The sequence below is a fragment of the Pinus tabuliformis genome, chromosome 2_2, assembly GCF_031772625.1.
Source record: "Pinus tabuliformis cultivar Carrire ecotype Pingquan chromosome 2_2, CPIR1, whole genome shotgun sequence".
Lineage (NCBI taxonomy): Eukaryota > Viridiplantae > Streptophyta > Pinopsida > Pinales > Pinaceae > Pinus > Pinus tabuliformis.
In genome coordinates, this window is record NC_142300.1 from 434,608,509 (window position 1) to 434,680,597 (window position 72,089).

Consider the following 72,089-nt stretch of genomic DNA (forward strand, 5'->3'; position numbering starts at 1 on the left):
GTGCAGGCCAAGGAATGGGGGAATGCTGAGCTCAAATGCATTGTCTCCCGTAGCCTTAGTAATGGTGTAAGGACCATATCGGAGTGGTCTCAATTTCCGATAGGCTCCAGTAAGGCGTTCCTTTTGCAAATGCAACCAGACTTTGTCGCCCACCTGAAACTTGTGTGGCACCCGATGTTGATCATGTCGCTGCTTGTACTTGGCATTTGATTTCTCAAGAATTTCATGGACCTGCTGGCGAATATGTTGGATGCGCTCAATGAAGCTGGTGGCCTTATCTGTTTCGGACTGGACATGAGCTGAATTCATGTGAGTAGATGCAAGTGGCATGGCCACATCAATGGGGCATAGTGGCTGGAATCCCAAACCCACCTGAAAAGGGCTATGGCCAGTGGAGCTGTGAAGAGCTCGGTTGTAGCTATGCTGAACATAGGGGAGGCTCTCGTCCCATGTGCGTGGATGCTTTGAGTTATACATGCGCAGAATGTGCACAATCATCTTATTGACAACCTCTGTCTGGCCATCAGTTTGAGGATGGAAGGCTGTGGACTTCGTGAGTTTGGTGTCCATCATTGACCAGAGACTGGACCAAAATGTGCTGAGAAACCGACTGTCCCGATCTGAGATGATAGACTGTGGGATCCCAAAGTGCACCCACACTCGTTCAAAGAAGAGTTTAGCAGTGGCTTCTGCTGTGATATTCTTCTTGCAGGCCATCATAATGGCCATCTTTGAGAACCTGTCGACGACCACAAAAACACAGTCATTTCCATGCTTAGTGGAAGGAAGGCCTGACATGTAATCCATGGAGATGGATTCCCAAGGTCGACTAGGGGTAGGCAACGGGGTGTAGAGGCCTTGCTTCTTAATGGTCGGTTTGGCAATGGCACAGGCAGTACATGATCAGATGTACTTCCCAACATCCTGTCGAAGATTCGGCCAATAGAAATAATTTTGTAGTACTGCCACTGTTTTCTCGACCCCGAAATGCCCAGTAGCTCGACTATAGTGTGCTTCCCAAATCATCTTGGCACGCTCGCTTGAAGGAACACAAAGGTGACCGAGGTGGCATAATAGGGCATCCTGGAGGTGAAAATCTGCAACCTGCCGACCCTCCAAGAGTGTCTGGTATGTGTGGCCGAATTCTGGGTCGCTTTTGTAGAGAAGTGGCCAATCAGAAGTCTCGTGCCCGCAGGAGTTGAGCACGGTGGTTAGCGCCATGATCGGTGGTCGACTGAGGCAATCTGCAACATTATTGGTGCTGCCCTTTTTGTACTTGATATTCAAGTGAAACTGTTGCAGGTATGTAGACCACTTCTGATGGCGATCATTTTGCAATTTCCCTTGGGTCTGTATGAACTGCAGAGGTCGGTGGTCTGTGTGGATGACCGTTTCCTTCCCCAAAATGTAATGCTTCCATTGTCGACAGGCCTGTACAATGGAATACATCTCTTTATCATAAGTGGGGTACTTCCGGACTGTGTCTGAAAGTGTTTCACTGTGATATGCCACTGGATGTCCATGTTGAGTAAGGACTGCCCCAATAGCATAGTCAGAGGCATCTGTCTCAACCTCAAATGGTTGTTGTAAATCTGGTAACACGAGCACTGGTGCCGTGCAGAGGCGATCCTTCAACTCCCTGAATGCCTTCTGTTGAGATTCAGACCAAAAGAATTTTGCTTTCGCCCCGCCCTTGGTGACTTGACTCAAGGGCCAAGAAATATGAGAAAACCCCAACACAAACCTGCGGTAGAAGTTCGCAAGACCTAGAAAGCTGCGTAGCTCTGTTAGCGTGGTTGGAGAGGGCCAATCCCGAATGACTTGGACCTTGGCTGGATCGACATGCACCCCCTGTTCATCAATGATGTATCCCAGATACTGAACCTCGGTCATGCCAAAAGTGCATTTCTCCAAACTGGCACATAGCTTGTGTTGCCGCAGTGTTTGGAGAACCTGTCGGATGTGGTGGAGGTGCTCTTCCCAACTCTGGCTGAAGATCAGAATGTCATCCAAGTATACTACTACAAAGGAGTTGGTGAATGGCCTTAAGATGTCATCCATTAGCCTCATAAAGGTTGCAGGAGCATTCGTCAATCCGAAAGGCATGACCAACCATTCGAAGAGGCCCTCCTTGGATTTGAAGGCAGTCTTCCACACATCTGAGGGTTCGATTGGTACCTGGTGATATCTTGACTTCAGATCGATCTTGCTGAAATATTTCGCCCCCTTTAGTTGGTCTAGGAGGTCATCAATCCGTGGGATTAGGTACCTATTACGGATAGTGATCTTGTTCAGCGCCCGATAGTCAATACAGAGTCTCCACGTCCCATCCTTCTTCTGTACCAACACGATCGGGCTCCCACAAGGCGATGAACTCGGACAGATGTGACCTTTCTGCAGGAGCTCCTGAATCTGCCTCTTGATTTCATCGTTCTCCAGAACGGAGCGCCGATAAATTGGTCCATTGGGTAGCGGTGCACCTGGGGTCAGATCGATGGAGTGCTTGACTTGACAGTGCAGAGGAACCCCTGCCGGGGAGGTGAAGATGTCCTCGTACTCCTCCACAATCTTGTCCATCTGTAGTTGTCGTGCAGAGGGGCCCCGTTTGGAGGCCGCGGCCACTGTCTTCTTCTTTCCTTGAGGGCGTATCATCAGGAAAACAAATTTCCTGGTTTTGAAATGATCTTACTGCATTGTTTTGCAGTAATCAAAGAGAGGGCGGCAGGTGGTGCTACCTCTGGTATCCTGAACAACTTATTTCCCAATGTAATAATAACAGCACGGGGCCTCGATTCATACACAGCATGTCGCTTCCACAAGTATGGTTGTCCTAGTAATACATCACAAACTTCAAGGGGAGCAATGTCACACAATACCTCATCCGTGAAGGGCTTGATGTTGTATGGAAGGCGACACTGCTGGCTCACGCGAAGATCTCGTCCTTGGTGAAGCCACCCAATGGTGTATGGTTGTGGATGTGATGTGGTCGGTAAGCCCAACCGCTTCACGACCTCTGCCGAAATGAGGTCTTTTGACTCCCGCTATCAACAATGAACTGTATCGGGGAGCCCTTTACCCACATCTGGGAGTGGAAGAGACGCTCCTCCTCCTCTGGATCTTCGGGTTCATTTTTCTGGATCTTTGCGGTAGCAACAGTGGCGTTGGGGTCCGCATCAATGATCTGCTTCCCTTTTTCATACCCCTTATCGGGTTCTGACTCCGTGTCGGAACATGCATCTGATTCTGAAACCTTTAGCTCAGCCACCAGTGACTGCTTGGCCCGACACTCACTTGTGTTGTGAGTGGAGCTCTTATGGAACTCGCACCATTTTCCAGTGTCCTTTCTCGGCTTCGCGGCGCTGTTCTTTGCTTGCAGCTTCGGCTGGTTGTCTTGGGCTGTCCCGCCTTGGATTTGTCCTTTGTTCTGTGGTTTAGGGGCACCTTTCCCCTGCTTTGGATTCGCAGATCCAAAGTCTCGCTTCTTTTGTTTAAACTTCTGCTCGACCTTGACGGCATACCGGTATGCTGCGCCGAGCGAGGGGATGTTTAGGAATTGTATTTCTTCCTGGATGTACTTGTGCAGGCAGCCACGATATTTGAGTATCAAATGTTGCTCCGAATCCTTGATACCCAACTTTGTGCGAAGGGTATGGAAAAGATTGGTGAACTCCGGAACGTCTTGGTCCCTTCCCTGCCGCAGCGTGGTCCACTTTATGTATTCATCCTCATAGCTCCCGACAGGGTAGTACTGCTCCTTGATAGCATCCCGGAACGAATCCCAGGTGGGTGCGGCTGAAAATAGTGAGCCAGTACTTTCATCCTTCTGCTCGCAGTAGGTTTCCCACCAGTCCTTGACGTGGGGGGCTGCTTTAAGGAGAGCAAAAACAATCTTTTCCCGACTCGAAAATTCATGAACAGAAAAATAACCCTCTAGCAGATTTAACCATTTATCTACGGCATCTGCGTCTATCTGACCTCGAATATGGGGATTTCAAAATTAACTTGTACCTTAAAGGGTGTGGCGTTTCCAGAGTAGCTGCTGGAAGCCGATGCGTTGCTTCTCGGTAGCCGCTGAAGGATCTGGGCAAAACTGTCCATCATCGCGTTCCGTTGTCGCTCGAGGGCTTCTTCGAGCAAGATTTTGATGGGATCTCCTGCCCCCTCGTCTTTCTTCTCGTCCGCCATGGGAGGCCGTCGGGATTTGCGAGGCTGGTCTTGCAAAGGTTCAACCAATTCAAGCCCTAACTCCTTATATCCCGACCTTGTTGGGGACATGCAAAGAAAAACAGAGAAAAAGCAGACCGCTCTGATACCACTGATCCGGATTTAAACAGGAACGCAACAAATTACAGAGATAACCATATACACAAAGATGCAGCGGAAATAATACTTCATTTCATTAATGGAAAATACTGAAATATGCTTACAACAGAAATGGAAATAAACTAGCTAGGGCGATGGTAGCTTATCTCTGAGAAGAGATGTGATGGCTACATGCCTCTGAACTGTCTTACAATGAGGCTCGAGGCCTATTTATTGTTGAGAAACAATGGAAAACCCTTCACATTCCAAAACCTAACCCTAGAAGATGAAACGCCAAATTGTGGGCCCCGTTTTTGGGTAAGTTGGTACATCAACTTCCCGGGGTCGCGAATTGGCATACTATCTCCGTTTGACGTGCATGATAGCCGTTGGAAAGATCTCTCCGAGGACTACGACGGAAAAGATGATTTTTATCAGATAAATCGCTGGCGGTAGATTTCCCAAAAAACGTCGTTTAGGGCCTCAAAACGGCTCCGGAAGTTCAGGACCCGAAAAACTGCTAAAAATAGTAAGTTGTGCTACAATTAAGGAAACTGAAAATGCTGAGAAAGACAATGGTGGGGGTCCAGGTGGACTTGGCAGGTGGCCACCAATATCCACCTGGATCATTCCTCCCCCCTTAGGAAGCAATGGTCCCCATTGCGTTGAGATCCTCCATGAGATGAGGAAACTTCTGCTGAACTTGTTCCCTGGTGAGCCACTTGCCCTGCTGAAGGAGTTGGCCTGCTTTGACAACTCGATACAGTTGGATATTCTGTTGGCGAGTGTTCTTGATCTGTGTGTCCATGATCCGATCAGTTGCAGCTTGTTCCATGCAATCTGGATTTAATTCTGTGGGTTTGAGCTGTTCTGCAATGTCGGATGTGTCTAGCAATGGTGGAAAGTATGGCCGAAGGCGGTCCACATTGAACACTGGGTGCAGGCCAAGGAATGGGGGAATGCTGAGCTCAAATGCATTGTCTCCCATAGCCTTAGTAATGGTGTAAGGACCATATCGGAGTGGTCTCAATTTCCGATAGGCTCCAGTAAGGCGTTCCTTTTGCAAATGCAACCAGACTTTGTCGCCCACCTGAAACTTGTGTGGCACCCGATGTTGATCATGTCGCTGCTTGTACTTGGCATTTGATTTCTCAAGAATTCATGGACCTGCTGGCGAATATGTTGGATGCGCTCAATGAAGCTGGTGGCCTTATCTGTTTCGGACTGGACATGAGCTGAATTCATGTGAGTAGCTGCAAGTGGCATGGCCACATCAATGGGGCATAGTGGCTGGAATCCCAAACCCACCTGAAAAGGGCTATGGCCAGTGGAGCTGTGAAGAGCTCGGTTGTAGCTATGCTGAACATAGGGGAGGCTCTCGTCCCATGTGCGTGGATGCTTTGAGTTATACATGCGCAGAATGTGCACAATCATCCTATTGACAACCTCTGTCTGGCCATCAGTTTGAGGATGGAAGGCTGTGGACTTCGTGAGTTTGGTGTCCATCATTGACCAGAGACTGGACCAAAATGTGCTGAGAAACCGACTGTCCCGATCTGAGATGATAGACTGTGGGATCCCAAAGTGCACCCACACTCGTTCAAAGAAGAGTTTAGCAGTGGCTTCTGCTGTGATATTCTTCTTGCAGGCCATCATAATGGCCATCTTTGAGAACCTGTCGACGACCACAAAAACACAGTCATTTCCATGCTTAGTGGAAGGAAGGCCTGACATGTAATCCATGGAGATGGATTCCCAAGGTCGACTAGGGGTAGGCAACGGGGTGTAGAGGCCTTGCTTCTTAATGGTCGGTTTGGCAATGGCACAGGCAGTACATGATCAGATGTACTTCCCAACATCCTGTCGAAGATTCGGCCAATAGAAATAATTTTGCAGTACTGCCACTGTTTTCTCGACCCCGAAATGCCCAGCAGCCCGACTGTAGTGTGCTTCCCAAATCATCTTGGCACGCTCGCTTGAAGGAACACAAAGGTGACCGAGGTGGCATAATAGGGCATCCTGGAGGTGAAAATCTGCAACCTGCCGACCCTCCAAGAGTGTCTGGTATGTGTGGCCGAATTCTGGGTCGCTTTTGTAGAGAAGTGGCCAATCAGAAGTCTCGTGCCCGCAAGAGTTGAGCACGGTGGTTAGCGCCATGATCGGTGGTCGACTGAGGCAATCTGCAACATTATTGGTGCTGCCCTTTTTATACTTGATATTCAAGTGAAACTGTTGCAGGTATGTAGACCACTTCTGATGGCGATCATTTTGCAATTTCCCTTGGGTCTGTATGAACTGCAGAGGTCGGTGGTCTGTGTGGATGACCGTTTCCTTCCCCAAAATGTAATGCTTCCATTGTCGGCAGGCCTGTACAATGGAATACATCTCTTTATCATAAGTGGGGTACTTCCGGACTGTGTCTGAAAGTGTTTCACTGTGATATGCCACTGGATGTCCATGTTGAGTAAGGACTGCCCCAATAGCATAGTCAGAGGCATCTGTCTCGACCTCAAATGGTTGTTGTAAATCTGGTAACGCGAGCACTGGTGCCGTGCAGAGGCGATCCTTCAACTCCCTGAATGCCTTCTGTTGAGATTCAGACCAAAAGAATTTTGCTTTCGCCCCGCCCTTGGTGACTTGACTCAAGGGCCAAGAAATATGAGAAAACCCCAACACAAACCTGCGGTAGAAGTTGGCAAGACCTAGAAAGCTGCGGAGCTCTGTTAGAGTGGTTGGAGAGGGCCAATCCCGAATGACTTGGACCTTGGCTGGATCGACATGCACCCCCTGTTCATCAATGATGTATCCCAGATACTGAACCTCGGTCATGCCAAAAGTGCATTTCTCCAAATTGGCACATAGCTTGTGTTGCCGCAGTGTTTGGAGAACCTGTCGGATGTGGTGGAGGTGCTCTTCCCAACTCTGGCTGAAGATCAGAATGTCATCCAAGTATACTACTACAAAGGAGTTGGTGAATGGCCGCAAGATGTCATCCATTAGCCTCATAAAGGTTGCAGGAGCATTCGTCAATCCGAAAGGCATGACCAACCATTCGAAGAGGCCCTCCTTGGATTTGAAGGCAGTCTTCCACACATCTGAGGGTTCGATTGGTACCTGGTGATATCCTGACTTCAGATCGATCTTGCTGAAATATTTCGCCCCCTTTAGTTGGTCTAGGAGGTCATCAATCCGTGGGATCGGGTACCTATTACGGACAGTGATCTTGTTCAGCGCCCGATAGTCAATACAGAGTCTCCACGTCCCATCCTTCTTCTGTACCAACACGATCGGGCTCCCACAAGGCGATGAACTCGGACGGATGTGACCTTTCTGCAGGAGCTCCTGAATCTGCCTCTTGATTTCATCGTTCTCCAGAACGGAGCGCCGATAAATTGGTCCATTGGGTAGCGGCGCACCTGGGGTCAGATCGATGGAGTGCTTGACTTGACAGTGCAGAGGAACCCCTGCCGGGGAGGTGAAGATGTCCTCGTACTCCTCCACAATCTTGTCCATCTGTAGTTGTCGTGCAGAGGGGCCCCGTTTGGAGGCCGCGGCCACTGTCTTCTTCTTTCCTTGAGGGCGTATCATCAGGAAAACAAATTTCCTGGTTTTGAAAATGATCTTACTGCATTGTTTTGCAGTAATCAAAGAGAGGGCGGCAGGTGGTGCTACCTCTGGTATCCTGAACAACTTATTTCCCAATGTAATAATAACAGCACGGGGCCTTGATTCATACACAGCATGTCGCTTCCACAAGTATGGTTGTCCTAGTAATACATCACAAACTTCAAGGGGAGCAATGTCACACAATACCTCATCCGTGAAGGGCTTGATGTTGTATGGAAGGCGACACTGCTGGCTCACGCGAAGATCTCGTCCTTGGTGAAGCCACCCAATGGTGTATGGTTGTGGATGTGATGTGGTCGGTAAGCCCAACCGCTTCACGACCTCTGCCGAAATGAGGTTCTTTTGACTCCCGCTATCAACAATGAACTGTATCGGGAGCCCTTTACCCACATCTGGGAGTGGAAGAGACGCTCCTCCTCCTCTGGATCTTCGGGTTCATTTTTCTGGATCTTTGCGGTAGCAACAGTGGCGCTGGGGTCCGCATCAATGATCTGCTTCCCTTTTTCATACCCCTTATCGGGTTCTGACTCAGAGTCGGAACATGCATCTGATTCTGAAACCTTTAGCTCAGCCACCAGTGACTGCTTGGCCCGACACTCACTTGTGTTGTGAGTGGAGCTCTTATGGAACTCGCACCATTTTCCAGTGTCCTTTCTCGGCTTCGCGGCACTGTTCTTTGCTTGCAGCTTCGGCTGGTTGTCTTGGGCTGTCCCGCCTTGGCTTTGTCCTTTGTTCTGTGGTTTAGGGGCACCTTTCCCCTGCTTTGGATTCGCAGATCCAAAGTCTCGCTTCTTTTGTTTAAACTTCTGCTCGACCTTGACGGCATACCGGTATGCTGCGCCGAGCGAGGGGATGTTTAGGAATTGTATTTCTTCCTGGATGTACTTGTGCAGGCAGCCACGGTATTTGAGTATCAAATGTTGCTCCGAATCCTTGATACCCAACTTTGTGCGAAGGGTATGGAAAAGATTGGTGAACTCCGGCACGTCTTGGTCCCTTCCCTGCCGCAGCGTGGTCCACTTTATGTATTCATCCTCATAGCTCCCGACAGGGTAGTACTGCTCCTTGATGGCATCCCGGAACGAATCCCAGGTGGGTGCGGCTGAAAATAGTGAGCCAGTACTTTCATCCTTCTGCTCGCAGTAGGTTTCCCACCAGTCCTTGACGTGGGGGGCTGCTTTGAGAAGAGCAAAAACAATCTTTTCCCGACTCGAAAATTCATGAACAGAAAAATAACCCTCTAGCAGATTTAACCATTTATCTACGGCATCTGCGTCTATCTGACCCTCGAATATGGGGATTTCAAAATTAACTTGTACCTTAAAGGGTGTGGCGTTTCCAGAGTAGCTGCTGGAAGCCGATGCGTTGCTTCTCGGTAGCCGCTGAAGGATCTGGGCAAAGCTGTCCATCATCGCGTTCCGTTGTCGCTCGAGGGCTTCTTCGAGCAAGATTTTGATGGGATCTCCTGCCCCCTCGTCTTTCTTCTCGTCCGCCATGGGAGGCCGTCGGGATTTGCGAGGCTGGTCTTGCAAAGGTTCAACCAGTTCAAGCCCTAACTCCTTATATCCCGACCTTGTTGGGGACATGCAAAGAAAAACAGAGAAAAAGCAGACCGCTCTGATACCACTGATCCGGATTTAAACAGGAACGCAACAAATTACAGAGATAACCATATACACAAAGATGCAGCGGAAATAATACTTCATTTCATTAATGGAAAATACTGAAATATGCTTACAACAGAAATGGAAATAAACTAGCTAGGGCGATGGTAGCTTATCTCTGAGAAGAGATGTGATGGCTACATGCCTCTGAACTGTCTTACAATGAGGCTCGGAGGCCTATTTATTGTTGAGAAACAATAGAAAACCCTTCACATTCCAAAACCTAACCCTAGAAGATGAAACGCCAAATTGTGGGCCCCGTTTTTGGGTAAGTTGGTACATCAACTTCCCGGGGTCGTAATTTGGCATACTATCTCCGTTTGACGTGCATGATAGCTCGTTGGAAAGATCTATCCGAGGACTACGACAGAAAAGACGATTTTTATCAGACAAATCGCTGGCGGTAGATTTCCCAAAAAACGTCGTTTAGGGCCTCAAAACGGCTCCGAAAGTTCAGGACCCGAAAAACTGCTAAAAATAGTAAGTTGTGCTACAATTAAGGAAACTGAAAATGCTGAGAAAGACAATGGTGGGGGTCCAGGTGGACTTGGCAGGTGGCCACCAATATCCACCTGGATCATTCCTCCCCCCTTAGGAAGCAATGGTCCCCATTGCGTTGAGATCCTCCATGAGATGAGGAAACTTCTGCTGAACTTGTTCCCTGGTGAGCCACTTGCCCTGCTGAAGGAGTTGGCCTGCTTTGACAACTCGATACAGTTGGATATTCTGTTGGCGAGTGTTCTTGATCTGTGTGTCCATGATCCGATCAGTTGCAGCTTGTTCCATGCAATCTGGATTTAATTCTGTGGGTTTGAGCTGTTCTGCAATGTCGGATGTGTCTAGCAATGGTGGAAAGTATGGCCGAAGGCGGTCCACATTGAACACTGGGTGCAGGCCAAGGAATGGGGGAATGCTGAGCTCAAATGCATTGTCTCCCATAGCCTTAGTAATGGTGTAAGGACCATATCGGAGTGGTCTCAATTTCCGATAGGCTCCAGTAAGGCGTTCCTTTTGCAAATGCAACCAGACTTTGTCGCCCACCTGAAACTTGTGTGGCACCCGATGTTGATCATGTCGCTGCTTGTACTTGGCATTTGATTTCTCAAGAATTTCATGGACCTGCTGGCGAATATGTTGGATGCGCTCAATGAAGCTGGTGGCCTTATCTGTTTCGGACTGAACATGAGCTGAATTCATGTGAGTAGATGCAAGTGGCATGGCCACATCAATGGGGCATAGTGGCTGGAATCCCAAACCCACCTGAAAAGGGCTATGGCCAGTGGAGCTGTGAAGAGCTCGGTTGTAGCTATGCTGAACATAGGGGAGGCTCTCGTCCCATGTGCGTGGATGCTTTGAGTTATACATGCGCAGAATGTGCACAATCATCCTATTGACAACCTCTGTCTGGCCATCAGTTTGAGGATGGAAGGCTGTGGACTTCGTGAGTTTGGTGTCCATCATTGACCAGAGACTGGACCAAAATGTGCTGAGAAACCGACTGTCCCGATCTGAGATGATAGACTGTGGGATCCCAAAGTGCACCCACACTCGTTCAAAGAAGAGTTTAGCAGTGGCTTCTGCTGTGATATTCTTCTTGCAGGCCATCATAATGGCCATCTTTGAGAACCTGTCGACGACCACAAAAACACAGTCATTTCCATGCTTAGTGGAAGGAAGGCCTGACATGTAATCCATGGAGATGGATTCCCAAGGTCGACTAGGGGTAGGCAACGGGGTATAGAGGCCTTGCTTCTTAATGGTCGGTTTGGCAATGGCACAGGCAGTACATGATCAGATGTACTTCCCAACATCCTGTCGAAGATTCGGCCAATAGAAATAATTTTGCAGTACTGCCACTGTTTTCTCGACCCCGAAATGCCCAGCAGCCCGACTGTAGTGTGCTTCCCAAATCATCTTGGCACGCTCGCTTGAAGGAACACAAAGGTGACCGAGGTGGCATAATAGGGCATCCTGGAGGTGAAAATCTGCAACCTGCCGACCCTCCAAGAGTGTCTGGTATGTGTGGCCGAATTCTGGGTCGCTTTTGTAGAGAAGTGGCCAATCAGAAGTCTCGTGCCCGCAGGAGTTGAGCACGGTGGTTAGCGCCATGATCGGTGGTCGACTGAGGCAATCTGCAACATTATTGGTGCTGCCCTTTTTGTACTTGATATTCAAGTGAAACTGTTGCAGGTATGTAGACCACTTCTGATGGCGATCATTTTGCAATTTCCCTTGGGTCTGTATGAACTGCAGAGGTCGGTGGTCTGTGTGGATGACCGTTTCCTTCCCCAAAATGTAATGCTTCCATTGTCGGCAGGCCTGTACAATGGAATACATCTCTTTATCATAAGTGGGGTACTTCCGGACTGTGTCTGAAAGTGTTTCACTGTGATATGCCACTGGATGTCCATGTTGAGTAAGGACTGCCCCAATAGCATAGTCAGAGGCATCTGTCTCGACCTCAAATGGTTGTTGTAAATCTGGTAACGCGAGCACTGGTGCCGTGCAGAGGCGATCCTTCAACTCCCTGAATGCCTTCTGTTGAGATTCAGACCAAAAGAATTTTGCTTTCGCCCCGCCCTTGGTGACTTGACTCAAGGGCCAAGAAATATGAGAAAACCCCAACACAAACCTGCGGTAGAAGTTGGCAAGACCTAGAAAGCTGCGTAGCTCTGTTAGAGTGGTTGGAGAGGGCCAATCCCGAATGACTTGGACCTTGGCTGGATCGACATGCACCCCCTGTTCATCAATGATGTATCCCAGATACTGAACCTCGGTCATGCCAAAAGTGCATTTCTCCAAACTGGCACATAGCTTGTGTTGCCGCAGTGTTTGGAGAACCTGTCGGATGTGGTGGAGGTGCTCTTCCCAACTCTGGCTGAAGATCAGAATGTCATCCAAGTATACTACTACAAAGGAGTTGGTGAATGGCCGCAAGATGTCATCCATTAGCCTCATAAAGGTTGCAGGAGCATTCGTCAATCCGAAAGGCATGACCAACCATTCGAAGAGGCCCTCCTTGGATTTGAAGGCAGTCTTCCACACATCTGAGGGTTCGATTGGTACCTGGTGATATCCTGACTTCAGATCGATCTTGCTGAAATATTTCGCCCCCTTTAGTTGGTCTAGGAGGTCATCAATCCGTGGGATCGGGTACCTATTACGGACAGTGATCTTGTTCAGCGCCCGATAGTCAATACAGAGTCTCCACGTCCCATCCTTCTTCTGTACCAACATGATCGGGCTCCCACAAGGCGATGAACTCGGACGGATGTGACCTTTCTGCAGGAGCTCCTGAATCTGCCTCTTGATTTCATCGTTCTCCAGAACGGAGCGCCGATAAATTGGTCCATTGGGTAGCGGTGCACCTGGGGTTAGATCGATGGAGTGCTTGACTTGACAGTGCAGAGGAACCCCTGCCGGGGAGGTGAAGATGTCCTCGTACTCCTCCACAATCTTGTCCATCTGTAGTTGTCGTGCAGAGGGGCCCCGTTTGGAGGCCGCGACCACTGTCTTCTTCTTTCCTTGAGGGCGTATCATCAGGAAAACAAATTTCCTGGTTTTGAAAATGATCTTACTGCATTGTTTTGCAGTAATCAAAGAGAGGGCGGCAGGTGGTGCTACCTCTGGTATCCTGAACAACTTATTTCCCAATGTAATAATAACTGCACGGGGCCTCGATTCATACACAGCATGTCGCTTCCATAAGTATGGTTGTCCTAGTAATACATCACAAACTTCAAGGGGAGCAATGTCACACAATACCTCATCCGTGAAGGGCTTGATGTTGTATGGAAGGCGACACTGCTGGCTCACGCGAAGATCTCGTCCTTGGTGAAGCCACCCAATGGTGTATGGTTGTGGATGTGATGTGGTCGGTAAGCCCAACCGCTTCACGACCTCTGCCGAAATGAGGCTCTTTTGACTCCCGCTATCAACAATGAACTGTATCGGGGAGCCCTTTACCCACATCTGGGAGTGGAAGAGACGCTCCTCCTCCTCTGGATCTTCGGGTTCATTTTTCTGGATCTTTGCGGTAGCAACAGTGGCGTTGGGGTCCGCATCAATGATCTGCTTCCCTTTTTCATACCCCTTATCGGGTTCTGACTCCGTGTCGGAACATGCATCTGATTCTGAAACCTTTAGCTCAGCCACCAGTGACTGCTTGGCCCGACACTCACTTGTGTTGTGAGTGGAGCTCTTATGGAACTCGCACCATTTTCCAGTGTCCTTTCTCGGCTTCGCGGCGTTGTTCTTTGCTTGCAGCTTCGGCTGGTTGTCTTGGGCTGTCCCGCCTTGGATTTGTCCTTTGTTCTGTGGTTTAGGGGCACCTTTCCCCTGCTTTGGATTCGCAGATCCAAAGTCTCGCTTCTTTTGTTTAAACTTCTGCTCGACCTTGACGGCATACCGGTATGCTGCGCCGAGCGAGGGGATGTTTAGGAATTGTATTTCTTCCTGGATGTACTTGTGCAGGCAGCCACGGTATTTGAGTATCAAATGTTGCTCCGAATCCTTGATACCCAACTTTGTGCGAAGGGTATGGAAAAGATTGGTGAACTCCGGCACGTCTTGGTCCCTTCCCTGCCGCAGCGTGGTCCACTTTATGTATTCATCCTCATATCTCCCGACAGGGTAGTACTGCTCCTTGATAGCATCCCGGAACGAATCCCAGGTGGGTGCGGCTGAAAATAGTGAGCCAGTACTTTCATCCTTCTGCTCGCAGTAGGTTTCCCACCAGTCCTTGACGTGGGGGGCTGCTTTAAGGAGAGCAAAAACAATCTTTTCCCGACTCGAAAATTCATGAACAGAAAAATAACCCTCTAGCAGATTTAACCATTTATCTACGGCATCTGCGTCTATCTGACCTTCGAATATGGGGATTTCAAAATTAACTTGTACCTTAAAGGGTGTGGCGTTTCCAGAGTAGCTGCTGGAAGCCGATGCGTTGCTTCTCGGTAGCCGCTGAAGGATCTGGGCAAAACTGTCCATCATCGCGTTCCGTTGTCGCTCGAGGGCTTCTTCGAGCAAGATTTTGATGGGATCTCCTGCCCCCTCGTCTTTCTTCTCGTCCGCCATGGGAGGCCGTCGGGATTTGCGAGGCTGGTCTTGCAAAGGTTCAACCAGTTCAAGCCCTAACTCCTTATATCCCGACCTTGTTGGGGACATGCAAAGAAAAACAGAGAAAAAGCAGACCGCTCTGATACCACTGATCCGGATTTAAACAGGAACGCAACAAATTACAGAGATAACCATATACACAAAGATGCAGCGGAAATAATACTTCATTTCATTAATGGAAAATACTCAAATATGCTTACAACAGAAATGGAAATAAACTAGCTAGGGCGATGGTAGCTTATCTCTGAGAAGAGATGTGATGGCTACATGCCTCTGAACTGTCTTACAATGAGGCTCGGAGGCCTATTTATTGTTGAGAAACAATAGAAAACCCTTCACATTCCAAAACCTAACCCTAGAAGATGAAACGCCAAATTGTGGGCCCCGTTTTTGGGTAAGTTGGTACATCAACTTCCCGGGGTCGCGAATTGGTCATACTATCTCCGTTTGACGTGCATGATAGCCCGTTGGAAAGATCTCTCCGAGGACTACGACGGAAAAGACGATTTTTATCAGACAAATCGCTGGCGGTAGATTTCCCAAAAAACGTCGTTTAGGGCCTCAAAACGGCTCCGGAAGTTCAGGACCCGAAAAACTGCTAAAAATAGTAAGTTGTGCTACAATTAAGGAAACTGAAAATGCTGAGAAAGACAATGGTGGGGGTCCAGGTGGACTTGGCAGGTGGCCACCAATATCCACCTGGATCAAAAATGTTCACTAGAGATACATTGTGTGTGAATTATGAACCATCACATGCTATAGAGTGATAACAACTTGTGAACCCACAAATAGTAGTTCGGCGTTTGAATACTAAACTACAGGACTTGTGGAAGAGTTACCTGAACAAAGGGAGAAAAACAATCCCTTAGGTCATGACAAGCCTATGAGGGAGTCCATGTTTAAAATATGTTAGTGGTGGAAACTAGGGAGGGATCCATCAAAATGAGTCAATTAGACCAAGAGGAAATCAATTGTTTGGTTGTATTTTGTGTGCAAAGAAATAGAGAGAAGGAGATTCATCAAGGTATTCTAGGAAGCAATGAAGGTGTTTTCTTATTCTATGCATTCCTTCAATGGGAATATTTTGTTGTGTCATGATCCTAGGTTCAGTTCTTGAGAGGTAGCTTTCATGTTTCTTGAACATGACGGAAGGAGAGTGGCCTTCATGCTTACACCACGTCGTTCATGTATCTGCATCGTATATGCGCAAATTCCTTATACATAAATTGCGCATATACGGAAATTGTGCATATACGGAAGATATCTTCCGTATATGCGCAATTTCTGTATATGCGTAATTTCTGTAATGGAATTTGCACATATACGATGTAGATACATGAACGACGTGCATATACGGAAGATATGCACATATAGGAAAGTTAGGGATATACGAAAAATATGCGCATATCTTCCGTATATGCGCAATTTCCGTATATGCACAATTTCCGTATATGGAATTTGTACATATCTTCGTTCATGTATCTACATCGTATATGCACAAATTCCATATACAGAAATTGCACATATACGGAAATTGTGCATATACGGAAGATATGCGCATATACGGAAGATATGCGCATATCTTCCGTATATCCCTAACTTTCCTATATGTGCATATCTTCCGTATATACACGTCATCCATGTATTCTTCATGCTCGGTGTGTATGCATTCCAAACTTTTGAAAAAATAATAAATCCACATTAATTGCATGCTCCTGAGTGCAAGTTACTAGGTTGTTACACTACACAACCCTAATTTCTATTCCCAATGAACTTAGACAACTTATGAGAGTATAAATAAGGTTTATGTGATGGAGAAGGGGGAATTGACCATTTTTGTACCTTTATTTTGGAGCATTATATTGAAAATTTAACCTTGGATTTAATGGTTCTCTTCTACACAAACCTTTGTTTATAAAGTTGACTCTCTTACTCAGAGGAGTTGTAATTAAAGTTGAAGTCTATAAGTGGTCTAGGTTAGGAGGAACACAACCTTTGTTGATGAAGGCATTGGAATTATATCAAGTATTGCCCACACACATTATCGCACGTGCACACACACACACACACATGAAGCGATCTCTTCTCTCCCAAAAGAAACTATGTTGCAATTCATTTAATTATTAATTACATGATTTAGAAGAGAAATTAATTACTTGATATTAATTAATATTAGTTAGTTACAAGTGTTCTTGTTTTAATATCATTAATAATTTATATTGTAAATGGTTTGAGCAATGTCATGTGATGATTTTGAGCATATCTCTATAGAAGTTTGGAGCATGCAAGACTTTATCTATACAATTACAAATCCAACCAAGGGACCAACTAATTGGTGAAAGGTATTCTTCCCTGTCCATTATTTATATCTTTGGCATAATAACTTAATCCTAAAAGTTGAGTAATGAGTGTTCTCATTTTCTTTGTTATTAACTTGACCCTGATAAACTAGAGATCATTCTCTGTCAACCACCTCGGACTTTCCCAAGAAAAGTTTCTTTGTATTTTGATTTGTTTGTTATATATATATATATATATATATATATATATATATATATATATATATATATATATATATATGCATATGCTAACTTTCATTTTAATGTTGTTTGTTAGTTCTTCAATGTATCTATGTGAATGAGAAGCACCATTAATGACACACTTAGCCATCCATAGTAACACTAAAAGAGGTGATACTATTACATGACAATGCATTACATGACTTACAAAAAGAAAAAAATGGGATGGTGGTGTGTTTCTCTAGTAAAGTAGCAACACCTACTGTGTTATACCCTAATTATCCCATGTCCATCAATATGCACTTCTCATTCACTTAGTGTAGTTATCAAAGATGTGTGATACACATTATCATATGGGAGTATTGCAATAAGTGCTCCCATACATTTGTTAATGTACCAAAGAGCATAGTAAATTTATGCACATTTCATATATGGCTATTTGATGCACTTCAAACGATAGTGAGTTTTGTTAATTGATGTGACCTGTGTACATGCTTAGAGTTAGCATGGTTTGAATTCCAAGGTGACACTATTAAGAACTTTTTAAAAGAAAAAGAAAGAAAATAAAAATGTAGGCTAATTTTAAATGTTTAGCTAGTTAAAACAACTATCAATATATGGTATCTATGTAGATGAAAACTATAGATTTATATGTTTGCCAAAATTCTAAAAGTAAATCAAATATATTATGGAATAGAAGGAATAATGAAATATAACAATTCAATAACACAAGACAAAGAAGTGCTCATACTAGAATATAAAGCATTGGTGCTTGTATGTGTGTGGTGCATTATATACAATTTAAAATGAAAAGTTCAATGCGATATATCTTTTTAAACCCTACCATGGTACTCCACTTATTTTTTGAAGGTACAATAAATATTATTTTATAAAATAACTTAACCTACCTTAGTGCACATAGGAGGGTAATACATGGCTATAATGGTATCTTTCATATATAACATTGGCCAAATTTTTTGAAACCTTTACAACATACCAAAGAACAATCTACATTAATATAACTCTATTTAACACATTGAAAATAATTTATTAAAAAAAATTGTTGATATTAACATGAATAAGCACTAACAAAAATATATTTAGTAAAACTTTTACCTAAATTTATTTATTAAAAATATAATATAAATAACTAATCTTATTAAAACATTTTAAAATTAATATTTAATATTTTTTGAATAAATTATCTATTAAATTTGAAACAAAACATTATTTAAATCTAAATTGAAATTGTTGTAAACTTACATTTTAATAATAATTAAGTTTTCACAACTATCAAATTTACCTTAATCTTAACTAAAGTATTTGATTTCAATTTTGTTAAAATTGGTGAAAAGTGCATATGTAAATAAATGACAGATACACAAAATGCTTTAGTTAATTGTTATTATTATAATATACGGAATCAAATATACATGAGTTTGGATTGTATTAAAGTTCATTATCGCCCTTACATCGAGGTGTCAATGTACCAAAGAGCATAGTAAATTTATGCACATTTCATATATTTAGGTGTCAATGTACCAAAGAGCATAGTTGATATTAACATGAATAAGCACTAACAAAAATATATTTAGTAAAACTTTTACCTAAATTTATTTATTAAAAATATAATATAAATAAACTAATTTTATTAAAACATTTTAAAATTAATATTTAATATTTTTTGAATAAATTATCTATTAAATTTGAAACAAAACATTATTTAAATCTAAATTGAAATTGTTGTAAACTTACATTTTAATAATAATTAAGTTTTCACAATTATCAAATTTACCTTAATTTTAACTAAAGTATTTTATTTCATTTTTGTTAAAATTGGTGAAAAGTGCATATATAAACAAATGACAGATACACAAAATGCTTTAGATAATTGTTATTATTATAATATACGAAATCGAATATACATGAGTTTGGATTGTATTAAAGTTCATTATCGCCCTTACATCGAGGTGTTAATGTACCAGAGAGCATAGTAAATTTATGCACATTTCATATATGACTATTTGATGCACTTCAAATGATAGTGAGTTTTGTTAATTGATGTGACCTGTGTACATGCTTAGAGTTAGCATGGTTTGAATTCCAAGGTGACACTATTAAGAACTTTTTAAAAGAAAAAGAAAGAAAATAGAAATGTAGGCTAATTTTAAATGTCATATATGTACCAAAGAGCATAGTTGATATTAACATGAATAAGCACTAACAAAAATATATTTAGTAAAACTTTTAACTAAATTTATTTATTAAAAATATAATATAAATAAACTAATTTTATTAAAACATTTTAAAATTAATATTTAATATTTTTTTGAATAAATTATCTATTAAATTTTGAAACAAAACATTATTTAAATCTAAATTGAAATTGTTGTAAACTTACATTTTAATAATAATTAAGTTTTCACAATTATCAAATTTACCTTAATCTTAACTAAAGTATTTGATTTCAATTTTGTTAAAATTGGTGAAAAATGCATATGTAAATAAATGACAGATACACAAAATGCTTTAGATAATTGTTATTATTATAATATACAGAATCGAATATACATGAGTTTGGATTGTATTAAAGTTCTTTATCGCCCTTACATCCAGGTGTCACACACTTCCTTAACCCATCAAGAGATTGCTCCAGTTTCTCAATTAAGGATATGGGGGTTAAGGGTCTTTGACCTTTTCAACTTAGGCTCATGTTTTGTATTCCCCAACCCCAAGGAAGGCGAGAACTAAAAAAAACAGTCTTTAAAGCTCTCAAAACTTTCCCAAGCTCCCATTGCAACCCCCCTGAAAAGGGAACGTTTCCATACAACATCAAAGCTCAGAACTTTCCCAAGCTCCCATTGCAGCTCCCCCTGAAAAGGGAACATTCCCATACAACACCAAAGCTCAGAGCTTTCCCAAGCTCCCATTGCAGCTCCCCCTAAAAAGGGAACATTCCCATACAACACCAAAGCTCCAAAGCTCCACGGAACATTCCCATACAACACCAAAGCTCAGAGCTTTCCCAAGCTCCCATTGCAGCTCCCCCTAAAAAGGGAACATTCCCATACAACACCAAAGCTCCAAAGCTCCACAGAACCCGGGAACCATTGGAATGGGTTTCCCAACTCTTAGGAGTGGTTCCCATGTAATATAGCTTTTAAAATATCAATGTCATTTAATATTGGGAGTAAGTAATATTCCAAATTTAGAAAGTAAGAAATTGAAAAATTTTGTACAAACCCTTAATTTAAATCATAATGGAGGTTAGAAATTGAAACATATTTTAAACAATGGAAATGGAATGATTTAACTAACCCGTGGAATTTTGGAGGTAAGAAACTGAAAATCTTCCTAGAAACCCTTAGAGGTAAGACACTAAAAAACTTCCTACAAACCCTTAAGAGATAAAAAACAACTTTCTAGAAATCCTTGATTTAAAGAAGGGAGGTAAAAACTTTTAGAAACCTGGCCATAGAAATTTTTATGAGAAAAAGTATATTTTTAAATTATGAAATTTATACTATTCATATGGAAATTTTGAAACGCTGAGATGAATAATACTTATTGACATAACTAGAAATTACTCTGAAATAAATCACACCTACTGACATAACCAAAGATTACTCTGAAATAAACCACACCTATTGACAAAACAAAAAATTATATGTATAGAAGTTTTTTTCCATTTGATAGCTATATGTTTTTTCCTTACCAGTTGCATCACTGAGCTACATAAATGATATAGTATGTATTTTTTTATTATTATTTTTACTTGAATAACTAAAAAAAAGGGTCTATTTTCGGTAGAAAAAAAGGAGTTGTCTTTAGTGCTACTTTTTGGAAGCTTTTATGGTGGGTTTTCTAATCAAATGTCTCTAAAATCTAGGAGGAATTTATTGAAATCACAAGCTAGATGGGTAATCTTGTGCAAACGAAGTGCCCTAGGGGTTTTCCAGGGTGCTGAGTCCCTATATACAATGAAAAAACTAGTTTAAATAGCACAAATCAAGATTTCACCTCAGATTTTTCCATCGGATTTCACACTAGAAAATCCAAAAAATTGCACTAAAACCAACTACGAAAAAAAAAAGGGAAAAAAGAAAAAGAAAAAGAAAGATAAGATTGAAATCTACAACATTTTTATGAAGTATTTATATTTTTTCTTTAAAAATAAAAATTTTGAAAGATGTATTCTAAAATAAACCAAATAAAACACTACAAATTTAAAGTAGAAATAAATCACACCTATTCATATAACTAGATTAAACCACACCTATTCCTATAAATAGATATAGATTAAGGTAAACAAAGATATAGTTAAAATCTAAATTGTAGAAGACTTATTCTGAAATAAATCACTAGAAATTTGAGGTGGAAATAAATTACCCCTATTCATATGATATAGTTGAAATCTATAACATTCATAATTTTCATCTATAACATTCATAATTTTTTTTTAAAGAATGAAAATTCTGGAAAAACTTATTCTAAAATAAACCAAAAATAAACCACTAAAAATTAGCAGATATATAGTTGAAATCTACAAACATTATTATTTTCCTTTTTTAAAACTAAAATTATGAAGACCTATCACACCTATTAACATAATCAGAAACTATCTACGTGCAGAGGGATAATTGAAATGGGTGCTCAGAAATGCGGTCACATATGGAGATAATGAAGTCTTGGAGCGGTTTACTGCATTAATAATTAATAATAACATTAATATTTCCTCCATAATTTGCTCCAATTTCCTTGAATTATCATGGTAGTTTACAGAATATAGTTTTTACGGGCAGGTAATGCTGTTGTACGGTAAATGGTTAAAATCGTGATTATGGTTAATGTGTGCAGTTTCGCAGGGTTTGTTAAAAGAAAACGGGGAGTTCTTTGATGCCTATTTTATAACCAGCGCGACATCAGGTAATCCTCCTCCTGCTTCAGCAGACGGCGGGAGATATGTATTCTCTTAGTATTTATCACTTAATACTCCCCTCCATATGTCGTGGTGATGGCTCTTCCTGCGTTACGCTAGAGTCAAACATTCAATGTCATAATAATAACATTAGATTTTGTTAATTATGCTTAGATAATGATGCCAGGAGACTGAGCACTGAATCGTTCAAGAATATATTATCCTGTTTTTATTCCTTTGTATATATTTCGCCTTTAAAGTCACGGATTCACTATTTCTTGGATTGATGTGATAGCAGCTGGGATAAAGTTGGACAGATAAGGGCAAACGTACCTAGTGGGGGCAGTGTTTCAGAGGAATATCATGCAAATATATTTAAAATCTTTATGATGTTAGTACTTTAAAGATATAATTAGACATAATTAGCACCTGGAAACAATTTTTGGAAAAATTTGGAAAAAATAATATATTGAAAAGACTAAAGAATACAGAGATTACATGTAAGAGACATTGATGAAACCCAACTAAAACCCATGTCAATAAAGTCCTTTCTAAACCAACTCCTGTAACAAAAGCGTCATGTTCGCTTTGCCACTGAACATGCTCAACTCTAGCCAAACTATCCAAGAAATAAGCACTACCAAAAGGAAATGGTTTCCATTATATATAGAAAATACAAATTTCACACCTACATATCTCCCTACCAAAATCATCCAAGCGCTTTCAACAAAATTGCCATTTTTGTAAATACAATATGACTAATAAAAATTCATGTCGCATTACAAATCATAAATCCAGCGTTTCAGCACACAGAAAGAATCACAAACATAATGATCCGTAAAGGAGGGATTCCTCATTCCAGTGATTCTTTATTATTTTATTAAACATTTATTTAAGAGAATAAGATAAAGCTCTTACTAAAAAAATACATAAGATGATATAACTTATATTGTGAAGCATTGTTCTGTGCCTAGTGTGTTCTACTGGTCTGTCTCCTTCAACATTTTCTATTCAAAAAATGTTTTCATCACCCAGAGGGGTTTTGATATTGTGGTATGACTCAACATAACAGATGCCTTCAACTAGACAAAATCAGAATATCTTAAAATACTTATGTACAACTGATAATCAAAATATCTTAAAATACTTATGTACAACGGATAAAAGCTTTCTGTGTTGCTATACTTTATTGTGAAGTAAAACTGTGATCAACAATCTAATAAAAGAAAGTTAATATATTGAAACTGTCCTTGTAGTCCCTTTATAGACAAAACAATGGTTAAAGTTATATTATTGTAGCCTAAGTCATTTAAACTTGTTGGAATGTTTAGCCTTCAAAGTAGCAAACCTAGTGGGTTTAGTGAGAGAATGGTAGTTGAGCATATATGCTCTATGTATTGTTTTCCTGACTTGAACCCACGTGCTTTCAAGTCCTTTGGCGTGATTTTGGTCCTTTTAACCATAGCATCAACATTTATCTTTTTTGTTTTCTGTGGAAATTAAAACATTATCATAAATATCAACATCCACATAGATATAATGAAAATATGCGCACCATAGCATCAACATTTATCTTTTTTGTTTTCTGTGGAAATTAAAACATTATCATAAATATCAACATCCACATAGATATAATGAAAATATGCGCACCATCTAACGAATATGAAAAGACAATTCATTGACTAGCTATCAATAAATATCAAAATCTATATAGATATAATGAGAATATGGTGAACATGTAACGAATATGAAAAGAAAATGCATTAACTAGTCATAACAAAATATGTCAATGTTATTATGAGCTAAGATATGTAGTCTATAACTTACCTCTCTTAATTTATCTTGAAGTCTAGGTGAATGCCGCAATGGTTGAGGAAAATGTGATTTTTGCTGAGTATCATGTCCACCATCATACATATTGTAGTGTTGATGGAATGCAATGATGAAAAATGATTGGGTTTTATGAACTTCTGGACGTACCATAGCGAAGCGAATCTTGTTTATGCACCGTGTGGAAATTTTTTGGGAAAATCAAACCATTTCACCATTCACCGTGTGGAAAATTTTGGGAAAATCAAACCATTTCCCGTCACCCGGTGGAAACTTCTAAAATAATCAAATCATTTCTCTATCCACCCTGTGGAAAATTAAAGGTCGTCCAGCCCCATGGATCGCACTCAGCGACTTCAATCAGGGAACGTTACCCACCACACGGTCATGAAAATAAAATTAAAACTTATTTTATTAAATCTTATTATGACGATGGGCAGTTTTGCATCTTCCTGGCAGCTTCAGCTCGGAATCCAAGAATAACTTAACCAGAGGTTAAATTTCACAAAATGAGTTCAGAATCCGAGAGTAACTTGAACCATGGACAAGAGAAAACAACAATTACCCGGTTCCTTCTTTCTCTTACAATAGATAAGAAATTAAATTAACACCAGTCAAAAATCGATGAAAGTAATTTAGTATCATCAAATTTAATATCAAACGATTAAATTTAATGTAATAAAGAAATACTAATTTGTGTATTCACAATGTTGCAAACGGCTAAATAACCAATCCATAAAAATGTTAGTAACTGGTATGGCTGAATCTCGCACGGCACCATTCCTTTCTTGGAGGGTTTTCACGCTTGACCATATGTCTCCCACTATGTCTTTTATAGATAAACTTTCATCCATCAGGAAGATTGTTAAGGAGTGGCAATACAGGAAAAGGCAGCTCAATAGGAAGACCCTTCGCCATCTTTCTATCTATCTAGGTGGTTTTTGTCTCCTTCACAAGCATCCTGCTGTCTATTCGTCTACGGGTATATTTTGGCTAATCAACTATTCTGGAATTGATATTGTTTAAATTTTTGATCTGATCTATTTTACAAACACTACATGATGTAATATATTTTGTCCTTTATATATCTTATATAATACTATCAAGTTTTTTTTGCTCTGAAAAAAGATTGCATGTCATCGTTCAATAGTAGAGATGATGTTGTCATTAATTTAAAACACTACATGATGTAATATATTTTGTCCTTTATATATCTTATATAATACTATCAAGTTTTTTTCGCTCTGAAAAAAGATTGCATGTCATCGTTCAATAGTAGAGATGATGTTGTCATTAATTTAGAGGGTTTTCAGGTAAAGATTGCATGTCATCGTTGAATGGTAGAGATGATGTTGTCATTGATTCAGAGTGTTTTTGGGTAAAGATCCGTTGAATGGTAGAGATGGTGTTTTCATTGATATGGTTATAATTGTATTATTTTTAACTTTTTCATTGTTTGTTTCCGATATATTATAATAAAATTAAGTTTTAGTCAACAAAACTAAGGAGATGTTTTTGGTAAGAGTTTATAAAAATATTAACTTTTATATAAATAATTTTTACAATTTCTAAAGACTAAAAAATTCAATTATAACTTCTATTTCTAAAGACTAAAAAATTCAATTATAACTTCTAGTTCAAATTCCTCTCAATATTTTACTAAAAAAATTAAAAATTACATAAACTAGAAAATAGAAAAATTACTTCACTATTATTTATAATTTACCAAAAATATTGAAGTACAAGAATTACTCCACCATTATTTATAGTGGTTAGTTAATACCTTTCAAAAATTCAGTAATTAAACTAAGTCTCATAGAACCCTAACTATGGAGCCTTGTTATTAATCTTCATAGGATATTTTGTAATAGTAGCGGGTCTCTTTCATTCAATCGATGACGCCTGTGATAAATACATCGTGATAAGAAATGGCCCTGAGCTTAAATCGATTGCGGATCCATGGAATATTCGGGAAATCCGCAATAGCTGCGTATAACGCTGCGTCCGGGCTTTGTTTCGCTCTCTGGATCTTCTCTCCAACCTTCGCCCCTTGAATATGGAATCTAAAACCAACGCCGTACAAACGAAGATCGATGAGACTGATTGGGTTCTTCAAATTAAGGAAAGTCTCGATGTATCACAAGAAGAACCAGAGGAGCTGTGTGCGTCAATGTTCAGTGTGCCGAGAGAATTATTGGCACTGAAGCCCGAAGCGTTCATTCCTCAAACCGTTTCCATCGGTCCCTATCACCACTGGAAATCGGAGCTCTATGATATGGAGCGCTACAAACTGACAATTGTTCGCCGATTTCAGAATAGAATCAACGGACTCGGCAAGTTTGAGGCCGTAGTTGTGGAGGAGTTTCAGAAGCTCGACTGGCAAATCCGGAGCTGCTATCACAAATTCATCGACTATAAGGATGAAACCTTGGCATGGCTCATGGCTCTGGACGCCGCTTTCCTTCTTGAATGTTTACAGTTTTATGTCAGAAACGTCGACAGATGCTCGGACGCGGACGTCAGGCCTCTGGGGCGAATCTTAGATCCGAGTGGAACAAGCGCTGCCCACAACTCTGTTCTTAGAGATGTCATGATGCTCGAAAATCAGTTGCCGCTCTTTCTATTGCAAAAGCTTTTGGAGTTGCAGTCGTTTTCTAGAGCCGACGCAGAGGAGAGGCTTGAAAAGCTGCTGAGGCTTGTTTGCCAAGAATTATCGCCTTTCACCTTCAAGTTGCCCGAGGATTCGAAGCTCAGTAGAAACGAGAGAGGGCATGTATTGGAGGTGCTGTACTACACTATCGTCTCGAGTGTTTTCAGCAATCAAAATCCAGGTCCAAATGACCAGGAAGAACACGATTCGCCTGACACAGCAGGCATGTCAATCGTTACAGAATCCTTCAATTTGCTATGGAAGGCGATCTCCTCTTTAAACTTTCGCCCCATTCGATTTGTCAGGGAGTTGCAGCGGCGATCGCCGAACCTCATTGCGTTTAAAAGAATTCTGTCACTTCCTGTCAAATCCGAGGAGAAGGAGGGAGAGGGAAGAGAATCCGCCGTTAAGATCTTACCGCCCACCCGAGACGAACTGTCCATTCCGTCCGTGGGCGATTTGTACTCTGCGGGAGTTAAATTGGTTCCTACCAATGGCGACCTCGCCACAATACAAATACAATTTGATCAGAAGACTGCCACGCTTTACCTCCCCAAAATAAAATTGGACCGCAACACAGAGGTAATCCTGAGAAATCTGGTGGCTTTCGAAGCTTCCCTGGCCTCCGGTGCCACGGTTTTCACACGATACACCATGTTGTTGAACGGGATGATCGACAGGGAAGAAGATGTGAGAAGGTTGAGAGAGAGCGGAATAATTTCCAACCATTTCCAGAGCGACGGAGAGGTTGCGAGCCTGTGGAACAGCATGGGTAAGTGCGTTCATCTCACAAAAGTTGAATCTCTAGACAACGTTATAGAGGATATTAATACATATTATAATGGAAAGTGGAAAGTTGTGGTGATCAAGTTTGTGAAGGAACAGATATACACGTCGTGGAAAATCCTGTCTCTAGTAGCTGCAGTGATACTGTTGGTGGTCACTTGCTTGCAGGCCTTCTGCTCTGTGTATGACTGCAGGAAGTGGGTAAACCAGTAAAACCTCTTACCAGACCAGGGATCGTATGGATAGAAAACTGCCAGCTGCCACTTTCAGCCCTTTTTGTCTAAGTTTATTCTTGTTTGTTTGTTCTCTGGTAAATGTGGTTTGAATTGTGTGTCTAAATTGTGGAAGTCTCAGTTTGTATAATACTTGTAAGGTGGTTGGTTATGCTCTTGGTGTTGTTTACTTGTTCTCTTGTAAATATGATTTGAATTGCGTGTCCAAATCGTGGAAGTCTCAGCGTGTACAATACCTGTAAGGTGATTGGTTATACTCTTGGTGTTATAATGGTAGCTATGAGATTTGATCTCAAATTCAAACATATGCAAAATAATCACGATAAATCGTGAGAAAAGTCTTCTCAAGTCTATGCATAATGGGGCAGACTTATATGTTTACACATAGTATATTTATGTATATTATACAATTTTATACCAAGTAATTAAAAGGAATGGAAGATTTAGTTCATGGCAGTATCGTGGAACATCGAATATAGAATATAATTTTTTGAATTCATATGGATGGTTCCATCGATTCTTAGAACTCATATAAAATCTCTCTTCATTTAAGATCTCCCTCCTTGTACTGTATTTAATAGTGAGTAACACCAATGACGCTGAATTTAATGGTCAGTATTTAATAGTGTGAATTCATGGTGGGTATTATTATATTGTACTTAATTAATGGCGATTAAAACGATTTACGCACCCAAAATGATACTTGTATTACAATGAAGAAACAAAATGTTTAGTGACCTCAAGTTTTCTTTGTCAAGTTTCCATAGACCTCTCTCTTCGATTACAAAAGTCTTACGACACGGCCATATGTACATGTGCCTTATTATTTTCTTTTGAAAAAAAGGTACATGTGCCTTATTAACACAATCAAATGTGGGAAGTAGCGAAATGCAACCTTCGGAAAAGGAACAACTATTAGGATGGCTACAAGGGACATGGTGACAATAATGTACTTTAGCATCACCCCATATATATAAATAATAGAATTGTATAGGATATAGAAAATTATATTATATATATTGGATGGAATACATATGTGTGGGGAATTATGTGGCACCACCGTAGCCATGCAGGTGCCACCTCGAATGCCTCATTTTCACAGTAGCATCTATATTGAGTTTTGATGACTGAGAAAGAATATATATATATATACCCTATTTCTTTAAAATAATCAAATCATTTCTCTATCCACCCTGTGGAAAATTAAAGGTCGTCCAGCCCCACGGATCGCAGTCAGCGACTTCAATCAGGGAACATTACCCACCACACAGTCATGAAAATAAAATTAAAACTTATTTTATTAAATTTTAATGTGACAATGGGCAGTTCTGCATCTTCCTTGCAGCTTCAGTTCGGAATCGAAGAATAACATAACCATAGGTTAAATTTCACAAAATGAGTTCAGGATCCGAGAGTAACTTGAACCATGGACAAGAGAAAACAACAATTACCGGGTTCTATCTTTCTCTTACAATAAACTAAGAAATTAAATTGTTAGATATAATACAATTATGTTTTTTTGATCTGAAAAAAATTAAGAAATTAAATTAACACAGTCAAAAATCAATGAAAGTAATTTAGTATCATGAAATTTAATATTAAATTATTAAATTTAATGTAATATTTATTTACAAATAGAAGAATCTAAGATTATTGTAAATAGATTCTAAACATCAAAACTCTAAAAATTCACTCAAATCATTGTAATAATAAATTCGACCAATAAACTCTTCACAAATGCCCATAAATTTAAATTAGTTTTATAAGTTCTACAGTCAAATTAACTATTATATAAATTTGGGCGTGTGCATCTTTCCTACATCTGTTCCCCGCGGAAGGAAATTACTGGACGTACCATAGCGAATCTTGTTTATGCACCGACTCAATTTTTTTCGGAAAATCAAACCTTTTCCCATTCACCGTGTGGAAAATTTTGGGAAAATCAAACCATTTCCCGTGCACCCGGTGGAAACTTCTAAAAAAATCAAATCATTTCTCTATCCACCCTGTGGAAAATTGACGGTCGTCCAGCCCCATGGATCACACTCAGCGACTTCAATCAGGGAACATTACCCACCACACAGTCATGAAAATAAAATTAAAACTTATTTTATTAAATCTTAATGTGACGATGGGCAGTTTTGCATCTTCCTTGCAGCGTCAGTTCGGAATCAAAGAATAACTTAACCATAAGTTAAATTTCACAAAATGAGTTCAGAATCCGAGAGTAACTTCAACCATGGACAAGAGAAAACAACAATTACCCAGTTCCTTCTTTCTCCTAGAATAGATAAGAAATTAAATTAACACTAGTAGAAAATAGATGAAAGTAATTTAGTATCATGAAATTTAATATCAAACGATTAAATTTAATGTAATAAAGAAAAACTAATTTGTGTATTAACAATGTTGCAAACGGCTAAATAACCAATCCATAAATTTGTTAGTAACTGGTATGGCTGAATCTCGCACGGCACCATTCCTTTCTTGGAGGGTTTTCATGCTAAACCATGTTTCTCTCACTATGTCTTTTATTGATAAACTTTCATCCATCACGAAGATTGTTAAGGAGTGGCAATACAGGAAAAGGCGGCTCAATAGGAAGGCCCTTCGGGACATCCAAATGGAACTTGATAGGATCTCTGGTGTCTTGTTTGCACATACTTTTTCAGTATATTTGCGATGCATTATAAAATAATTAGAAATGAAAAAAATAGAAGATTCTAGATATGGAAGAAGCTTCATGGACACTGAAAAGTCCGGTTATTTGGTTAAAAGAAGGCGATAGAAACACTAAATTTTTTTACAAGTACGCAAATTCCAGATGTGATAAAAACACTATGTGATAAAAACACTATATGGAGGATAAATGATGGGGAGGGGAATCTCAAATGGCCCTCTAAAATATTTTGAAAATCAATATAAAAGATCTTGGGATATTAAAATTGAGGACATTTTCTGAGGTATTGACTTTTATTCTCAAATGTTTGATGAAGTTCAAAATGGATGCCTTCTAAAGAAGTATCGAGGAGGAACTCTTGGGGGTCATGAAATCCTTCAAAAAAGACAAGAGTTCGGGCCCGGATGGGTGGATGATTGAATTTTTTATTCATTTCTTTGACCTTATTAAAAATGACTTGCTGAGGATGGTCGAGGAATCTCGAATATCAGGTAATATTCATCAACTTATATCTTCTACTCTTATAGCTCTCATTCCAAAAAAATTGGAAGTATCCTCCTTCCAGGATTTCAAGCCTATTTCACTCTGCAATATTACCTTTAAAATTATTTCAAAAATCATCCCGGGAAGAATTAAAGACACTTTATCCAAATTTTTGACTAAGGACTAGCATGGTTTTCTTAAAGGAAGGAATATTCTGGATGTTGTTGCAAAAATTGGTTTAAATTCTCAATTGATAAATTGGATCATGGTCTGGGTGGAGATGTAAATTATGCAATCATTATAAATGGTTTGCCTTCCACCTATTTCTTAGCTGCTAGAGGACTGCGCCAGGGCTGTTTTTTATCCCCTTTATTATTTATTTTAGATATGGACACCTTAAGCCTTCACATTAACAAGACAGTCTCGGAATATAGGTGTCAACCTTTGAAGATCTGCAGGAATATTTTTATTTCCCACAATTTATTTGTGGATGACATCCTGATTTTTGGTATGCTATGCAAACTTACTTGGGAATGTTTTCATGATATATTGGATTGATTTCAAAAAGCTACAAGTTTGCATATAAATGAATCAAAATCATCCTTTTATCATAGTGATGTTAATATGGAATTTATAGAATATCTATCTATTCTGTTTGGGATTGAGGCAAGGCCCATAAAGGAAGGTATGAAATACTTAAGTTTTTAATTAAAAGCAAAAGGATATTCTAAATCGGATTGGCAATGGATTCTGGACAAATCTTATAAAAAGATATCTGGGTGGGAATATAAATGTCTCTCTATGGCAGGTAGAGCTGTTCTATCTCAATCGGTCCTGGTTCAATTAGCTATGTACTGGGCTCATCTATACTTTATACCTACGAGCATTATTCATCAAATGAACAAAATGACTGCAAATTTTATATGGGGAGGTAATTCAGAGAAAAGAAAATATCATTTATCAAAATTATCTGATATTTCCTTACCAAAGAAGCTAGGAGGTTGGGGCATACTGGATCTGAGGACATTTGGGAAGGCATTATTATGCAAGTCTCTTTGGAGGGGTATTTTCGGGGATGGACCATGGAGCAAAACTATAAAGAAAAAATATATGGCAAACAAAGATTTATCTTATTGGTTCAGGATGGGGAAGATAAGAACTGCTTATGGATCTGCTATCTGGATGAGTTTTCGCAAGGTCGAATCTAGATCTGCTATCTGGATGAGTTTTCGCAAGGTCGAATCTTACTTCCTAAAAAACTTGGTCTGGAGCTTTCAAACAGGAAATAAGATTCTCATTGGGCTTGATCCGATCATGGGCGGGGGAGATGATATCAATATATCACAGATGCTTTTGAACTTCTTTTATAGGAAAGGGTACTTTACATGGAATAAGGTTATTGCAGCATGGCAGGGCCCCATCCCATCCTGGAAAGATGCCTCATCTATGGGGATGATAGGGGATTTGGCGCTGCAGTGGGAACATATCAAACGCTGTTTGAGAAACAGTAGTTTTTGTCGTTCAAAGGAAGATGATGTACTTATTTGGAAGGGCACAAGTGCATTGGAGCCTGTTAGAGTAAAGGATATCTATTCAAACCTTATAAGTATAAAAAGTGCTCAATCATTTTCCATCTTTCCAGTAATTCTATGGAAATCTGGATGTCCTTATAAAATCATCATTTTCTCATGGTTGGTATTCCATAATAAAAATCTGTCATGGGATAATTTACAAAAGAGGAATTGGTCTGGGCCTGGGTATTGTTATGCATGCAGATCGACTGATGAAAATAATTATCACATGTTTTTTCAATGTCCTATAACCCCGAAACTCTGGTGTGAACTTGCTACATATTTTGGTTTCTCAAATGTATCTCATTCCTCTATAAAAGAAGTTTTTGTTTGGTGGAGCTGTCAGGAAGAATCATGGAGGCCAATCATTTTGCTAGTTCTTTGGTTTATATGGAAATGGAGGTATAATATTATATTTCAGGACATAAAGGAAAATTTTATGGTTGTATTTGATAACATTATTTCCCTCTTCAACACTATCCGAGCGAAAGCTTCTCAGCGTATTAAGTCAAATCAACCAAAACGATCTCCATAACTTATGGTTTTCCTAAGAGCATATTTTGACGGGGCTGCTCAAAATGACATATGCGGATGTGAGGTCCATATTATTATGGAGAATGCCCTGCAATATCAAATTTTCTGGAATGGGGGAAAGGGTACCAATGATAAAGCAGAGGCTATGGCACTCGCAAGACTTCTTACTATCAACGATTTTTTAAACATTCAGTCCCTTTTGATTTGCGGAGACTCCAAAATTATTATTGAACATGTCTCTATGGAGGCGGATGGAGGGCTACTCAATTCAGCATATCTACAGAGCACAAAATTCCCAAGCTGATATATTATCCAAGAAAGGTCTACTTTCACAAAAGGGTTTCTGGAATATGGATGTAATTTTTGGAGCGGAAACTTTCTCCATTCATGAATTCTCTCTCCCTGGTACATAACCTCAAATTTTATTTGCAAATTCCCAAGTATGTCTTTCCTGCTTACTGTATTTTGGTTTTTTGCATAGGCCACTGTTATTCTCCTTGGTGGTTGAAATGATCCTTTTTGCTCCACTCGATAATGTTGGATTGCATTTTCGTCATCTTTCTATCTATCTAGGTGGTTTTTGTCTCCCTCACAAACATCTTGCTATCTATTCATCTACTATGAGTATATGTTTTGGCCAACGAACTATTCTGGAATTGATATTGTTCAAATTTTTGATCTGATCTATTTTACAAGCTATAAATGATATAATATATTTTGTCCTTTATATATCTTATATAATAAAGATTGCATGTCATCATTGAATGGTAGAGATGATGTTGTCATTGATTCAAAAGGTTTTCAGCTAAAGATTGTTGAATGGTAGAGATGATGTTGTTATTGATATGGTTATAATTGTATTATTTTTAATTTTTCATTGGTCGTTTTCGATATAATTTTCCATATATTATAGTAAAATTAGGTTTTAGTCAACGAAACTAACCTATAAAAAGATGTTTTTGGTAAGAGTTTATAAGAATATTAATTTTTGTATAAATAATTTTTACAATTTCTAAAGATTAAAAAGTTCAATTATAACTTCTGGTTCAAATTACTCTTAATATTTTACTAAATAGAAAAATTACTCCACTATTATTTATAATTTACCAAAAATATTGAAGTACAAGGATTACTCAACCATTATTTATAGTGGTTAGTTAATACCTTTCAAAAATTCAATAATTAAACTAAGTTTCATACAAACCTAACTATGCAGCCTTGTTATTAATCTTCATGGGATATTTTGTAATAGAAGCGGGTCTCTTTCATTCAATCGATGAGGCCTGTGATAAATACATCGTGATAAGAAATGGCCCTGAGCTTAAATCGATTGCGGATCCACGGAATATTCAGGAAATCCGCAATAGCTCCGTATAAGGCTGCGTCCTGGCACATTTATTGTTTGTTATTATTATTTCGGTCTGGATCCTTCTCTCCAACCTTCGCCCCTTGAATATGGAATCTAACACCAACGCCGTACAAACGAAGATCGATGAGACTGGTTGGGTTCTTCAAATTAAGGAGAGTCTCGATGTATCACAAGAACCAGAGGAGCTGTGTGCGTCTATGTTCAGTGTGCCGAGAGAATTATTGGCACTGAAGCCCGAAGCGTTCATTCCTCAAACCGTTTCCATCGGTCCCTATCACCACTGGAAATCGGAGCTCTATGACCTGGAGCACTACAAACTGAAAATTGTTCGCCGACTTCAGGAAAGAATCAAAAGACTCGGCAAGTTTGAGGCCGTAGTTGTGAAGGAGTTTCAGAAGCTCGACTGGAAAATCCAGAGCTGCTATCACAAATTCATCGACTATAAGGATGAGACCTTGGCATGGCTCATGGCTCTGGACGCCGCTTTCCTTCTTGAATGTTTACAGTTTTATGTCAGAAACGTCGAGAAATGCTCGGACGCGGACGTCAGGCCTCTGGGGCGAATCTTAGATCCGAGTGGAACAAGCGCTGCCCACAACTCTGTTCTCAGAGATGTCATGATGCTCGAAAATCAGTTGCCGCTCTTTCTATTGCAAAAGCTTTTGGAGTTGCAGTTGGATTTTAGAGCCAAGGCAGAGGAGAGGCTTGAAAACCTGCTGAGGCTTGTTTGCCAAGAATTATCGCCTTTCACCTTCAAGTTGCCCGAGAATTCGAAGCTCAGTAGAAACGAGAGAGGGCATGTATTGGAGGTGTTGTACTACACTATCGTCCCGAGTATTTTCAGCAATCAAAATCCAGGTCCAAATGACCAGGAAGAACACGAGTCGCCTGATACAGCAGACATGTCAATCGTTACAGAACCCTTCAATTTGCTATGGATGGCGATCTCCTCTTTAAACTTTCGCCCCATTCGATTTCTCAGGGAGTTGCAGCGGCGATCGCTGAACCTACCTGTTCGGATTGCGTTTAACAGAATTCTGCCACTTTGTGTCAAATCCGAGGAGAAGGAGGGAGAGGGAAGAGAATCCGCCATTAAGATCTTACCGCCCACCCGAGACGAACTGTCCATTCCGTCCGTGGGCGATTTATACTCTGCGGGAGTTAAATTGGTTCCTACCGATGGCGACCTCACCATAATACAATTTGATCAGAAGACTGCCACGCTTCACCTCCCCAAAATAAAATTGGACCGCAACACAGAGGTAATCCTGAGAAATCTGTTGGCTTTCGAAGCTTCCCTGGCCTCCGGTGCCACGGTTTTCACACGATACACCATGTTGTTGAACGGGATGATCGACAGCGAAGAAGATGTGAGAAGGTTGAGAGAGAGCGGAATAATTTCCAACCATTTCCAGAGCGACGGAGAGGTCGCGAGCCTGTGGACAGCATGGGTAGGTGCGTTCATCTCACAAAAGTTGAATTTCTAGACAAGGTTATAGAGGATATTAATACATATTATAATGGAAAGTGGAAAGTTGTGGTGATCAAGTTTGTAAAGGAACATATATATAGGTCGTGGAAAATCCTGTCTCTGGTAGCTGCAGTGATACTCTTGGTGGTCACTTGCTTGCAGGCCTTCTGCTCTGTTTATGACTGCAGGAAATGGGTAAACCAGTGAAACCTCCTAATCCGAACAGATAACGGACAGCTGCCACTTGCAGCACTCTTTCCAAGATCTCTTTCCACTTGCAACACTGTGGTTTCAATTGCGTGTCCAACTTGTGGAATCGACCATACAATGTTGTTTCGTTTCAACGCACGAGATCGTGACAATGACACTTTACAATACCTGTAAGGTTGATTGTTTGCAGGCAAATCGTTAAAACTAGCCTATCTCATTAATGTGTTCTCAAGAAAAAGTTCAATCTTAATGTTTTTGCACTCTTATTATTTAGAAATTCAATCACTGTTTATATCATCATATATGTGGATTGTATTTAGTCTATTTCGTTTTAGAAGCCCAAGGATAAATACAAATTAAATTAATATTATATAAACATTAAATATTATGTTAAAGTTTATGAAAGTGTATTTTGATTGTGAAAGTTTATGTTTTATTTATATATTTAAATTTATATAATAATAATTGGAATTTTTTTATAAATTTATATAATATTTATCTTTATCGGTATGTTTTATTTCGAATAAAGTTTTTATAATTTTAATTTAATTATTAATAATGCGGGTGATAAAAATTTATTTTTCATGAATATTTTTAAATGTATATTTAGATCCAAGATTAAGATTTATTTTAAAATAGTTATGTCGTTTTTTCTATTTTAATTAAATTGATTAATTAAAAAAATGTTATATGAACAAGTGCCATATAAAGTGATTTATTGTTTTTCTGATATTGATAAGTGATGTATTGACCCATCATATTGTAACAAAATTTATTTACTAATTAGAAATCTCCATAATAAAATGAGAGTAAATCTAGATAGATAAAAATCTTATTACATATTTTTTTTTACATTTATATATGTTTAATATTTATATTAATTCTTTTTATAATGGATATTTTTTTTGTGAGTTTGGTAGAAACTTTATTTTCATTATCATTCTAAAATATGCAGGTTACATCCATATGCTGAATGGTTAGGTGTCCTCAACTTGCCCGGAGGGAAACCCACGTCTGTTGGCCACCTAACGGCATGATAAACCATCTAAAAACAAAATAGAATAAGTCTATCCATCCATGCTAAAAATGTTTGATTGTAACATCTAGATATTTGTAAACATACTGAAAAGATAAAAATTGTTGCATATACTAATAAGTAGAATAGAGGTGATACACCAAACTACTTGCCATCTGCTGAGTCAACAGAAGCCAGATCCTTTGCACTTGACCTGGGAAGTTCAGATTGCAGAATGCATGGGATATGCCTCTCCATGCGGCTGAGGCAACCGTTTTGCTGTTGGAACTGAAATTTGATTTGCTGAAAATCTTTATTATAGTATGGGAAAGCCTTAGCAGTCATGACCAAGCCTGAAGGAATGTGTTCAAGGGATTTACCAAGAGGCTCTTCAACAACCAATACAAGTGAATAGTTTGATTATACTCGGAAACACGATCCTGAGAATACCTCGAGTCAAGCACCAAGGTCTGCTAATAATCTAAGTCGAGGTCTAGCAGTCCCGCTGTCTCATTTAACTATGCTTCCCATTTAGCGACGAGATGACGAGCCAGGGCTGAGCCCACATGATACATTGTAGCTACTTCATCAATGATCCTGGAGGTGGATTTCCGTCCACGAGATTGACCAGTGGATGTGCTGGGAGTGTTGGAGGTTGTGACCGTTCTGGCCTTCTTTCCGACCCCATGAGAACCACGGGTGGTCTGGCCTCTTCCGTAAGCAATGCAGGCCATGATATTGGGCTTGTGACATAGACAAAACAAAACGAAACCCACAAATTGACACCCAAAATGCCGACCCAGAACGATCCAAAACTCAGAAGTAGAGTGCTGCCATGGATGACACTTGAGAGGACCTGTCAAGGTAATCAATTTTTAGAACCACAACCCATTCAAAACCCAACAGTGGCCCCAATTGCAGTCCCAAAGCCTTAAAAAGTAGAGGCCCTGATGCTGAGAACCATAAGTCCACCAATAATCAGAACAACTGAGGGCAGAATTAAAAACCAAACCATTTTTTTGCGGAGACCTAGGGACATCAGGGTCGTAGCCACAAAATGCTAGAGGAAAACCAAGGTTGGGACATCAGTGAAAGAACCAGAGAGAGTGAAAATTCCTAGACTTGAAGGAACCATACTGCAGCAAATCTGAATCTACTTCACCTACTTGATTTTTAATATACATTAACCAAGTTATTATTTTGAATACTGAAGCAAATTACTTCTGCAACCTACACCAATTAAATATTTGATCTCATGAAACAACAACTAGAGCAAAGAACAAGATACATAGGACACACTTATTTTTGGACACAATAGTTCTCAGAAAAACACAATGCGGGAAAACCGGTGCAACAAATCTGAGGGTTTATTATTATGCAGGAGAAATATCTGAATACATAACTAGGATGCTCATCTAGCAACCCTTTATAGAGAAAACACTGACGAAAAATCTGAGTGAGTTTTACCTCACTTCACCCGACAGAATTTTGGCTGATCCGGCACAAGACTGGCTAACCCCGACTATTTTTGTGCTGGCTCTGCATCTACCCTACATCACCTTCTCTGCCCTCTGCGTCATATCTCCCAGCTATTCCGGCAGTTCCCGATAGTTCCGACAGTTCTGGATTCTGTGTGACAACTGACAAGCAACTTTTTTGCGTTAGCTCTCCCGGCTACTGCGTTTCCTCTGTGTTAGCTCTCCCAACTGTTGCGGCAGTTCCGACAGTTCTAGGCAGTTACAAGCAGTTCCGAAAGTTCCCAGGCAGTTTCAGCAGTTCCAGGCAGTTTCGGCAGTTCTAGGTAGTTTCGGCAATTCTGGCTGTTCACTGCAGTTTCAACAGTTCTGGATTCTGCGTGATAGGCAACGTTTCTGCGTCAACTCTCCTGGCTACTGTGCTGCCTCTCTACAAGCTCTCTCTGTCTCTCTGTTCTGTATTTTCCAGAAAGTCCTTCTCCTGGATTCTCTCTGCCCCTCAGCTACAAGATCTCCCCAATCGATTTTCCTCTTGAGAATTTCTCACCTCAGAAAATCGATTTCCTCAATCTGTGTGTGTGTGTTTCCAAATGAACCCCAAGCTTCCATTTTATACTTTTCTTGTTGAGTCTTCAACGACCGAGATTAAGTCTTTAATCAACAGCTAAAATTAAAACATGACTTGATCCGCCTTCTAGATTATTTCACCCATATTTTGATTAATTCCCATTAATATTTTAATTTCCCTAAGTTTAGATTTAGGAACTCCATTAAAAATATTAATCATTTTAATATAATACAATCAGGGTGGAATTTCACCAAACAGTGTCTGGGTTATTTAGAACCCCAGACTCAAAGAAACCCCTACTACAACAAATCTGAATCTACTTCACCTACTTGATTTTTAATATACATTAACCAAGTTATTCTTCTAAATATTGAAGCAAATTACTTCTGCAGCCTACACTAATTAAATATTTGATCTCATGAAACAAAAACTAGAGCAAAGAACAAGATACATTGGACACACTTATTGTTGGACACAATAGTCCCCATAAAAACCCAATGTGGGAAAACCGATGCAAGAACTCTGAGGGTTTATTATTATGCAGGAGAAATATCTGAATACATATCTATGATGCTCATCTAGCAATCCTTTAGGAAAAAAACACTAGCGGAAAATCTGAGTGAGTTTTACCTCACTTCACGCGATAGAATTCCGACTGATTCTGCATAAGACTGACTAACCCTGACTATTTCTGCATTGGCTCTGCGTCTGCCCTGCATCACCTTCTCTCCCCTTTGCGTCAGCTCTCTTGGCAGTTCCCGATAGTTTCGTCAATTTTCGACAGTTCCAACAGTTCTAGATTCTGTGTGACAGACAAATTTTCTGTGTCAACTCTCCCGACTACTGTGCTGCCTCTGCGTCAGCTCTCCCAACTGTTCCGATAGTTCCTGACAGTTCCCGACAATTTGGTAGTTCTCGGCAGTTCCTGACAGTTTTGACATATCTGGATTCTGCATGACAAACAACTTTTCAACGTCAACTCTCCCAACTACTGTGCTGCCTCTCTGCAAGCTCTCTCCGCCTCTCCGTTCTATATTTTCCGGAAAGTCCTTCTCTCGGATTCTCTCTGCCCCTCAGCTGCGAGATCTACCCAATCGATTTTCCTCCTAAGAACTTCTCACCTCAGAAAATTGATTTCCTCAATCTCTGTGTGTGTATGTGTTTCCAAATGAACCCCAAGCCTCCATTTTATACTTTTCCTATTGAGTCTTCAAAAACAGAGATTAAGTCTCTAATCAACGACTAAAATTAAAACATGACTTGATCCGCCTTCTAGATCATTCTCACCCATATTTTGATTAATACACATTAATATTTTAATTTCTCTAAGTTTAGACTTAGGAACTCCATTAAAAATATTAATTATTTTAATAAAATACAATCTAGGTGGAATTTCACCAAACAGTTCCTGGGTTCTTTAGAACTCATGCGCCTTAGCCTCTCCACCAATTTTCAAGGCTAGAGCATGTCCGATTCTACCAAAAACTAACAGAGGTACCATGAGCGGCCCATCAGCCTAATCAATAGAATTCCCATACGAGCCAATAAAACTCCATAGAGCACAAACACAAGCGTATAGAAAACAAGACAACCTTCAAGCAATTCAGATACCACCATAGCTGTTTCCATAGAATACGTCTCCCAAATCATTTTGTACAATGCATATCCCTTCTCCCATGAAACCCTCAGATAGGAAGAACGAGTCATGATAGAGAAATAAGTGATAAGACTGAGCACATACTCGAGACCAATGACTTGAACCCACTGTGAATGAACCAGAGCCCCGTGAGATACCTCCACAGAATTCTGCCACAAGTTGCAGGGTTTCTCGACTCCAAACTTATGCCAAACCCATACACAGATAGAGGACTTACCAGATTGAACACCTAAAAGGTCGGGAGCATGTCGCGTTAAAGAAACCTTGCCACCTTCGTTAATTACATTGAATGCATCCATACGTTCTGCCACCGCTCCATGTGATACGAGCATGTGGAGGGTGGCGAGGGATCACCTTGGGATCCAGAGAATGTCCATCATACAGTGATATTACCAATATTTTCCCGCTTGCACCCCGATTAGGGATTTTGTAATCAATGTTAATAGTAATTTAAAATAAAGTTATAATTTACTTAATTTTTATTTTATTTTTAAATTTTAGTAATATGATGATGATGATGATGATGATTAACATCCACAAAGATCAATGTGGTCTATCAGACCTCAAGAAAAGAAAAAGAATATAATTATGATTCTTCAAAATCTTGTTTCTATGATAAAAAAGAAGGGAAAGAACGACTCCAAGATCGCTATAGTTGGGCTGACTTAATAAGTCAAGAAGATTGGAAGTTGGCAGATGTTAGGGAAATGAGAGCGGATGTGAGTAAGAGCCTTACAGTCTAAAATGAAGTGTTTTTCATCTTCCGTCTTCTTAGTATCGCAAATATGACAGATTCTATCGTCCCAGGAAATCTTGAGAGTAAACCACCATTTTACTTAATATTTATTATAGATTGATATTTGTAGATATTTACTAATTATTTAATTTATATGATTAACTAATAATAAGTAATTTTTTTTCTCAAACTTATCACAAAAATAAAAACTTCCAAAAAACAACATTCAGATGATTTATTATATCACTGCGTATAAAAATAAAAAGATAAATTTTAAAAATTGTGTAATATGTATATTTAGATTATATTTTATAATTTTGAAATAAATATTTTAATTTTTTTCATAATTTATATAAAATAGTATAATATTTATATCTAAGGTAAATCATAATATATATCTTTATAATAAATAAATAAATAAATAAATTTATTTTACATTCTGATGTTTGGACAAAAATGGTGGCAATACTTTTTAAATTTTACCAATAAAAACACAAACACATATAATATGCAGCGTTGCTACTTAGTACATGTCTTCTATGTTAAAAATAATTTATAACATTAAAAAAATAAAATAAAAATAAATAAATTATTGAATGAATTAAACTAAATTATTGCTATATACATTTTCTTAACATTAATATTATTATTGTAAAAATATTAAAAAACAATAAATTGTTATTATATAATATATGTTTATATTGATATAAATAAATTAATATTATATTTTAGTAAATTAATAAAAGTTCAATTTAATTATTAATTGAGGGGGTGATATTCTCTGAAAAACATATTTCACATTTTTATTAATTTAAAAGATTATCACATTCACATAAATAAATTCTTCTACAAATATTAATGAAATAGATATAGATATTTTTTTAAATTGAAAAAAAGAAAAACATCTTGATAATATCATAATATGCAAACTTTGTAAAAGTTAAAACTTTATTAAAAGAATCATATACATTTATATATCACTTTTAAAGAATAATGATGATGTTGATGATGAACGTCCACTGAGACCAATGTGACCAATGTGGTCTATTGGACCTCAAGAAAAGAGAGTCTAATTGTCATTCTTCAAAATCTTGTTTCTATGATCAAGGAGCAGAGAAAGAAACGTTCCAAGATCGCTATAGTTGGGTTGGCTTAATAAGTCAAGAAGATTGGAGGGGTGGCTGATGATAGGGAATTAAGAGCGGATGTGGGCAAGAGTCGAGCACTCTAAAATGAAGTGCTTTTCATCTTCCACCTTCTTAGTATCACAAATATGACAAATTCTATCATCCCAGGGAGTCTTGGGAGTAGACCACCGCACAGTGTCTCTCCGAAGCTCACGAGAGTTAGTTTTAATCCTAGCAATGTTGATTTTATTCTTAGTGCTAGTCAACATAGAGAAATAATTCTCATTATCAAGGGTGGGGTTGATCACCTCCTTATAGTACCTTAGCTTCCCTTTACCCTCCAACTCCTTAGCATCCCACATATTGTCCTTAAAACTGGAGGTAATAATATCTTTGATACTGTCCTTGCTTTCTATGATGATCTCCTCCTTAATCCCCCAAAGATTGAGCCAACACTGAGCATCCTGAGGCCACCTGCGCTTGAGGCACAATAGTGAAAACATTTAAATTCAAATCCCTATTCAAAAGTGTAATTAATTCATTATTAAGATCGAGGTTCGTAAGTTAATGTATCTAAATCACTCAATTATTGACTTTGAAGCATTGTTTAGTTTTTATTTTAATTCTACTACCAACAACTTTGTTATTATGCGGATGTCACTCATGCTCATCACTTGACTTTTAACAAACCTTAATACTCGAGTATGAGCTAAAAATTATGCCAATGGAAACACAACCTCGAAAAAGGAGCATAATGTAAAAAAAGTTATTTCACTTCATAAATGACCTTCTTTTTTTTCTTCGTACATGTGGATATTTGAAGATAGGGTCCACACAGTGTTTTTGTGGGCTTTGAGACAAATGCATAGTTTAACATAAACCCAGCCTAGTCATAAAATAAAAGAATAAGAAAAGTATGAAAGAAACCAAAGATAATTGTCAATTGTGAAAATCACTTCTTATATATCCTTGAACTGTGGTTTTGGACAAGCCACACCCTTCATTTATATATATATCCCCAAACTATGGCTTTCGATAAGCGATGCTCAAGATCTTGGAATAGATATAATTTTATAAGAAAGGAAAATATTATATTATGTACTTTATTCGTGGTCAATTTGAAAACACAGAGCTACTCGCGATTGGACAATATGCTCACACAACCCATGTTCTCTCCAATACGGAGATATCAATGTGAGTTATGACATGTGATGACCCGATCAATTGTAAATATTTAATTAATGCAGTGAAATAAATTGGATATTACTATTTAAGTTTAAATATTTATTATTTTGATTAATTGTATGTGAAGCAAATGTTTTTATGACAAACTTGAAACTCTCACATGCCATGTAGTTAGGGTAGACGGTTACCTATCCCTAACTACCTCCTAGGAGATTTATTCTCATGAAAGATCAAGAGAGTAGAGGTACCTGAGATAAGGGAGGAGAGTGAGAAAGAGAAAAGGGAAAAATTTTCTGTGCTGATATGTCAGACATAATTGATAAGCTACGTTAGGTTAAGACCAGATAGTTGTGACAAGGAGTGCTAGTCCTACTGCATGTGAGCAACAGCTCGAGGGGAGACTCAGGCTTGGAAGTGAGTCTCAAGGTTGGGAGGAAAATTCGGTAACAAATGATTGTTCTGGTTCAATAAATCAACATTGATTAACTTCTAAAGCCAGATAAGTATATATCTCTTCCTATAGGTTAAATGCATTCTTGAAAAATAGGAGTATTCATGCTATAGATCAACGATATTCTGGAATTGATTATGCATGTTGTCGAATGATTGACTGCTTGAACTAGAGATGTGTTAAGTTATTGATGGAAAGGTATACATGAATGGAATATGTATGCTGGTAAATAAATATAATTAAAACAGTAGTATTCATGCTAATAAATAGTTGAACTCTAGCACTTGTTTGAATTAGAAGCGTTTAAGGTGTAATCTGAACCGAAAGCGCATGCCGATAGAAAGAATTAAATAAACCAATAAAATTAGAAGCGAGAAGCTCGTCCAAGAAATTTATAACCTGGAAGATGTCTTACACGTTCTGCTCAATAAAGGGAACATAGTTTCTCGAGAAGAACTCTTTTCACTAGGGTTACTGTAAGTAAACCCTCAAGGAATCAAGAAAACAAATAATTGTAGGAATTATTCGCCAATGGTAGAAAGACTCCTCGGCCCAGAGAAAAACTACAAACTCGAAAGATTATTTGAAGCAAATTATTATCAATTATTATCAATCATTGATGAATAAAATAATTAGGGACTTCAAGGGACCCTTGCTGTTAACAAGCATTGGGACAAACCGGAGGCTGACCCTGGCAGTTAACTAATTAAACCAGAAAGCAATTTAAAGAACTCGACGAGCATGTATCAGTCCTAAATTAAATAGGTAATAGCCAAACTTGGAAATAAATCAAACTGGAAACCCTAAACCCTGCACACAGATAGTCGCCGTAAAGTAACATTCCGAGTTTGCGGGGTTCGGGTTCCTCCCTATGACCAATAAATCAAAGAACATGGCACACTACAGACGGACAGAACAAGAAGGAAATTGAAACCTGCTTTTCAAAAGGAAATGACAGAGAAGAAAACTACTTATACTTCTAGAGTAAAAACGCATAATAGTCATCAAAATCGTATTGAGCATAATATTATAGTTCTGAGGTAAAACCCAGAAAAGCATCGGCCATTTCCAACATAGAAACTTAAAAAACGGAGCTCTTGATATTAATGAAAACGTTCTTATAGTCAAGCACTACAAAATTCGAGGTAAGAACCCTCGTAATAGTTCATAAATCCAGAAGAATAAATTTCTGTGTATAACATTACAGAAAAAATCCAGTCTAAAGATTATATATCCAAAATCGAGAACCGGTGAGAAAGGCCTAAGACTAAGGAGATTCGACCCAAAATCCTATTCAATATGGATAACAAATTTCAGTAAGAAATTCATTAACTCTCATAGCTCAGTACAACTAGATGCCATAGACTAGGAGCCAGAAGTAGTATCATACACAATGTTCACATTACCCGAAGGCCGGAGGAAGGTTGGTTTGCAACCCTGGAGCCAATTTTCAGAAGGGAGCCTTGTGATTTTCCCACTGTAGATCACCTGGTAATGCAATGTACTAAAGCAAAACACTTGATCTACTTCTACAAACAATTTAGTGGAAGCTTAATCGAACGTGAGCAACATCAATAACAACACATATAACTGATAAGAAGGAATCAATCGCACATAACACAAAATAATTTACCCGGGGAAAGCCTCAGCCTAAAACCCCAACTCTGTATTATCTTACAAGTGGAAATATAACCAGTATTACAAAAAGAATCAACTCAAAAGCCATCCTGCTCTCTCTGCAATACCTCTGCTGCTCATAGATAGTCAAAGGCCTCTATCTAATCTCTGGCCTGCCCTCCAAGCCTCCTATTTCTTTGTGCAATTCTGATTGGGGTCCAGTGCAATCACATGTGTGAATTTGCCTCTTCACACACTCACCAACCTTTGATCCAACTGCGTAGTCCTGAAGGAGATAAATCCTTCTCCATGGATGAGCTTCCTTTATAGGAAAAAATTCATCCAACTGATAGTACACTGTCCCTTCTTTGATCTCAACTAGGTCTCTGTCTGAACTGACATGCATGAGTTATTCATGAGAGAATATTCAGTTATCTGAAGAACAACAGTTATATGCAAGCATGCATTAACTAACTGAACTTACTTAATTTAAACAAACTGTTTAAATCAAATATAACTGGATTCGACTCAGTTAACTGAGCCAACTAATTCCTACTCAATATAGAACTCATCCTTATCTCTTTAACTAATGGATAAATTCCTCAATTAATAAAGAAACTGTTGCATGTCCTCACATAGACTTCATGTTTTCTTTTTCACAACTAATTAACTCATGGAAAATTGATTAATTTATTTTCAAATAGTTGTTAAGTTCAAATTCGAATTTTACTTCCTATTTTTAGTCCAGGGATTGACTAAAATAGGAATCCATCCTGAATTGCTAAAAATAGAATGTTATTTTTAGCACTTCCATTTTTCATTCCCTGTTGTCTAATCCAACACTGGTACCCAAACTGCTATTTTTAGCAGTGTTATTTTTAGCACTTCTATTTTAACATTTCTTGTTTCCATTTTCAACACTCCCTCTCAACAAGAAAGGCTTCAACATGAACTTGATCCTGTACCTCTGGAATGTTCTGCACGCAACACATCTACCAAGTGTGGTTTCTCCAACAACTCTCGGAACAAAAAAAAAAACTCCCAATTGACCTCTTTGTTGGGCTAGAAACATACTCTAATGCTGAAGCTCTACTTGCTACTGACAAGTGCTCCCTCTCTGACCTCTGAGTTGCTGCAACACTCCATGCATCTCGCACCATTGCACACCTCTCTGTGCCATCCTGCACTGGTGCAACACTCATGTGCCTCTGGCATTGCTGCAGCCTACTGGCTCTACACAGTCCTGGGACTCCTGCATTGTAGTCTCTCTGCCACTCCATTCGCATCTGTCTCTACCCAATCAGTCAGTCCTGCTACTCCTCATTGGGGCTCCTGTAGCTCCTGTAGCAAAGTCGAATCAAAGAAGTTGGGTACCTCAAGGATCCTGCCCCTCCTCCTTGGGACGATCACTCCGCATCGTCCCACCTCCTACCTGGAGGTATGGCTGCATGTGATCCCTCTGCCCACCTGGCTCGAAGTTTCCCCCTACTAGAGGTCTCTACATGAGTATATGTCTCTACTCGATCTCCTCTCAGCTTCCCCTATTGTGGTTGCTCCACAACCTCCTGAAGCTACTGCACCAATCGTGGCTCCTCCACAATTTTCTGAGACTTCTTCTGGCACTGCATGTTGAGAGGTAATATACTCTCCCTCTCAACCACCAAGTCTCCATCAGTTGCCTTGCTGCTCAAGGCTTTTCATGCATCTTGAACCTCAAGAGCATACAGGTTCTTGACCCGTGAACCGATTTGCTTCACTTGTCTAGTGATGATGTGTCTAAGGAAAACGTTTCCCTTACTGAAGACTGCATCATAGCCTCTGTCTTCCAGCATCGCAATCGACGCCAAGTTTCTCTTCAGTCCTGATACATACTTAACATCAGTCAAGGTAAGGCGAGCTCCATGCTCCCTCTAAAAAATAACCGTGCCTACACCTAAGACACTATACTTTTCATCATTACCCATTGCTATGAGTATTTGGAGATCTTTCTCCTCCAAAGTACTGAACAAACTCTTGTTGTCGGTCATGTGGAAAGAAGCTCCACTGTCAAGAAACCAACCACTTCCCACCATGGATGAAACCATGCATGCGAAGAGTGCGAAATCCAACTCGAACTTTGAAGCAAGTGCCTCACCTTCATATCCTTCCCCGGATCCCTTCTTGGATTTCCTCTGTGGACAATTTGCAGCAAAATGGCCCACCTCATGACAACGAAAGCATCACACTTTCGATTTTTCAAACTTCTTCCCACCATGGGAAGAACTGGATTCGAAAAGAGAAACCTTCTCCTTCCCCTTCTTCGCCTTACTCGCTAAGGCATAGTTTTCTTCATCCTCCATGGATGAAGAACCATCTCTAGTGCTTCTTCTTATCTCCTCCTGCATCAAATCTGACCAAAGTCGTTCCCAATCTGGCAGTTTCTCTCTTCCATTAACCGAGTCCTGGTAGCTATTCCAGCTCTTAGGAAGACCGAGGAGTGCAAGACTCACCATGTCATCATCAGCTGTTACGATCCCTACACTTCCAAGCTCATCCCTGCATGTGGTGAGCTTGTTCAGATACATAGAGATCGTGTCGCCCTTTTCACACTTGATCTTCCGAAGCTTGTCTTTCAGTGCCAACTTCCTCTGATCACTGCTATTCTGATATAGATCTTTCAATGTTTTCCACATTGAAAATGGTGTCTCCTTCACATGGAGACTCGAGACTATGTGATCTCGAACTCCCTCCAGAAGGATTCTCCTTTCTCTAGCCACACATTTCTTTCATTCAGCCAACTCAGCAGCACCAATCAGCTTGGGGACTTCTTAATCAATGAAGTCCTTTAGACTGTTATCCTCTAGTACTTCTTCCATGCGATCCTTCCAGGCTATATAATTCGAACTGCCATTAAGGGCATATTCGAGTCTCAAACCATAAAATCCATAGGTGAAATAGAGATGTGATAAGAACTCGATTTCTATACTTAGGAATCACAAACTTCAACTTCTCCCTTCTTGTATATTGTTCTTCCTTGATCACCTATGCTCCGATGCCATATAGATTTTCCCACTGTAGATCACCTGGTAATGCAATGTACTAAAGAAAAAACACTTGATCTACTTCTACAAACAATTTAGCGGAAGATTAATCAAACATGAGCAACATCAATAAGAACACATATAATTGATAAGAAGGAATCAATCACACATAACACAGAAGAATTTACTCGGGGAAAGCCTCAGCCTAAAACCACAACTCTGTATTATCATACAAGTGGAAATATAACCAATATTACAAAAAGAATCAGCTCAAAAGCTATCCTGGTCTCTCTGCAATACCTCTGTTGCTCATAGATAGACAAAGGCCTCTATCTAACCTCTGGTCTTCCCTCCAAGCCTCCTATTTCTTTGCACAATTCTGATTAGGGTCCACTGCAATCACATGTGTGAATTTGCCTCTTCACACACTCACCAACCTCTGATCCAACTGCGCAGTCCTGAAGGAGATAAATCCTTCTCCATGGATGAGCTTCCTTTATAGGAAAAAATTCATCCAACTGATAGTACATTGTCCCTTCTTTGATCTCAATCGGGTCTCTGTCTGAACTAACATGCATGAGTTATTCATGAGAGAATATTCAGTTATCTGAAGAATAACAGTTATATGCAAGCATGCATTAACTAACTGAACTTGTTTAATTTAAACAAACTGTTTAAATCAAATATAACTGGACTTGACTCAGTTAACTGAGCCAACTAATTACTACTCAATATAGAACTCATTCTTATCTCATTAACTGATGCATAAATTCCTCAATTAATAGAGAAACTATTGCATGTCCTCACATAGACTTCATGTTTGATTTTTCACAACTAATTAACTCATGGAGAATTAATTAATTTATTTTCAAACAACTGTTAAGTTCAAATTCGAATTTTACTTCCTATTTTTAGTCCAGGGACTGACTAAAATAGGAATCCATCCTGAACTGCTAAAAATAGAATGCTATTTTTAGCACTTCCATTTTTCATTCCCTGTTGCCCAATCCAGCACTGGTACCCAAACTAATATTTTTAGCAGTGCTATTTTTAGCATTTCTTGTTGCCATTTTCAACAAGCCTCGCCCTCGAACACCCATTGCATGTAGGTTGAAGCCTTCTGCGGAACCTGGAAAAACCCTGATCTTATTAACATATTCATAAACGCAAAACATAGAAATGTATGCAAGAGTGTAGTAACAGAAAAGCCCTGTACCTGGATTGGGGTTTGAGACCTTGAAACAACGCCTTTGGAAAATAGAACTTAAAAACCCTCCTTGCAATTTTGGCAGGTAAGGCATATGAAAGCATAATTATAACAAAGAACTCCTGAGTAACAATGCAATGAAATGGGAAGCTGAGGAGCGAGGTTACCTGTACACGCCCTAGAGCCAGAGTTCGGAGCTGGGAAAACGATAGTAGAGGTAAAACAAATGACAAAGAACCAACCCTCGAACATACCAAAAGCATGAAGTAACCCCCATTTCCGTTGGATCGGGCTCCATATCAGCGAACCGTCGATGAAGGGATGCTGCTTTCGAGGCAGAGTCAACAACTCAATAACACAATGAAGGATCCAGAGCCCTGCTCCCGCCAACTTGCGGGTAGCTAGGACCATTAATTAGGAACTCATTACACCTTGTACCATTATAACATTTAATTATGTGCTAATCAAAATCACGTATGATAACATAAGTTTCGATGTATGGTCCTCCATAAGGGTGCGACATGTGTATCAACACACAAATAAGTAATAAATATTTCGAATCCATAATTTAAATATGCATGTGTAAATTTATTTATTTATTTTTTTAATTTTTTTTATTTATTTATTTAAATTTTTTATTTTATTTTTTTTGCGAGGTTATTTCTTTTGTTCAAGGGACATGACAAGTGGTATCATAGCGCTCAGGATACAAAGTTGAGACCTCTCGAAATAGATGATTAACAATGTTTGTGATTTACAGAGAAAGAGAAAGAAAGAAAAGCAGCCAACATGAGGAGGACTGGAATTACACCTCATAGATCTGTGACAGGAATAGGACCGACATATTTTCAAGAATCCAATCCTGAAGAATGGGTACATATGGGGGAAGAACCACACAATACCAACACTGCATTCTTGGTAACTGTGCAAGAACTAAAGGATGAGATGGCCTGGTTACGGGTAGATAATGAAAGGTTGATGCAGGAGTAGGAAAAGTTTATGAAGAGTCTGTCTGATAGACCGAATCAATGACAGCCAATTCCTAGTCCAGAGCACGAGAACATGACTGGTGAACAAGAATTTCGAACCGAGTATTTAGGAACGGAAGGTGGTGAAAAAATTCAAGAAGAGAAACCTAATAATGCATCAGAACACAAAACGCAGAAAAGACAAAAGATAGAAATGCAAGGAGAATTTCGGAAAATAAAACCGCCCCTCTTTGATGGTGAACAGGAAGAGGCAGCTGAAGCCTGGCTTATTAATATGAATAAGTACTTTCATCTATATGAATACGACAATAAATTAAAGGCTCGCTTGGCCATCTTCTAGATACAAGGAAAGGCCACCATGTGGTGGGAAGAAGTAAAGACTGTGCGTGGAGTGAATGAGCAGAGCATAACTTGGGAAAATTTTCAAAGATATTTTAAGGAAAAATACTTAACTGAAATATTTTATGACGAAAAGGAAAAGGAGTTTCACTATCTTCGATTGGGTCAGTTTTCTATGGATGAGTTCATAACAAAATTTACGTCCTTGCTTCGATATGTTCCTTACATACGGGAAGAAAAGGTGAAGGTACAACGATTTATCAACAGTCTTCTGTTGTTCATGAAAGAACGTCTTGAGTTCGATAACCCAAAGGCCATGGACAAAGTTAAATGAAAAGGTCGGATATGCTATCAACAAAACAAGCAAAATGGAGACTTGGGGAAAAGATGGGCTGATAAAAAGGGAATTAAGTTTCCTTCTGGCAATAAGGAAAATAAAGTCCTAATCAACAAGGGACCCCATAAAGGGTAAGTAAATAGAAATATGAATAGAAATCAATCCATACTTAGACTTCCAAATGAGTCCACAAATAACGAGAAATCGGGTAGAACTGAAGTAGAAATAACAGCAAGACCCCAATACAGTGCTGGGGATGTGGAGGACCACATTACGTCAAAATTGTCCCAATTGCAAGGGAACTTATTAGATTGCACAGATTCAAGAAGCATAAATAGTAGGAGAAGTGGCGAGAAGCATTCCAAAAATCAATGCTGCCCTTGAAGACCACCAAGCAGAGTACCAACTGACCATGATAGAATTTGAAGGTAAAATCTTCGACCAAACTATATCTATTTTAATTGATCTAGGAGCTACTTTGAGTTATATTAGCCCTAAGATAGTAGAACACTGTGGTTTGCAAGCTGTTAAGTTTAAAAGTCCTTGGTTAGTACAATTAGCCATGGGGGCAAAGAGAAGGGTGTTGGCCAAGGTCAACAACTGCCCCTTAAAAATAACAAGTCAGTCTCTTGTGGCAGACCTGAATGTATTGCCCTAGGATCATATGATATTCTAATAGGAATGGATTGGTTGGAAAAGCATTGGTCCCTCTTTAAATTTAAAACCAAAGCTATTAGCTATATGGATGAAGAGGGAAAGAGGCATGAAATTCAAGGCATATTAAGACCTTTAAAATTAAGACCAGTAACAACCTGTCAGTTGGCGAAGTGTATTAGAAAAGGATGTCAAATTTATGCGATACAGGTAGGATATGCTAATTCAAAATAAAAATATGTTTCTCTAGAAAATATACCTGTAAAACAAAATTTTCCGGACGTGTTTCTTGAGGAAATTCTGGGACTTCCTCCAAAAATAGATATCGACTTCACCATTGAGTTGATTCCGGGAGTTGCTCCAGTATCCCGAGCTCCTTATCGCATGAGTATACCGGAGTTGATAGAATTAAAAATGCAGTTACAAGAACTGCTTGATAAAAAGTACATCCGCCCAAGTGTATCACCTTGGGGAGCCTCGCTGCTTTTCGTTAAAAAGGATGGAACCCTGCGAATGTGCATGGATTACCGCCAATTAAATAAACTGACCATCAAAAAGAAATACCCTTTACCTTGTATAGATGAGCTATTTGATCAGGTGAGGGGTGCAACTGTGTTTTCAAAGATCGACCTTCGTTTGGATTACCATCAGATTAGAATTAAGGAGGAAGATATAGCTAAAACAACCTTTAAAACTCGTTATGGACATTACGAGTTCGTTGTGTTGCCCTTCGGGCTAACTAATGCTCCCGCAACCTTCATGTGTCTCATGAACAATATATTCCATCAGTATTTGGATAAATTTGTGTTGATTTTTATCGATGATATATTAATTTACTCTCGGAATATAGAAGAACATAAAGAACATCTCAGGATAGTTTTGAAAACTCTAAGAGAACATCAACTGTATGCTAAATACAACAAATGCGATTTCTTTAAAGAACATATCCAATATCTAGGACATATCATTACCAAGGATGGAATTGTGGTGGACCCGGAAAAGATAAAAACTATAATGGAGTGGCCAGTCCCAAAGGACGTGGCGGATATAAGATCATTCATGGGTCTAGCCAGATACTACAGGTGATTTGTTGAAGGATTTTCCAGGGTAGCATACCCCATTACCTCCCTACAGAAGAAAGGAAAAACTTTTAAGTGGACTATGGAGTGTCAAAGGAGTTTTGATCAGCTTAAGCATTTACTTACCACCGCGCCTATTTTAAGCATTGCAGACCCAAATAAAGACTATGTGGTTTTTACAAATTCCAGCAAGGAAGGTGTTGGTGGCGTGCTAATGAAGGAGGGAAGGGTGATTACTTATGAGTCTAGGAAGCTTAAGGAGCACGAGCAAAAATATTCAGCCTATGACTTAGAGCTAACAACAATCATTTATGCATTAAATATGTGGCGACATTATCTGACGGGTAAGAAATTTCTCTTAATGACTGATCATCATAGTTTAACTGACTATTTTAAGAAGTCCACTCTGAATGTTAGGCAAGCTCGTTGGGTTGACTTTTCTAAGTGGATTTGATTTTGAAATCAAGCACTTGGAAGGTAAGGAGAACCGGATCGCGGATGCCTTAAGTCAGAAGGTACATTGTATTTACGAGGTCTCTTTCAGTGAGATGCGAACTACCTTTAATGAGTTGATCAAAGAGGCAACCATACTTGATCGAGAATACCAATTTTTATGGCAGCAAGATAAAATTTCAAACAACAATGAACAACAATTGGGATATGAGATAAATCATGAAGGTACGCTAATTTATAAAAGGAGAATGTATGTATCTAACTAGAAAAATATTAAAGAATTAATTTTAGATGAATATCATAGAATTTCATATGCAGGCCACCTCGAATACCAGAAGCTAATTACCGCACTTAGAAAGGAATATTTCTAGCCTGGTATGAAGAAGGAAGTAGCTGAGTATTTGGCTCACTGTCTGGAATGTCATCAAGTGAAATTGGAACACCGACGCTCAGCCGGATTGCTGCATCTATTGCCTATTCCGGAATGGAGTGGGAACCATTTCCATCGATTTTATTACAGGACTACCTAAGTCTAAAAAACAGAATGATTCAATAATGGTGGTAATGGATGAGTTGAGCAAGTCTGCTCACTTCATACCGGTACATTCAACCTACAAGGCTGTACAAATTGCTAACATATTCATGTAACCATTTTTACATTACATGGATTACCGAAAGTCATAATTTCCGATCGTGATGTAAAATTTACATTAGCTTTCTGGAAACCTTTATTTGAAATTTTAGGCACACAACTGCATTTCAGCACTGCTTACCACCCTCAAACGGATGGAAAAACCGAGCGAGTAAATCAGGTAGTGGAAGACATGCTGCGAACTTATGTAATGTAGCAACCATCCAAATGGGAGGATTACATACATTTGGTAGAGTTTGCTTATAACAACTGTTACCATACATTGCTACAAATGAGTCTATTTGAAGTATTGTATGGATGCAAGTGCAAGACACCTTCAATTTGGGAAGGGCCAGAGGATAAATTGATGTTAGGAATAGACATTAAAATAAATGGAGGAGATGGTTAAAAAAGTACGTGCCAATTTAAAGGCCACACAAGACCGACAAAAGAATATTTCTAATTGAAAGAGGAGTTTCCGGGAATTTCAAATTGGAGATCATGTTTATGTGCGTGTACGAGCTAAGAAGAGTACATTACAGTGGAGTGGATGTGCCAAATTAGCAAGCCGATTGTGTGGTCCTTTCCAGATTTTGGCTTGAATTGGACCGGTGGCTTACCAGCTCACCTTGCCCAGCCACATATGTGTGAACAATGTTTTCCATGTCTCTGTGTTAAAAAAGTATCTATATGATCCTAAACATATATCAATTGGAAATATATTCAGGTAATTTAAATTTTAATAAATCTGCCAAGATAAAGTTGCTAAAGGAAAATAATTGACTAAATTTTTCTTGTGTGTAGGTCGAACCAGAAGGTGAGTTATCGGTTGAACCTATGGTTATACTCGATCGGAGAGAAATAATGCCGCAGAAACGAGTTATCACCTAAGTTAAAGTGCAATGGCAACAATTTGGACCAGAGGAGGTTACCTGGGAGGATGAACAAGTTATGAGGGAAGCTTGTCCAAATCTTTTTGCAGCAGAGAAACATCGGGACGATGTTTAATCTTGGGGGGGAGATGTGATGACCCCAACAAATGTAAATATTTAATTAATGCAGTAAAACAAACTGGATATTACTACTTAAGTTTAAATATTTATTGTTTTGATTAATTGTGCGTGAAGCAAATGTTTTTATGACAAACTTGAAATTCTCACATGCCAGGTAGTTAGGGTAGGTGGTTACCTATCCCTAACTACCTCCGAGGAGATTTATTTTCGAGAAAGATCAAGAGGGTAGAGGTGCCTGAGATAAGGGAGGAGAGTGAGAAAGAGAAAAGGAAAAATTTTCTCTGCTGATATGCCAGACATAATTGATAAGCTACATCTAGTTAAGACCAGATAGCTGTGACAAGGACTGCTAGTCCTACTGCATGAGAGAAACAACTTAGGGGGAGACTCAAGTCTGGAAGCGAGTCTCAAGGTTGGGAGGAAAATTCGGTAACAAATAATTGTTCTGGTTCAATAAATCAATAGTGATTACTTCTAAAGCCAGATAAGTATATATCTCTTCCTGTAGGTTAAATGCGTTCTTGAAAAACAATAATATTCATGCTATAGATCAATGATATTCTGGAATAGATTATGCATGTGGTCGAATGACTGAGTGCTCGAACCAGAGATGTGTTAAGTTATTGATGGAAAGGTATACAGGAATGGAATATGTATGCTCGTAAATAAATATAATTAAAACAATAGTATTCATGCTAATAAATAGTTGAACTCTAGCACATGCTTGAATTAGAAGCGTTTAAGGTGTAATCTGAACTAAAAGGGCATGGCGATAGAAAGAATTAGATAAACCAATAAAATTAGAAGCTAGAAGATCATCCAGGAAATTTATAACCTGGAAGATGTCTTACACGTTCTGCTCAATAGAGGGAACAAAGTTTCTCGAGAAGAACTCTTTTCACTAGGGTTACTGTAAATAAACCATCAAGAAATCAATAAAACAAATAATTGTAGGAATTATTCGCCAATGGTCGAAAGACTCCTCGGCCCAGAGAAAAACTACAAACTCGAAAGATTATTCGAAGAAAATTATTATCAATTGTTATCAATCATTGATGAAGAAACTAATTAGGGACTTCAAGTCGGACCCTTGCTATTAATAAGCATTGGGACAGACAGAACCCGAAGGCCGACCTTGATAGTTAACTAATTAAACTAGAAATCAATTTAAAGAACTTGACGAGCATGTATCAATCCTAAATTAAATATGTAAACTTGGAAAGAAATCAAACTGGAAACCCTAAAACCTGCATACAAAGTCGCCGTAAAGCAACATTCTAAGTTTTCGGGGTACAGGTTCCTCCTTGTGACCAATAAATCAAAGAACATGGCACACTACAGACAGACAGAACAAGAAGGAAATTGAAACCTGATTTTCAAAAGGAAATGACAGAGAAGAAAACTACTTATACTTCCAGAGTAAAAATGCATAATAGTCATCAAATCTGTACTGAGCATAATATTATCGTTCTGAGGTAAAACCCAGAAAAGCATCAACCATTTCCAACATAGAAACTTAAAAAACAGGGCTCGATATTAACGAAAACGTTCTTACAGTCAAGCACTACAAAATCCGAGGTAAGAACCCTCATAATAGTTCATAAATCCACAAGAATAAAGTTATGTGCATAGCATTATACAAAAATCCAGTCTAAAGATTATATATCCAAAATCGAGAGAACCGACGAGAAAGGCCTAAGACCAAGGAGATTCGACCCAAAATCCTATTCAATATGGATAACATCTTTCAATAAGAAATTCCTTAACTCTCATAGCTCAATACAACTAGATGCCATAGACCAGGAACTAGCAGTAGTATCGAACACAATGTTTACATTACCCGAAGGCCAGAGGAAGGTCTGGTCTGCAACCCTGGAGCCAGTTTCCGGAAGGGAGCGTCGCCCTCGAACACCCATTGCATGCAGGTTGAAGCCTTCCGTGGAACCTGGAAAAACCCATGAACTTATTAACATATTCACAAATGCAAAACATAGAAATGTATGCAAGAGTGTAGTAATAGGAAAGCCCTGTACCTAGAGTGGTGGTTGAGACCTCGAAACGACGCCTCTGGAAAATAGAACTTAAAAACCCTCCTTACAAGTCTGGCAGGTAAGACATATGAAATCATAAATATAACATAGAACTCCTGAGTAACAGTGCAATGCAATGGGAAGTCGAGGAGCGAGGTTACCTGTACACGCCCTGAAGCTAGAGTTCGGAGCTGGGAAAACAATAGTAGAGGTAAAATAAATGACGGATAACCAACCATCGACCAAACAAAAAGCATGAAGTAACCCCATAGTCGTTGGATCAGGCTCTGTAACAACGAACCGTCGATGAAGGGATGCTGCTTTCGAGGCAAAGTCAACAACTGGATAGCACAATGAAGGATCCAAAGCCCTGCTCCCGGCAACTCGCAGGTAGCTAGGACCATTAGTTAGGAACTCATTATGCCTTGTACCATTATAACAATTAAATTTTGTGCTAATCAAATCATGTATGATAACATAAGTTTCGTGTATGGTCCTCCATAAGGGTATGACATGTGTATCAACACACAAATAAGTACTAAATATTTCGAATCCATAATTTAAATATGCATGTGTAATTTTTTTTTTATTTTTTATTTTTAATTATTTTTTTTCGAGATTATTTCTTTTGTTTAAGGGATATGACATGACGTGTAAGTATACATAGTACAAAGATATTAATAATGAGCTATGATATTTAGGTATAATGTTTTATTTATTTATTATTATTATTATTATTATTATTATTATTTATTTTTCTTACAAATCTAATTTAAATCTTCATAAAAATTGCCATTTAATGTAAAACTAGGTAATTTATATTTTAAAAAATTAAAAAATATTTTTTTAATTTTCAAATAATTCAGTTTAATATTTATTTTTTCAAAATTTTAATAAATTTAATAAAATGTGTTTAAAAATTTCAGAACTAATTGAAATCAAAACTCTTTAACCGAAAAGCAAAAACAATATAACTTGCATCTTGGCGGATATAAAAATAAGGAGTTGTCTAAGGAGGCGGAGGAATTGCCCAGACGACCAAAAGTGGTTGGAATCCGGGCAAAAAAATTTCAAAAAATCTTGTAGAGGTAGTGTTTGAATTGTGTTTTTGATGGTGGAAATGGATTCAACACCATCAAAAATGTCTAGGACACCTAAAATTTTGAAGTTTAATAACTATAACTTGGATTTACACAAATCCTTGCTGGATTTTCTCTAAATATGACCGGAATTTCCATAACTTTCCGGGCAATTGCTCTGCCTCGTTAGACTACGCGTAAAAATAAGACATAATAATATAAATTATTAAACAAAGTCTTTCGGTAGAAATCACATGAAAAATAGCCGTTACATATTAATATTTTAACAAATTAATAAACTAATATCAATATTTAAATATTATTTTTCAAGAACTAGTAATATTTGGTTTTAATAAATTAATTTAAATATTATTTTTCAAAAACTAGCCGTTTAATATAGTTGTTACCTATTAATATTTTTAATAAATTAATGAAATAATATCATTATTTAAATATTTTTTTTCAAAAACTAGTCGTTTAATATAGCCGTTACTTAATAATATTTGTTTTTAATATATTAATAAATTAATATTATAATTTAAACATTATTGTTCAAATATAGTCGTTACTTGAAATTATGTCTCTAAATTGCTCTCTATTTAAGCCTTTGCCATGGTCTGCCTCTTCATCTTGTCCTAATGATCAACCACACTTGTTGGTTCGAAATGTGTTGGCCAAAAAAATTCTCTCATGTGATTTCTACCGAAAGATTTTGTTTAATTCATTATGGATCACAAAAGCTTGAATACAAAAAATATAAATTATTATATAAAAATAAGACATAATAATATATATATATATATATATATATATATATATATATTTTAGTAGGTAAGCACCCACTGGGGATTTGAACCAGTGACCTATCGCAAGGAGTGCCTTAATAGTGCACCCATTCACTGTCAATCCAAAGCCCTGTAGGCTATAATAATATAAATTATTATTAGTGAATATAAAAATAAAGTTGAAAAAAAAAATTATAATATGAAAAATATATTATTAAATAATGTGAAATACATATATTAAATTTTTATAATATAAATGGAAGGAATCGTAATATTTATAATTTATATAAATAAAAATAAAATACTTTGTATTTTTATATCCCCACATAGATATGAATAATTAAGGTAATTTTATCAATTTTTAAATATATTCAATATTTTTTATATTTACAATATATATATATATATATATATATATATATATATATAATTAATTAATTGATCGTAAATATAAAAAATATTTGAAATTCCAATTAATGTTGTAAACCAAACCCAAATACATGTGCTTGAGATCTTTATCGTTGGATCTATTCACTATATAAAATTTATTGGTGTGTATTTACAACACTCTCTTAATAAAAAGGTGTACAAAATAGCATGCAAATTGAATCTCAAAACTTCTTCCCAACGCAACTTTCAATCCATTATATTCTTCAACCAATGCTTTATGTTATCGTTCGATGTGTTGTTGGGAAAAGTATCCAATACGGAATGACCCTATCCCACTCTAAGGGTGATAGTACCTCAGCAACAACTGAATACAAAGCTATTCAAGATTACTTCTTTATGAAATGTAAGAGAGAGGAGAAAGGGATCCACTAACCGTTGTCTTCCGCTAATGGTTGATCCAATCTTCCCTCTTTGCTGCTTGCTCCCAACTCCTTGCTCTTTCACTGGCCCAACTACACAAAGATCCTGCAAAAGCACAAGAAAAGGAAACTACAAGAAGCATACATCCATAATTGATTCAAGGATTAGAATAAATCAAATATACAAGCATCAATACGCCACAGAGACACATGCATATAGAAGAACCTCAAATAATTTATTAATGGAAGAAGTAAAGTTCTGAGAGTGTTACAACCATAAGAGGCCCAATCCAGCAACACCTCCCAGCAGAAAGAAATCTCCTCTTCACCTCCTTCAAAGCAATCACCCAATAGTTCTATGCACAAACCAACAACACTTCCTTACATTCACAAAATTCCGGCCCCCTTAGACCTCATGAGAGAGCTCTATATATAGGAGATTTGGAGAAAGGGTGAGTCAGCTTGAGGCTGGCATGAAGCTGACTAGTGTCCTCTCCCACTTCAGTTATACTTCAGGTCTTGAGTCCACTTGGAGTTTCTTGCTTCCACTTGGAGATCTAGATCCTCTTACTCATCACAAGGCGAATTCCCTGATCCAAGTGTCATTTTGGAAGCTTCCTGGGCATTTGACACCTTGCAGAATGACTGTGCCACTTGGCCAATCTCGCCCAGCGCAGGTAGCCTTCATTGCTTTTGACATTCAGCGCAGGTACAGAGTGGAGCAGTTGACATTCAGCGCAGATGCTCAGTGGAGCAGCTGACATGATCCAGAAATAGCTTGTTTTTGAGTGTTTTCAGGTGGAGAACTGATTTTCAGTGCTGTGGTTTGCTGACCTTGTTCCTCTAGGGGTAGGAACAACATGTTTAGGGAATTTGGATCCCTTAGATTATTGACATTTCATGCTTCATGCTGTTAGGCACAAAAATGTCTATAACAGTTGCCCCCTAAAGTATGAGGTCGCTTATCGGGTGAAATGCTTTATCAGGAGGATCCGAAGTTCATTCAATCGCTGAGAGGTGCCCTGTAATGAAATACAATACAATACATTATTTTTCATTCTGCTTTCATGATCTAGCCGAGGCGGGCATTCCCATGCTCAGCTTTATAAATTCATTTTGGTACATAGAACAGACGATCGTCTGGTGGTAGACTGATAATTCTCTGCTGAAATTATCATCCTTTGAGTAGGATGATCATCTGCTGCAATGATGTACATATCAAATGTCTTTATATTTCCTGAATATATATCACAGCCCGGATGGATGAAACTAGATCCGGGGTCTTCAAACTCGTTCGATCTTCACTCTAAGTACAAGTCAATCCATGTGAGAATTGCGCTGAAGTCGAACATGGAAAGACATCGCTTGATTACCGGTCAATAATGTAAACCGTTAACAAGCGCGAGAGGAATCACCGATAATGATAATGACCCTCAAGGTACTGCAGTACAATTCACGTGCTGTGAATAAAGGATTTGGCGTCGAACACCACGCAAAATCTTCTGGTCGAAGGTCATTGATGTATACCTGTCGCCGGAAGTGAGAAACTTGCCATTGAGGCATGCAAGCTTCAAAGTACTGGGGGGGTTGTCCCTAGATCAACTTCTTGGATAATGAGCTGAAGTCGACAAGAAGCGATCCGTCAAAGGAGGGCCTTAATGAATCCCACATCAGTGACACGGAACGGAGCTAATGATTTTAGTGGAGGTGAAAACAATCTGTGAAATATGATTCAGGGTGGCGATCATGGGTGGATGAAGGATAATGTATGGCAGTGGATGGGACACGGTTGACTCTTTCTGAACAACATCTCTTGAACATATAACGACACTGATGTGATGGATCGGTAGCATTACCCCAAATGTGGATGGTTTGGCGAGGACCATGGTGATGAGACCGGTGAATGAAACAACCCAACCCGATGTGATACGGAGGACAAAGTGTCATGTTCAAGAGCGACTTGCTACCATTAAAGCTTTGAGGTTCTCCCAATTTTTCCCCAGTCATTTCTGACCAGTACCTCTTTATTTTTGTCAAGCTTGAGGAGGATAACATATGCTTTTTCTATAACCTGCCCTTCGGGCAAGCCCATCGCTATGTTTTAACGAGCCTAGCGATAGGGAAACTCGTTCTCGTCTAAAGACAAGTTTGTCGCTATTTAATCATTTTAATGAGTCTAACGACAAGGAAAAATCGGTCCTTTTCAATTTTAGAGAGTCTGAAAAGGTACAGAAAGTTAACTCCAAAATTCCTTTTTCGTCATCTAATCCCTTAAGTCCGAAAAAGTATAAAACAATACAGAAGGGATGAGTTTTCGATTACTTTAACGAGCCGAATAAAACAAGCACTCGACCTTTTTGTGCAATAATCCCTCAGGTCCAAAAAGATTAAAATCTAGAGGAGGGATAGCTCTTCCGGTCCTTTTAACGAGCTGGAAGGCCAAAACTCGGCAAACTTTTCATATTTTACGAGTCAGATGAAAAGAGCTTAAAGAAGACTCATCTTTTGAGGAACGAGTGATAAACAGGGATAGCAGCAGATTCCAGGTACAGGTTGGAATTTTCCAATCACGGCAGTGTCACAAGGATGGCTAAGTGAAATCACTCTTCGCAGCTGTTCCTCAAAATGGGTAAACAATCATATGGAGGTGAATGATTGGCCAAATGGAATGGAGGTGGCGGGTGCAAACACGACCAAGGCTTTTTATGGCTAATAAATTTACGATCACAATGGTTATTTACCGGAATAGGTTCATTTTTTAATGAGCTTGAACTCTGGAGGAAACTCTTGCTCACGCTTTTCTATTTTTTAACGAGCATAAATTCCACGGTAAAACTGCTCGATCTTATGTTTATTTTTTAACGAGCATGAACTATGTGCTAAAACTGCTCGGATCTTCGCTTTTCTATTTTTTAACGAGCATAAATTCCGCGGTAAAACTGCTCGATAATACCAGTCATAAGATAAGAATGTATCCTGTGAGATCTCTATTTTTTATAGAGCTTCATCTTCACTAAGCTTTGCTCCCTCTCACCCTTTCTTTATGCAAGTTCGGAAACGGCTAATCCCAAAAATAGATAAATAACCACTCCTAGCTTGCACTCAAAAAGGGTTTGCATGCCCCCAGGTATAAAGTACAATTTCAAGGCTGCCCCTACTTATCCGATAAAACATTTGTTTTAAAGGGTGAGGCTTGCCTCTTCCTAGTTACCCAAAGATGGTTCTATTTGCTGCCGCAAATCAATCTCTTTCTTCGGCAATGTCTACCGAAATAGACAAGGGTGAATGACTCTTTGTCAAACAAGTAACCTTATCAAAAGAATCCTGTTCTAGAACAACCCCTCTTCCTTCCACGGACGGGGTATGGACTAGTCATATTCCTTCGCGGAAATTCTACTTTATACCCAAGGTTTCCTCTGCCCGAAGCAGACCAGGATGCATGCCCCCTGGGTTCCAGTCCCATCTTTCCGAATCACTCGCACTCATCGGGAAGGAGGACTGGGGGTGGAGACATTTCTTGGGTGAATAGACCATTGAGGGTTGGTATTTGACTATTTGCGATGCGTGATCCCGGAAATGAAAGTTGGTCTATGAGCTTGACCATTCTTCCTTCGTGTGGAAAACACATTACTCTAAAGAGTGAGGAGACTATAGCTCCCATGCAATATATATAGTCTCGTCCAAGGAGTAGGTTATAATCCAAGGGTCCTTGAACGACCATCACGTTCATTTGAACGATCTTCCCTTTCAATGTAACAGGTACATTGGGGAGGATCCCTAATGGTCGACTGGTTCCTTTATCAAAACCTGAGAGATTTCTCATCTCAGGCAAAAACGCCGGGGAACCCAGTGCTTTCCAAGCAATAGAGGAAAGGATACTCACAGATGCCCCTTCATCAATGATAGTTCCAGCCATTACCATTCTGTAGATTTGGACTATGATTCTGAATGGTATACTGGCTGGTAACCGGGGTCTACCTAGTTGGTTCCAATCAAAGGATACAACCAGGTTGCTTGGTGGTGGGACCGAATACACGGCCGGATATGACCTTGACGATGTTCCTTCCTGCGATAAAGGAATGGGCGCATTGCCCTGATGCTCATCAGAGTCTGTGTTGATGAAAAGAATCTGGATGGTGTCATCCTTATTCTCTTCTGTGAGGGTGTCATTTGAAGATGAATCTTCAGTGACGGTGTCATTTGAGGATGAAACCTCTGAAGGAAGAACCAAGTCAACTGCCGTATCGACCTTTAGACTTTCGTCTGGTCTGGATTCAGTAGGTTCATTTTCAATGACTGGCGCTTCAGCTGACCACTTGAGCGGGCCAGCTGTATTTTCAACCAACGAAGGACTTGGCACGAGTTTTTTGTATCCAGGAGGAAGTCCCAACGGTGAAACCGGGCGATCTTCCAAAACTCTCTTCGCTTCGTCTAAGAAGGGACAACGGTGGATGGCGTGATCGCCTTCACACAGTCTACAGGGGGATCTTGCTCCCCCTCTTTGTCTTGAACCTTCACTTTCGCTAGTTGACGGTAAGCAATCAACATGGCTATCAGAGGTTGACGCTCCCGAATTGTGCAAACGAGGGGACCAGTCCCTTAGTATCTGGGGAATACAGGGACAATCTCTATGGAAGTGGTCTCCTCTACATATGCCACATGGCGATTTAGGCCCGGTCTGTGCTGTGTGTGGATTTTTGTCAGATGTCTTTTGCTTGCCCCCAGTCGCCTTAGGCTCCTTCTTCTTCTTCTCCTTCTTCTCCATGGGAGCTTGGCTTTTGCCGGCTCTACCTTGCGAAGATGAAGGATTAGAGGAAGAGTTATAAGAAGTAGAAGGCTGGTGGGCAGCTCTAGACTGATCTAACTGTTGACTCGACTGTTCAGGAACCATGGTGGTATGAACTACATTAGTTGAGAATAGCCAAATAGGCAGGCCAATTGTCAGTCCTGGAAGCGACAATGTGGCCATGTGGGGCGCACCAACTTCTCCCCAAGAGGAGAATGGACTAGGATTTCCATCATGTGGAATTCCTTGGTTAGGGCGTTCCATGTTCTCAACCTAAGATCAACGCAGGAATAGGAGGTGATTATGTTCCGTTTAAAATAAATTTTAGAACGACGCTTAGACACAACTTGCTTTTTCACTTTTTAAGAGTCGAGAAAAAGCTAAAGATGACTCTAGTCTCCTTCGATGTTTTAACGAGCCCGAAGTGACAAATGCTCGGATGGACTTTTTCAGTTATAGAGTTTGAAAAAGGCCAAAAGAAACTGCTCTGGAGTTCTAGGCAGAGGGTGTGCCAAACTTTTCGCAAAACCATAGAATACGTTTTACGGTACGAGTGGTCGATCTTCGTGAATGTTGTGTTCACTGCATTGCGATCAGTAGGGCGCCGACACGATTTCCTATTGGATAAAGGCTTTGTTCCTATAGGGGTCTCCCAATATATACGCGACGGTACGTGGGAGCACAAGTCCGTATTGATACTTATCGCTTCACCGTGGAGGAATCACCTAACCACTCAACGCTAAGATATCACGTTTAACGACGCCGGAACACGTCTCTAGCTTAGACCGCTATGTGTTTGCATTATGTTTCAATGCGTTGTTATGTAAATTCAATTTATTTTAAGTTTGATCTTGTTTAGCAGTTTGCCTTTATGGATCACCACGAGATGTATGATAACACTCCTAAATGCAGTGTAAGATGATAAGCAAGCTTTTCAATCTTTCAACTTTGAAAATCTTAACTACTGAGGGAAAAGAAAGACAACATCTTTTCACACAGATCATAGAGCACACACTAATGCACTTTTTCCTAAATTGACATGCAAACTGTCATAATGCATATGCACAATGCAAGTATTTCTTTTCTCTTTCTTAATGTTTGTGCGACACAAAAAGAAAGCTGTTGTATAACTTTGAATTCAATTTCAAGTGAAAGCAAACAAGCTTGTCCAAAATCCAAAGACACCTTAAGATTTACTTGTTTCGACACCAGAAATATATGAATTCAAACCATATGACGAAAGCAAAACTCAATCAGCTATGAACAGCAAACAAACTAACTCTTAAGATCAAAACGACACTTTATCACAGGTCTAGATCTAAGAGGCCACAACAAGACTAGTTCACTTTCGTTATGGGAAACTGTAAATGATACAAGAAATACACAAAGAAAAAACACAGTTTCTTTATACAACCGAGGCGGAATAGTGACAAGGAAAGTTAGTTTCAGATAGGCACATTGACTGGTAACAGGCAGCAAAAACAAGAGTGAAAACAGGGCAAGAAACAACAGGAAACCCCAGTAGCACAAGGCAAGACTGGTCCAGCGCAGGTGGGACTCTGTCTGTTTGACCTTTAGCGCAGGTAGCCCCTTCGGGAACTGCGCTGAAATGCAGACAGCCTTTGTACAGCCTGCAATGAAGAACGAAACTTTCGTTTCTCTTGGTTTCCGGGTCACAGATTGCTCAAAAATTCACATTTTTTGCTCAAATCAGAAGCTATTAGTCAAGGACACACTAAGGGATGACAAGGAGGATGAAAAGCTATCACTAAGAGCTTATTAGAGTCTTTGTGGATCAGCTCTTCAAATCATAAACTTGCCCAGAAACTGAGCTAGAGTAGCTGCCCTCTACTTTGTATTTGAAGGATCCAAATACAGTTCGATTCGGTACCCCCTTTGTTTATGAAATGAATAGCAAAAACACAAACAACCAACAAGATACGCTCCCCAGTGGAGTCGCCAATTTGTTGTTGGGAAAAGTATCCAATACGAAATGACCCTATCCCACTCTAAGGGTGATAGTACCTCAGCAACAACTGAATACAAAGCTATTCAAGGTTACTTCTTTATGAAATGTAAGAGAGAGGAGAAAGGGATCCACTAACCGTTGTCTTCTGCTAATGGTTGATCCAATCTTCCCTCTTTGCTGCTTGCTCCCAGCTCCTTGCTCTTTCACTGGCCCAGCTACACAAAGATCCTGCAAAAGCACAAGAAAAGGAAACTACAAGAAGCATACATCCATAATTGATTCAAGAATTAGAATAAATCAAATATACAAGCATCAATACGCCACAAAGACACATGCATATAGAAGAACCTCAAATACTTTATTAATGGAAGAAGTAAAGTTCTGAGAGTGTTACAACCATAAGAGGCCCAATCCAGCAACACCTCCTAGCAGAAAGAAATCTCCTCTTCACCTCCTTCAAAGCAATCACCCAATAGTTCTATGCACAAACCAACAGCACTTCCTTACATTCACAAAATTCCGGCCCCCTTAGACCTCATGAGAGAGCTCTATATATAGGAGATTTGGAGAAAGGGTGAGTCAGCTTGAGGCTGGCATGAAGCTGACTAGTGTCCTCTCCCACTTCAGTTATACTTCAGTTCTTGAGTCCACTTGGAGTTTCTTGCTTCCACTTGGAGATCTAGATCCTCTTACTCATCACAAGGCGAATTCCCTGATCCAAGTGTCATTTTGGAAGCTTCCTGGGCATTTGACACCTTGCAGAATGACTGTGCCACTTGGCCAATCTCGCCCAGCGCAGGTAGCCTTCATTGCTTTTGACATTCAGCGCAGGTACAGAGTGGAGCAGTTGACATTCAGCGCAGATGCTCAGTGGAGCAGCTGACATGATCCAGAAATAGCTTGTTTTTGAGTGTTTTCAGGTAGAGAACTGATTTTCAGTGCTGTGGTTTGCTGACCTTGTTCCTCTAGGGGTAGGAACAACATGTTTAGGGACTTTGGATCCCTTAGATTATTGACATTTCATGCTTCATGCTGTTAGGCACAAAAATGTCTATAACACGATGTTTTTCCCACAAATATAATATAAGGACATTTTTGGTAGCCTTTAATCCCTAAATGATTTTACAAATATGATCGTTGAGGAATATTTTTCTCCACCTCATCAAGTGGTTTAGGATGTGACTACTCAACTACTTAATAACTCTATAATCAGAAGATTTTCCTACCTAGAATTTATGTACAATTTTGATATCCATATCCATACTATATTTTAACTCTTTCAAAAAATTTATCAGTAATAATATCAAGATTGAAATCAAACATATACACTTGTTCTTTTGTAACATGTTCCATGTAGCTTATATCTCCTATTTTTCTTTACAATGTTGCATTTTCTTGCATTTTCATCATACTGCATCCCTATTTCTAATAAGGTTCTTCTTCTCGGATAATAAAACCTACAAATTTACAATATCACAATCATAAATAATCAAGATGCTTTTTTCGTATATCACTTCTCATAGGGAAATGTGGAAAGTGTAAGAGATTTGAACACTCCCAAAGTCAAATGCTTGGTTTTTTCCCACACCAACTTCATAGGAATTTTTTTGACTTCATTGTTGTCATGGGTAATTAATATTGAACATATATTGCTACAGTGATCACATTCACCCATAAATTATTTGATAATGCAACATTATTCAACATACAACTTGAATGCTTGGTTTTTTCCCACATCAACTTCATAGGATTTTTTTTGACTTCATTGTTGTCATGGGTAATTAATATTGAACATATATTGTTACAATGATCACATTCACCCATAAATTATTTGATAATGCAACATTATTCAACATACAACTTGAATGCTTCCGTTTTTCCCACATCAACTTCATAGGAATTTTTTTGACTTCATTGTTGTCGTGGGTAATTAATATTGAACATATATTGCTATAGTGATCACATTCACCCATAAATTATTTGATAATGCAAAATTATTCAACATAAAACTTGCACACACGCTCTTGATGACCTACTCTTAATTTTCTCTACTCCATTATATTGTGGAGTATAGTGCATCACCAACTCTAATATGATGCCCCATTCTTCACAAGATTCCTCAAACGCATTTGAGACATAGTTTCCATCATTGCCACACCTTAGCCTTTTTAGAAAATTACTAATATCTTCTTTTTTTCTTAGGATTCGAACAATTTAACATCATCATATTGACCAATACCTTATCAAGTTCATTCATAAATTGAGTTTTTATATTGTATGTATTAAGGGGGGAATATGGCATGGGGGGTGTTGTTATAGATAATGTGGGATATAAAAATGGTGTTTGGTAAACACGTCGGATATCTAATAAAAATAGGGGTTTTACTTATTTGAAATATGTATTTGATGGTGGGGGTTTCAAAAAAAATGTCTTGGGAGATATTCTTTGATATTCAATAAACACACATGTTGTTTCACGGGTTCACTAAGTTTGGATCACATGTTTAACATAATCTCTACCTCTATTTTACTTCAAGAATTAAATAGGTTTTATGTTGAGAATTCATTAACGAATGTTTAAAAATATTTTATTTCGCAATCAGTTAGAGTTTTCACCAATCCAATATTTTTGTGTCAACTATCTCTAAAAATTTCTCAATTGTATGGCCATGAGAAAGGAAATTTATGTTGTTACCTAAAGACACATCCTTTAGACATGCTAAGTGAAAAAACCATTCTCACCTCCAAACTTTAACTAATTTATATCTCCTCATGGTATCCATTGATTTCACACCAAGAATACTAAGCCTGTGATGTCAAATAACATCATTAATATAATTAGAAAGATTCATTACCACTTCAATAGCATCTACACATAGTCTATACCAATTACCTTCCTTCATTTCTCTTGAAACCACCTTCACATGGTTATTATTAAGGTTTCCTCCGAATGCATCAAATTCCATTGTCAATCGAAAATCTATAATTTGACTCATAACTAATAAGTACTTCGTAATTACTTTAAGAACATGTGAGATATTGTGAATTTCTTTGAAGACACCATATGATATTGTTATTAATATAATATCCTTTCTTATAATTCCATGCTCTTTTCCATCTTAAATGATCACATCCTTTACATTTTCAAGCAACTCATATTTCACAAGCCATTCCTCTTGATCCAGATTGGATCATTATAATATTTTTCATCCATATTGATGCTTTCATAGTGGAAAAAATGAAGGAATAAGCTCAAAAAACAATTTTTACCGATGGGTCCCAATTTGGAAAAATAGGGTATGAAACCTTTCAGAAGTAGTTCTAGGAATCAAATGATATTTTTTGGGGTAAAGCTTTGCTACTTAAGTGTGTAGATTTTAGGGTTATTATACATATAGATACCATTCCAATAGCATAAGAATCGCCTCATTCAGAGTCTGTATGAAAATGTTATGTCATTGGGAAGTTGACCTTCTTATTTTAACCACCATAATTCAAGAGGATGCCACGTCAGCCCCCATTATACATGGAAAATGGTCTAGCCATGTGATCATGACAAAGAAGACTCTAGATGAATCCATATTGTAACTCCAGTTAAGAGTTGGAGGAGTCAAACTTAACTACTAGTTGACTATCGATATGTGTTATAATTGGGACACTATGAGGAAAAGAGGTTCCATTCTATTTGAGTGCATTTTGCTCTATAAATGAGTAGATTAGCTGTGATTGGACAGGGAGAGAAAAAACAAGGAGGATTTATGCACTGTAGTAGCTCACATGCCACATGCCTCACTTCTTTGTACTTGCATCCATTTTTCCATTTAGAGAAAGAGAGTAAAGTAGACTCACCTTCTAGTTAGGTTTTCTTCTAAAAGGGTTTCTTAGGTTCTATCTTGTGTTAATTTGTGGTTTGTGATTTTTATTTCACTATTCTCTATTCAAATTTCATCTTCCGGATCCATCACATCACTACAAGGAAAAGACCTTTTAGTGGAGGTTTTTGTGGAAGCCCCTATAAAAATATCCCAAAAATTTGTTTGTAACAGAAGCCACTAGCAAAGGTGGGAGGGTGAATGTTTTAGCGGATGTTTTTTTATGGTGTGTATAAAATATACAAACACACTCGTGCTTTACTAAACATACAAGCACCGGTGCTTCATATAACATGCTGCACCATGGAATTTTTTTTTATTATATAAAATAAAAAAAACACAGTGTACTAAATAACACAACGCACTGGTGCTTTAACAATAGATAACATTAATTCCCTTCATGTAGAAAAATGACCCGTTGCATACTGCTAAGGAGCACTGCTGTAGTTTTGAATTTTAGAAAAATGCCGTGTTGTTTTTCAACGACACTCCGATGCAGTGAATATACTAAAATGCCCCAAGGCTTCTTCTAAAGAGCACTACTAAGAATTTTTTAATTTTAAAAAATAGAGAAATGCTATAGTAAAATCACAACACTGGTGCAATACATGTATATAAATGTCCCAGGATGTATCGTGAAACGCACCGTGATATTTTTTAATATAAAAAAAGGCGCGATGCTTTTGGATAACCTGCCTCGGTGCAGTTAGCTAAACACACTGAAGGAGGGTTAAATAAAAAAACACTTCTGACCGTAATTTTCATTTTTACCATCTACAGTAGAGGAGAGCTCTTAAGCACCAATGCCACTCTTTCCACATGTAAGCGCCCTGACATTGGTGCTTCTCTTGCTCACCATCTTTCTGTACTGTGCTCATTGTTATAGTTTCCAATTTTTTCAAATGGTGTTAAAATTTGTTTTTCTCCATTCTGTGTCCACAATGCCTCCCGATGACCAAATTCCTAGGTAATGTCTATGTTTCCTTGTAATTTATCTTTTTAGCAGATTAGAATTGCAAATTAGGTTAATTTTGCCACTATTTTTTTTTTTTTTTTTCACTGTGCGGTGTGCTCAATATGTTTGGATCACACTGGGCGGGACATTTCATGTAAATTTACAGGGTGCATCGCATGTCGGTGCGTGGACATAACACATCGAAATTGTTGCTGTGTGTTTTGTAAATGAAAACGCACTGGGAAAGATACAATAGATTGTAAGTTGGTGTGTCACACCCCGTGTG

The 72,089-nt window shown here is 38.9% G+C and overlaps 1 protein-coding gene and 1 pseudogene across 1 annotated transcript; both read left to right on the forward strand.

The window, feature by feature from the left end:
- Positions 1–26,034: 26,034 nt before the first annotated feature.
- LOC149193125 (putative UPF0481 protein At3g02645 pseudogene) lies at positions 26,035–27,627 on the forward strand (annotated as a pseudogene).
- A 6,743-nt stretch (positions 27,628–34,370) lies between these two features.
- LOC149193126 (putative UPF0481 protein At3g02645) lies at positions 34,371–35,771 on the forward strand. The gene has a single exon (XM_089407221.1). The coding sequence runs from the start codon at positions 34,371–34,373 to the stop codon at positions 35,769–35,771; it is 1,401 nt and encodes a 466-aa protein (XP_089263347.1).
- The last annotated feature ends 36,318 nt before the right edge of the window (positions 35,772–72,089 follow it).

Bases quoted from the DNA above. Each gene is read 5' to 3' on its own strand.
- LOC149193126 (XM_089407221.1), top strand. From the start codon at position 34,371: ATGGAATCTAACACCAACGCCGTACAAACGAAGATCGATGAGACTGGT.